The sequence below is a fragment of the Medicago sativa genome, chromosome 6 (genome assembly GCF_051527215.1).
Source record: "Medicago sativa cultivar Bolivia chromosome 6, Bolivia_mono, whole genome shotgun sequence".
NCBI classification, from domain to species: domain Eukaryota; kingdom Viridiplantae; phylum Streptophyta; class Magnoliopsida; order Fabales; family Fabaceae; genus Medicago; species Medicago sativa.
Genome location: NC_140754.1, coordinates 10,069,405 through 10,141,493, shown reverse-complemented (window position 1 = coordinate 10,141,493; position 72,089 = coordinate 10,069,405). Strand labels below are relative to the sequence as shown.

The following is a 72,089-nucleotide window of genomic DNA, read 5'->3' as shown; positions in this document are numbered from 1 at the left end:
TTGTTGTCCCTCCTAGCTAGTATCTGCTTCAGAAAAGTATGAAATTGAGATTGAGAAAAATATTAGAAAATAAATGGATCTCCACTATTGATAAGAATACCAAATATTCTAAATCATAATTAAATTTTAGGTACAATTACTAGGCTTACATAAAATAAGTTGAAGGATGTTTATTGATAAGAATACCAATGTTTGTTTTAAATTACATATAATCAAGTATTTTGCATGAGAGTGTTGAATACATGTTTTTGTCTAATAAGCTTCTTATATCCCATTAATTAGATCGTCAAATATTTTTTTTTAAGAGTCAAATCCTTCTTAAAAAGAGAAATTAAATTATTATTTTTTCTAAGGCAAAAAAAGAAATTAATTTAACTCCTTAAAGTTAGAAATAAAAATGATAAAAATTTCTTATAATTATAGCAGAAGCTTTATCAAATTATGTGAAAATGTTTGCTGCAAAATAGAACAAAGACAAAGCAAATTCAAAGTAACTATTATGGGCGCAAGGATATTATGTATGTAATCATTTAGCACAAACTAGTGAAATTTTAGGACAAGTTAATAAGTATTATTGAAAAGGTTTGTATAAAACCCTAGATACATATATATACCATGAAAAATAGTATCTAGCAACAAATTAAAACATGCATGAATACCTAGCTACGCACTATTTGATATATATCATGCTAATATGATATGATATGAGCGAAGAAGAAATTGTGTATGCATACCTTGCTTTTGATGCCAAGCTAGTAGTAGAACAAGAAGTACTATATATGATATATATGAAGATGTATGTGGTTTGAAAATAGAAACTTTGGTTTGGTTTGATTTTATAGAATAAATTTGGTGAAGAAGTTATAAGGTTGAGTCCGCAGCTATGTAGGAAAAAAGAAGATGCAGAAATGGAACCGACCACGCCGTATAAAGGAATGGCAAATAGTTGGCCACGTGAGATATAACCTTATTGGTCAAATAAATTTTGTGTCTACATCTTATCATTTATAATATGCTATACGCATGATCATTGACAATGACTTCATTCATGATTACATACTAGTTAGTTTGTTAGAGTGACTTGACTATAATACAATTCTTTGCATATACTACTCTTCTTACTAGCTAGTTGCCAAATTATCCCCTAAAAAAAGGTAGTTGCCAAATTAAAACGTTTCTTATAATGGAAAATGAAACAAGTTATCAAACTAATTGTTTTTGTATATTGGTAAAAGTGAATAAATGATTTAAATTATATATGAGAGACATAACTATCATGAGATACCCGGTAACCCCGATTTTGAGATACCCGGTAACTCCAATTTTGTAAGAAAAAATTTGCTTTGATTGAGTATAGGTTTAAGTTTTTCTTCAATATTCAAAGTCAGAGACGGGAATGACAGTGATAATATTTAATCCACACCTAAACCTGCTTCGATAGTTAAAAATTAACCTTTTATATTCATTAATTTAATATTTTATTATTATTATTATAGATTTTAAACTCATCTCTATATAAAATATAATTTTAATTTTATTATTGCTTAATATTATTAGTTTATAGTGTTGATTATAATAAAAAAAAAATCAGTTTTCATATATTAACAATGGTGATGACCCAAATTTTCAATCATCAGCTAGAGAAAAAGAGAGAGAAGATGTGGGTTTTTGCATGGAGTTGGGACGGGAAGAGATCGTCCCCGCCCCACCACCTTTGTCATACCTGGTTACAACCAAGAAGAAACCTATACAAAGGCAAAGGTAAAAGAAGTAGAAGCTATGCAACACTTATATATGTGAATGTAAACTATATAAATTTAATTATCTATTATTGAACAAAATGCACAAGATTAATATAAAGTGCAATTAAACAAAAAATTGATATATTCAAAAAATAAAAAAGCAATGTGAATTTCATTTCACATAACAAATAAACACATGCAATATATGGACCATTGATTATACACGCTTCAAAAAAAGGGGCAAGTCACACTTTATCGGCAACTACAAAAAGATCGTTACTGAATTGCCTCACATGGAGGGGCCATACACGAGCAAGACAAAATACCATCAAGGAAAATATCTTCCATTCTTGTTCTTAATTAGATCAAAGTTTTGTTTGTGGCTATATGATTTATATGGATTTCGTTAGGCTCTTGATTTTGATAAACCTTCAATTTAAAAGGCATGCATCAAAACTTATCAATAAAAAATTTAACAAATCTTGACATTATAAGTATTTAATTAGAGATAAGTACTTTTCTATAAAACATTGTTTTTTTCTTATAAATATAATCGGAGGGAGTACTATTTAAAAGCTAGTCTTTTATTCTCACAAAAGAGACATTTATTATTTCATTTTGTGCCTATGTAAAACTAGCTCACGAATTTTTTGAGTGTAAGTAGAGCAAAATACTAGCGGTGTTATTTAGGAGAAATGATAGAAAAGTCTCTTGTGAACGTTGAGCAGACATGTGGTTCTCGTCGTGATAAGGTGCAAATCTATTTCTTATTACAATTAAGTGGAGGTAAGGTAATCATCGAATGGACCTCGCGCGTGTTGACTTGGATCTCCATCGCGGAGAAGTCCACTCTAAATGGGTCTTGGCCAACCCTAGAACAATTATTATTCATACTTACACAATCACAAACTCTTAAACATATACTTAATTAAGCAATAATAAAAAGATAAAGGAAAAGTGATAAAGAGGATAAAAGGGAGTTAGAGAAAACAAAAATAGCTAGGAGAAGGCATCACATGGAGAGGAAACAAAGAAAACACTTTAGGATAAGTCATTTAGTAAGATTCAAAAGATGTGGTCTCTAGTTCTAAGGTATTGTCACATGTCTTTGTGTATGATAATTCTACTTATTCGGACAAATGTGAGGGACCAATATTTGTTATCTTTTATTTACAACACTTTAGGACCACAAAATTTCAATGCATATAGATATGCATGGGGGCAGGGCAAGGTAGGCAAGTTGTGATTATCACTGAGAATCCACAGCATATATGACACACTCACAAGTGGATTAATTGCATGCTTTTCTTCAAAAAGAAAGTCAATGATTATTGTGTAAAATTAAAGATATAAGAAACGTACGCATGTTTTCTTCCATTCTTCATTTTACAAAGGCGATTTGCAAAATATTTTAGCCTTCACACATAATGAGCTAGATGTTGATGTATACCAAATTCAAAATTCTATCCTATTTTTTTGAAAGAAAGAAAATTCAAAACCCTATTTATTAGTGAACATTTTAAATTAAAAAAGTACGAACTTTGATAGGTGGCTTGTATTTGATCCAATTCATGAATTATTATTTAAATATTTTAATTAGTATTTTGATGTATCTATCTATCTATCCATCACATAGTTACATTTTCTCCACAAATGAGTGTCGTTTTAGACAAAAAAAATTGTTTTAAAATGAATGTCGCTTGCACTTTTCAATGTAGAATTATTATTTTATTTTCAATTGTTCCCTCTAATTAATTAAGTGTACATTACTTTCAAAGCATTACACCAATAATAAATAAGGCTAGTTTAGTAAAATTGTCATGTCTTTTGACATCATTATTACATTTCTTTATTTGTATATAAAAATCTTAAATGAAACTCATTTTAAACGAATGGAGTATTAAATTAGACTTTCAGTTTGTTTTTTTTTTTTTTTATGTTGTTGACATCTCATCAAATTATATGTCGCATGGTTACATTTTCACCACATCATAATTTTTCAATTATTGAACTTTTCACTCGTCCTCCATCAATTCAATCACCATTCCTCACGGAAAACCCCTATTGTTTGCCAACCATATAGAGCCTACGGTATCTTCTTCTCTTTTCTTTTTGTATTATACATCTCAAGGAAATATATCAAGGAATATATAGCACGAAACTTTGTCTACAAACTTTTCGATAGTTAATTTAAATTATATATGCAATACAAGTATGCATGGAAGTGGAACTTCAGATCAATTTAGTTATTCTATTCAAAATCCAAGCAAAAACTTTCTCTATTGCTATATTTTTTGTGCCAAAATTTATATTTCTTTGTATATTTTGATTGTCTTACAAGATATCTCATAAAATAGTTGTTTAAATAACATTCATCTATCGTAAAACATCCTAAGCATGATTATAAACCGTGCAACACGCGAGTCTTATAGTTAGTTGTTATTTTATATTATGTTTTTAGGATATTTTTACGACACATAGATGACTAAGTGCGTGTTCCCTTTTGAGAAAGGAATCGAAATGAATAAATAAAAATGCATTTTATTTTTTAGATAGTTTATCTTCTCTTCTTTCTTTTGTCCCTAAGAACCCTAGTTACCATAGTTTTCTTAGTAGTAGTAAAAGAGCCTAACAAACTTCGATATCCTTAAATTGCACTTACAAAATAGATTCGTTGGATTCTATTAAATTCAATTACTTGTAACACAAGTTTGATGTAATTATTAAAAATTAAATTCAATTACTTGTACTCTAAGTTAGTTTAGTTAGCTTTCTAATCATAGTTTAACTAATAAACTATTAGTTAGTCATTAAATATGTTGGATCAGATGACAAGGGATTCAAATTTCGGACAAACCCTAAAACATGACAAAACATTTGACAAATAATCACTTCATTTTCATGTAACAATATATCTTTTCTAAAAATAAGGGGCTAAACCCAAACAAACTAACATATACACAATCAGGATGAGAATATATGGTTGGAAGTCCTCTAATTTTTTCTTGGATGGTCGTTTGGGTTCTAATAAAAGTTGTCTTGTCCATTTTACCAATTTTTTTTCCATCTTCAAGGCTCTAACAGGTATCCTCTCCAAATTGAATCTCATTTTAATTTTTTTATGGGGAGCGGAGAGGAATCTTGCAACTCTCATTGGGCAAAATGGTAGAAAGTGTGTGTAGATCATGATGGTGATGGTTTAGGGGTGAGACGGGTGCGTGAGTATAATTTGACTTTACTAGATAAATTTTGGAGGTTGAGGGTCGATCAAGGAGGGTTATGGGTTAAGGTGTTGTCAAGGAGACATGGTGCTGTGAATGGGACGGTGTCAAGTGGTGGTTCTAGAGGTTTATATATTTTGGTGGAAAGATGTTTAATCTACTTTTAAATAGATTGTAATGGGTTTGAAATTTAATTTAAAAATAACTTATTTGGATCAATTAGGAATGGATAAAATATTTTGTATGGAGGGAGACCTTGGTAGGATGGAAAGCTTTTGAAGGATTGGTTTAGTAGGTTGTTTGGAGTAACTTGCAATAAAGTGTGGAGGAGAATATTATTTGCTTGGGAAGAAGAGTTACTTTTTTATTACTATTTGTTGTTGGATAACATTGTTGTGCAGAAAAATGTGTTAGACATGTGAATTCGGAAGCTTGAAAAGGATAAGTAGTATGCCGTTAAAGGAGTGTATCAGTCTTTGACACATGCTTTGGTACATAGACATCCATCTTCTCTTGACATAATTTGGAATAAGAAAGCTCCCCCAAAATTTTCTCCTTTCGGTTGGATATTCTCGTTGAACAGGCTACCAACGAAAGATAATTTGCCTAGAGAAGGTGTTATCAACGCGGATTCTTTAGTGTGTGTTAGTAGATGCGGTAATGAAGAAAACTCAAAAGTCCTACTTTTTTATTTTTTTATTGTGCATTTTTTTGGGAATTATTTAAAACTCAAGTTTTAGTTGGTCGGACAAGTCGAGCGTGTTATCAAATGTTGTTCTGACTAATGCTCAACAATTTCAAGTTTTTACTTGTCTTAAAAATTATCAAAAATAGACTCTAAATCATTTGGTTGACTTGTCTTTGGCTAATTGAAAAGAAATGCAACAATAGAATTTTAAGCAAAAAGGAGTCAAATGTGTTGAGTCTTGTGGATAAGGTGAAGCTTCGTTTTTGGTGGTGGTTTAAAGGGAAAACTCCATATTTTGGTTATGATTTAAATATATAGTGCACAAATCCCTTAGAATGATTATGATACTCTTACTTTTGTTTGGTTTCATTTATGTTTGTAACTTCGTCATTGAGTGTTTTTATGGTTGATTGGAGTTCTGTTTGTGAGCTATGTGTGTGTAGCTCCTTTGGTTTTGTTTTCCTAATACCCCTCTAAAATTTGTGGTGGTTTGTTAATCGATCTCAAAAATATGTTCAAATGCGAAGTTTGGATCAAAAATTATATTTCTTGGTTTGTTTAATCATTAAATTAAGAAGTAATTTTAGTGTATTTTGTAAAATAAATAAAAAACTTTATTGTATGTTGGATAAAAACAAATAGGGAATTGCAATTAAATACTATATGAGATTAATCTGTAATACAAATTTGACCAACAATGTTGGGCTTATCGGATATTTTTATCTCTCACAACATAATGAATAGGGATGGGAATAAGTTAGGCCGAGCTAGACTTTGCAAGGCCTAAGCCTGGCCTGCATATATTTTTAAAGTCTAAGTCTGGTCTGTAGCCTGTCATAGGCCTACTTTTTAGGCCTGGGCATGCCTTCTGAAAGTCTGATACGGCCTACTAGCCTGTTTAAAAGCCTATATCTTATGAACATCTTTAAATAAGAAATGTGATCTAAGTTTAAATGGGCTAGCGAACTAATAGTTCAATTATATTAAACTCTCTTTTGATAATCAACACGAGGTTTTAGGGAATTCGACTATATATTGTATCATATTTCTATTCTAGTTTATAATAATACATTTATATATGCAATAAATTAATGTATACTAATAAAGCTTAAATTATTGAAAAAGTTTACAAATTTATATTTTAATTCAAAGTACAAAATATAATATAATAATAAATAATATTATTCATATTACTTAAATAGGCCGGCCTAATAAGCTTAAGAGGTTTTTTGAGAGGCATGTGGCCTGACCTTTTAAGCTAAATAAGCTTAACAAAAAAAACCCTAGGCCTTCTCTATTTAAGAAAAAAGTCTGGCCTGTCGTAGGCTAGGCCATAGGCCCCTGTAGACCGGCCTGACCTATTCTCATCCCTAATGATGAACCAAGACTCGAATTATAGTTGAGAGAAGAGTTCATATTTAATGTCCAGCTTTACATTAAACAAGTTTATTTCAAGTGGAGAGAATCTATAAAAACCAATGATTAATAAAATAATTAATACATGTTATACAATTGATAAGTGCTCAAAAGTAATATATTTCATGTGTTAAAAGAGGCATTTTTAGTGACTTGTTATGCAAGTTATCTACGGAAAAGCAACCAATTGTTGTAATTATACCATTTATGCTTTATATGCCTAATTCTACCCAATTTATGCAGGAAATGACAAGCAAGGACCAAAACTCAAGTTGTGTGAACCAAGCAGATCTCGCTTACGCGAGGTCATCTCGCTTAAGCGAGATTCCTCCAGGGAGAAGCTCAACCTTCGCTTGCATCTCGCTTCCAGGGTCGCTTGTGAATTTTAGAATCTCGCTTACGCGAGATCATCTCGCTTACGCGAGATTTCTCCAGGGAACAGATGAGCATCTCGCTTTCTATCTCGCTTCCATGTCGCTCAAGCAGGATTCTAAGGCGGTTTAAGTTTCAAGCAACTTCGCTTGCGCGAGGTCTCACTCGCTTACGCGAGATACAACTTCATCAAGGAGCAGGGCTACGTGGCAAGACTTCATTGGCCATTGTTAGATATTTAGGCTTCTCGCTTGAGCGAGATGTATCTCGCTTAAGCGAGATTGCACGTTTTCAGCCCATTTAAATACAAGTTTTCCCTCTCTCTAGAACCATTCACTATTCCATTGAAACATTTTATACATTTCTAGAGAGAGGTTAGAGCTATTTCATAGAGAGAAACACAAAGCAAGTGATTAAGGAGTAGATTCAACCCTAGATTCATTGAGACATCAAGGATCTTGGCATGGAATCTTCATCTTTCCTTCCTTCCTTGCATTAGTTTACATGTCTATATGTAACTATCACCTTCTATGTAGTATTGAGGTAACAATCAAGCTATTATGTAATCTTTTGATCTTTTAATATATAAGGTTCTAGCTTAATGATTCAATATTGTTGTTATTCTTGCTTTTAATGCTTTCAAAGAGATTCAAGATGATTTGGACACAAACCCTTGAATCTAGAACTAGAATAACAATCTATCTTATGTTATATCACTCTTGACAAGTTTGTAAACCTTTGATAATTACTTTTAATCAAGCTTTTAATGCTTTCAGATACTTAATCAGGCTGGACACGGTCGATTAAGTTATCCGATCGACTTTGTTATCGTTTAAGGAATTTGGACACGAATGTTTAAACGCTAACTTGGAAATAACGATGTCGCTTTGGACACGAAGGATATTGTAGAAATGATTGTAATAATATTGGTTATAAAGCTAGAGTCTGTTAATCGATCGAGAGATTGCTGCTGTTATGCTTGCTCGTTATCTTATACCGCAAGCGAAATAGTTCGATCCCCTCTCGTTTTTACTTTAGTGTCAAATATGGATATAGTGTTACAAACAAACAAATTATATCCAAACCCTTAATGTGAACGATTGTGTAAATGCTTATGATTAAACGTAACTCCCTGTGGAAGCGATCCTATATATACTCACGTGTACATAGTTATATGACATGTAGGAAAAATCTTACATCAAAATGGCGCCGTTGCCGGGGAGTAATGGAAATTTTTGTCATAAGTGTTGAAACAATTTTGTCATGTTAAGTCAATTTTGCACAAAATTCTTTCATGCATATACATATACACATATATCATTCATTATTTTTTATGCTAACCACCTGGTATAGTCTTGGTGAACTTTGTTTATGCGAGGTACCGTTGCTCACGAAGACCTACAATTTGATCCAGAGATTGAGAAAACTGCTAGGTTACTTAGAAAGCAAGCAAAGGAAGCTAGGAGATTAGCCAGGCTGGCTCAGCCGGAATCTTTACTTTTTATTCCTTCTCCGTCAGGTTCGGTGCATACTATTTCACTTGGTGATTCTTCACATTCATCACCACATTCATCTCCGAAGAGTGAACCAGAAGTAGTCATGGCTCAAGAAAATGATAATGATGCTCTACCTATGTGGATTAGTCCGAGGAGGCTAGCTAATCTTGGCAATCGTAATGCCAAATCAATTGAGCTGAAGTCGGGGTTGATAAACTTGATAACTCATAACCAGTTTACCGGTATGGATCATGAGGATCCATATAAACATCTTACCAACTTCTTTGTTACCGCCGGTACACTTGGTATGAAGGAAGATGAGGAAGAGTATGTGTTTGTGCAATTGTTTCCTCATTCTTTGATCGGGAAGGCTAAGGAGTGGTATCTTGATCAACCAACTTCTTTGATGGAAAATTGGGGTGAGCTAGAGAAAGCATTTCAAGAGAGGTTCTTTCCGGAGGATAGGCATCTTGAGGCTAAAACTTCAATTACAACTTTTGCTCAAGGCCAAAGTGAGACTCTTTGTGAAGCTTGGGAGCGTTATAAATCATTGCTAAGGAATTGTCCAAAGCATGGTTTTGATAGCCAAATGCAACTATATCTTTTTCGTCAAGGGCTTCAAGACATGTCCAAGACGATGCTAGATGCAAGTGCTGGAGGTTCTATTGCTTTGAAAAACCCAGCTGAAGCTGTCAAAATCATTAACCAAATGGCTCTCAACACAAGAAAATCCTCTCACAACCGGAATCCTAATCAAAGGAAAGTCGGTATTCTGGACCTAGAAGCAAATGATGCGGTCTTAGCTCAAAATAAGCTCCTCACTCAACAAATAGAAGCTATGCAAAAGGAGATGAGAGCTATGCCTAAACAAATTCTTGAATCTCTCAAGCAAGAAGGAGGAACCGCTCAAGTCAATACTTGTGGACTTTGTACGGGGGATCATCCAACCAGCTATTGTCCCGAACCCGGTTCTTTTGAAGAGGAAGAGGTCAACTATGTGGGAAACCAACAAAGGCCTAACCAACCACAACAAGCCGGAACCTCACAACAAAATCCGGGTACTTCCAACTTCCAAGGAAGGTATCCGGCCAACCAAAACCAACAAAGACCGTGGAGAGCACCTTACAACAATAACTACCAATATCCTCAATCAAATTTCTACCAACAACCTTTCCCCCAATTCCAACAACCCTTCAATAATCAATACCAATTCCCACCACCAAATAACCCCCAACAACCTAACAATTCCCAAAGCACCGAGGAGGTCTTGAAACAATTCATGCAAGTGTCCATGGCTAACCAGAAAAACACCGACGCGTCGATCAAAGGCCTTGAGACACAAGTTGGTCAGTTAGCACAACAAATGGCTCAAGGTCCTCCACAATTGGGAGCTTTCACCGCTAACACTCAACCAAATCCTAAGGAGCACCACAAGGCATAGCAGTCAAAAGCTATAGCTACAAGGAGTGGGAGAGTAGTAGGTAAAGGGGTAGGTGATGATATTGTTGTTGAAGAGAAGGAAGATGAAGTTGTTAACGAGGAGGAAAAAGAGGAGTTCGAGGAGGATAGTGTAGAGATAGAGGAGGAAGTGTATATAAAGAATAAAGAAGCATTAGTTGAAAAAGAAAAAAATCAAAAAAAGAGATCTTGAGGTACAAGTGGAGATGGAGAGGAAGAATAAAGATGTGGGGGAAGATAAAGGGAAGAAACAAGTAGTTGAGAAGCAAGTGGTGGCTCAACGCTTACCATACCCACATACTCCATCGAAGAAAGACAAAGAGCGGCAATACGCAAGGTTTCTTGAACTCTTCAAGAAGTTGCAAATTGATATACCATTCTCAGAAGCCTTGGAGCAAATTTCGGTCTATGCGAAGTTCATGAAAGATATCCTTTCCAAGAAAAGAAGAATCAGCGATGAAGAGACGATCCAAATCGATGCCAATTGTAGTGCTATTATTCAAAGAACGTTGCCTAAGAAAGAGCAAGATCTGGGAAGAGTCACTCTACCGGTAGCTATTGGCACAACACATGTAGGTAAAGCACTACTTGATCTTGGATCAAGCATCAATCTCATGCCTTTGTCCGTTGCCAAAAGAGTTGGTGACCTTTGTATAAAGCGGACTAGGATGATGTTGCAATTGGCCGACAAATCCTTTGCAAAACCATTAGGTATGGCCGAAGATGTTCTTGTAAAAGTGGACAAATTTATTTTTCCGGCTGATTTTGTGGTTATGGATGTCGAAGAAGATGAGGATGTGCCTATCTTAATGGGAAGGAATTTCATGCAAACGACTCGGATGATGATTGATCTTGATGATAATATCATGAAGGTCAAGGTAAATGATGAAGAGGTTACCTTCAACATCCGAGAAGCTTTGAAGTACTCGAAAGACAAGGGTGCGTGTTTCAAAATGGATGCAACCGAAGAAGTCATCTTGACTACTCGGAAGCAAATGCACAATAGAACACCCCTTGAGAGTGCTTTGGTGGACGCACTCAATGCTATTGATGAAGACGAAGCAAGTGCCATTGAAGAGTGTTTGAAGGAGCTAGATTCCTTGAAGGAGGTTCTTCCTAATCAAGCCATACTTGAAGATTTGAAAGAAGAATCCAAGGAAGAAGCGAAAGTTGATGACACCAAGGTAGAATTAAATGTTTTACCATCTAATTTGAAGTATGTTTTTCTTGAGAAAGATGGTACAAAACCGGTGATCATTAGTAGCTCCTTGTCCATCAATGATGAAACCAAGTTGGTAGAGGTTCTCAAGGCCAACAAGGAAGCAATAGGGTGGAAGTTATCCGACTTGAAAGGGATAAGTCCATCTTATTGTATGCACAAGATTATGATGGAAGAAAACTTCAAGCCGGTAGCACAACCACAACGCCGCTTAAATCCAAACATGAAAGAGGTGGTGCGAAAGGAAGTAGTGAAGTTGCTTGAAGCCGGCATGATCTATCCTATCTCGGATAGTGCTTGGGTAAGCCCGGTTCAAGTAGTTCCTAAGAAAGGAGGAATGACGGTGATCACTAATGATAAAGATGAGTTGATCCCAACTAGAACCGTCACCGGATGGAGGATGTGTATAGATTATAGAAGACTCAATCAAGCAACAAGGAAGGATCACTTTCCCTTGCCCTTCATGGATCAAATGCTTGAAAGACTCTCCGGTCAATCCTTTTATTGCTTCCTAGATGGTTACTCCGGTTACAATCAAATCGCCATGAATCCAGATGATCACGAGAAGACGGCTTTCACTTGCCCCTTTGGTATTTTTGCTTATCGAAGAATGCCATTTGGCTTGTGTAATGCACCTGCAACTTTTCAACGGTGTGTTCAAGCAATCTTCTCCAAACTTATTGGAAAATGCATGGAGGTGTTCATGGATGATTTCTCGGTTTTCGGTTCGTCATTTGATATGTGTTTGAATAGCTTGGATACCGTGCTGAAGCGGTGTATTGAAACTAGCTTGGTGCTCAATTGGGAGAAATGTCACTTCATGGTTACCGAGGGTATTGTCCTTGGTCATAAGATTTCTGCTAAGGGTATCGAGGTAGACCAAGCAAAGGTCGATGTCATAGGAAAGCTTCCTCCACCGGTAAATGTCAAAGGTGTGCGGAGTTTTCTTGGTCATGCCGGTTTCTACCGGAGGTTCATCAAAGACTTCTCAAAGATTGCAAAGCCTATGAGCAACTTGCTCAACAAAGATAAGTCTTTTGTTTTTGATAATGAATGTCTTGATGCATTTGAATCTTTAAAAGAAAAGTTGACCACCGCACCAATAATCATTGCTCCTAATTGGGATTTAAATTTTGAATTAATGTGTGATGCAAGTGATTATGCTGTTGGTGCGGTCTTGGGTCAACGTAAGGACAAAATTTTTCATGCTATTCACTATGCAAGTAAGGTTTTAAATGAGGCACAAATTAATTATGCCACAACTGAAAAAGAGTTACTTGCAATAGTTTATGCAATGGAGAAATTTCGTTCTTACTTTGTAGGTTCCAAAATTGTTGTTTACACTGACCATGCAGCTATCAAGTATCTCCTTACTAAGTCCGACTCAAAGCCAAGGCTCATCCGTTGGATGTTGTTGCTTCAAGAGTTTGACTTAGAGATCAAGGATAAGAAAGGCACGGAGAATCTTGTAGCTGATCACCTTTCAAGGTTGACAAACAATGAGGTAACCAAGAATGAACCGGAGGTTCGTGAAGAATTTCCAGATGAACGGTTGCTAGCAATCAATGTGAGACCGTGGTTTGCCGACATGGTAAACTACAAAGCAACCGGGTTCATTCCGGAAGATTTTGAATGGCAACAACGCAAGAAGTTCCTTCATGATGCTAACCACTTTGTGTGGGATGAGCCTTATTTGTTCAAAATTGGAGCGGACAATCTCTCGCGTAGGTGTGTGGATGATGAAGAGGCAAAGAAGATCCTATGGCAATGTCATAATTCGCCCTATGGAGGTCACTTCAACGGGGAGAGAACAGCCGCAAAGGTACTTCAATCCGGGTTCTATTGGCCAACTTTATTCAAAGATGCCAATTTACATTGCAAGTATTGTGATGAATGCCAAAGAACCGGATCAATGTCAAAAAGAAATGAGATGCCTCTACAACTCATCCTTGAAGTGGAAGTGTTTGATTGTTGGGGTATAGATTTTGTTGGCCCTTTTCCTTCATCATATTCAAATGAGTACATCTTGGTAGCTGTTGATTATGTTTCAAAGTGGGTGGAAGCCGTAGCATCGCCTAAAGCCGATAGCAAGACGGTAGTGAAGTTCCTAAAAAAGAATATTTTCACCCGGTTTGGTACACCAAGAGTTCTCATTAGTGATGGAGGGTCACACTTTTGCAACACACAACTTGCCAAGGCCCTAGATCATTATGGAGTCAAGCACAAAGTAGCATCACCGTATCATCCGCAAACGAATGGACAAGCCGAAGTTTCTAACCGGGAGGTCAAACGCATACTTAAGAAGACGGTCTCTACATCTCGGAAGGATTGGTCGGCTAAACTTGATGAAGCTTTGTGGGCATATAGGACTGCATACAAGTCTCCTATAGGCCTTACTCCTTTCCAAATGGTATATGGCAAATCTTGTCATTTACCGGTCGAGCTCGAACATAAAGCCTTTTGGGCATTGAAGTTCCTAAACTTTGATCAAGAGAAGGCCGGTGAAAGAAGAAAAGTTCAAATGCATGAGCTTGAAGAATTGCGAAATCAAGCTTATGAATCTTCAAAGCTCTACAAAGAAAGGACCAAGAAGTATCATGACAAGAAGATCATTCTGAGACAATTCATGCCGGGACAAATGGTATTACTTTTCAATTCAAGACTGAGGTTGTTTCCGGGCAAATTGAAGTCTAAGTGGTCCGGACCTTTCATGGTTAAAGAGGTCAAACCATACGGAGCTGTTGAACTTGAGGACCCAGTCACCAAAGCCAACTGGACTGTTAATGGGCAAAGGCTTAAGCCCTACTTCGGTGGTGAAATTGATCGGTGTTTGACGACGATTTCACTAATCGAGCCATGATTTCTTCAAAATGCGTCAAGCTAAGGACGTAAAACAAGCTCTTGCTGGGAGTCACACCCAGTTTTGTAAGTATTTTCATGTTTTAATGCATTTAGGAATAATTTCATGAGCAAAACAAAGTAAGAAGCATAGCTGGAGAAATCTCGCTCAAGCGAAGTTAATCTCGCTTAAGCGAGATTGTTGCATTTTCGAATTGTTGGTTCTGGAGAAATCTCGCTTAAGCGAGTTAATCTCGCGCAAGCGAGATGAGTTTTTAATTCAAAAAGGGTAACGGTTTCCAAGGGGATTAACTCCCCTTAACCACTCCCCCATCCACTCATTTCCACTCATTTACGTTTTCTAACTTTCCTTTTCTCCATTTTCTCTAAACTTTTCTTTTCCTCACAAACTTTAACCCTAAAATCAAAACCAATTCAACCATAGTCAAGCACTTGCATACTTCTTCATTCATCATCATTTGCTTGCTTCATTAATCATCATTGCAACAGGTTTGATTTCTATTTCTGTGCCATGCTTTTCAATTTCAAAATTCATGCTTTATGCAAATTTAGAATGGCTAGGGTTAGATTTAAGTGTTTGTGACTAGAGACTGTTTCCTTAGGTTCATTTCATAACAATGAAAATGAATCAAAATCATCACTGTTTTTCTTCAACATTCAATTGTGTAAATTTTGACCCATTTTGAAATCTTTGGAAAATAAGGGTTTTGATTTAATGTTGAACACAAGTCTTGATTTTGGTTTCTTTTCATGAGTTGGTTTTGTGAGTAGAGGAATGAGGTTAAATTTTGGTCAAAAGTATTGTGGGTTTGGTTGAAAATTCTGGAAATGGGTTGATTTTCGCAGGATCAGAAGAACCTCGCTTAAGCGAAGTTCTTAACTAATTTTCTCGCTTAAGCGAGTCTTCATATTTTTTGCCCAGATTTTCCTTCAATATCTCGCTTCTGGTCTCGCTTAAGCGAGTTGCAAGCGAGATAGCCCAGTGCCTTCTTGTTATTTCTGACTTTTGTGTTAATCTAATCTGTGTACTTCCATTTGATTCCATACTGTGCTGATCAATTGTTGCTATACTGTATATGGTTTTTCTGGTTGTTTTGCAGATGGCCCCCAAAAATCAACCAACCAAGAAACGTAAAACCACTGCTTCCTCATCCGGTGTTGTAAACCGTCCTGCACCCTTACCTAGAAACCCGGACCGTACCATTTACACGTCCAACAAAACCTATGCCAGGTTTCTCGAGCTGAAAAAAGAGAAAACTTGGCATGACAAAATTTTCCGGATTAACCCTGAGGGAGAGTATGCTGACATAACAGCCATTTTCACTGAGAGAAAGTGGGAGAAACTCCTTAACCCATATCCCAAAATCAACCTAGATCTCTTGAGAGAGTTTTATGCCAATTCTTTACCAGATTGTGATGCTAAGGAAATGCATGCTGCATTTTCTTACACCACCATGGTGAGAGGAAAAACCATCCGCTTCGATAGGGATGCAATTAATGAGTATCTAGGCAACCCTTACACCCTACCTGAGTCTGATGACCCTGACACACCTGCCTTGTGTCCTTATGGGGAGAGAGAGAGAGCTGCTGATTGGAATCTTGGAAAGATTGAGAGGGAGATTTTGCTACCGGGTAGGACATATACTGAATCCAAAGCGGGTAACCGCAATTTGGCGGCCTTCACTGATATGAGGCCAAAAGCTGGGATTATGTTTAAGTTCTTAGTTCATAATGTCTGGCCGAAGAGTCATGTCACCACAACTCCCAAGAGAATAATGCCTCCTCTGATTTGGCACATTTGCAAAGGAAGGCCGGTGGATCTGGCTTCGATTATTTCAAGAGAGCTGAAGCATGTAGCTCTCGGTGGTGTAGCGGGACCAGAGACCCGGCTTGCTTTTCCCGGCTTTATTATGGGATTACTTAAGCATCATGAGGTGCCAGTCACCGAGCCTTTTTCAGAACAGCTGGTTTCTCCCATTGATGACAAGTACATTCGGGGTTACATTTCTAGAGCACTAACCAAAGGTGCTGCTTCTTCTTCTCAAGTACCCCAACCTGAGGATGTACCCCAACCTGAGGACTTTCCAGAGCATGAAGATCCTCACCAGACTATGCCACCACCTCAGCAGCCCGGCACTTTTGATTTTTCATCTTTTCAGGCATATATGGCTCAGTATGAGCAGCGAGCAGTTGAGAGAGCTCAGGCACAGAGGCAGCAAGCCTTTCAGTTAGCTCAAGCACAGGAGCAGAGAGAGAATCACATAATGGATCAGCAGGCTGCTATCTTCCGCAGCAACCAGGGCATCTACTCGCATCTTTACGATGCTCACATGGACCCTGGGTGTTTCATGTTCACTCCAGCTCAGTACTATGACTCTTGCATGTGGCCTGGGGACAGGCCAATTTACCCAGGAGGGGGCAGTGGAGCAGGACCAGCTCACACCCAAGAGAGGACTGCTAGCTTGCATGGTGCTCATGATCCAGATAGGACTGCTAGCTTGCATGGTGCTCATGATCCAGAGAGGACAGCCAGTGTCCATCTGTCTCAGGATGATATGGATGATGATGCGGCACACTGACCACTTTTCTTGATGTTTTTAGTGATGCTTTGTTTACTTTGACTTCTGCTTTGACTTTTTAGTTTATGTTTTTATTTTTATACTGGAACAATTTATTGCTTTTGAATTTATACTTTTTGAGCACGGTTTTGGGTGTTCAATACTTTGGTTTAATTTTAATTTCGTTTTGGGTTAAATAGCTTAGCTTGTTGTTTGGTTTTTTAACTTATTGCTTTGGATGAAATTTTTGATTAATCTTGCTTGTGTTTAGTCAAAAGAAAAAAATTGCTCATGAACATCAATGTTTAAAGTGCTCTAAGGAGCCAATTATTGAGCAAAAGCAGGTGAGTGATAATGATATGAATTGTGAGAAAGCGCATTGCCAAGGTATTGGTTTCCTGTTATTCTAGGTGTTACTATGAATTTGAAATTTGTACTGTGCACAAAATATATATCATTTAAGTCTTTTCATAAACATGAATATCTTTGAACCAGTTAGTACTTAACCTAAATGTGAGGTAGCTTCAATCTGTTGTATATATGCTGGAGACCGATAATCATCGTCTAACTTGTTTTAGTTATGTTAAATCTGATAATTATTTTGAATTGTTTGAAAGCATGGAAAGGATCAAGGCACTTTTTGAATTGAGAGTAACCTACTTGACCACATAAAGCCTACCTGTGAGAAGAGCGAGTATCTGATACCCCAATCTGAGCCAAATGAATCAAGTCCTCAAACATGAACTGTCGATATTCATAAGCACAATGCTTGTTGAATTTGCCTGAAATTTTTCAAAAATCCAGTTCATGGTTGAATCTTATAGGACTTTGATAATTTTACTTTGTTGAACCCTTAACCTTTTTGTACTTTGTCCCTTGCCTTAGGATAGGGGAACATTCAATTAGAGTTTTGTTGTATTCAAGTTGGGGAAAAAAGGAGGCATTATATGTTAAGTTATGGTGAAGTTGTAAAATAACCTGACAACATTGAATCAAAGAAAAATTGTACATTTGAAAAAGAAAAGAAAAGAAAAGAAAAAGAAAGAGAAAAATCAAAAATAGAATAAGTTGTCAAGGTTATAAGTTTGATTGTTAATCACCAAAGGTTTTAATTCTTGGTAGGGAAGTATATGGATTTCAAGTTGTGATACAAAAAAATGTTCCTCTTTGATAGGCTTTCTGATCAATTGCCCCACATATGACATTTCTTTTGTAGCCCGGCCAAGTTATAACCCTTGCAAGACCTTTTGATCCATGCTTTTATGCTTTTTGAGATGATATTTGGATGGACACCTAACTTAAATAGTATGTTAGCATGATTGTTGGATGTGTGTTCATTACCTCATTCATTGTTATCATTATATTGCATTTACTTTCAAAGAAGTGTGTTAGGTGTGGTTCATAGATAGATATGTTTATACTTTGAAGTTTATGATGTGTATTTTGTGCTTAGGACTTGTTTCACATTTATAGCTGTGCTAGGAATAATGGAGAACTTCATGCTTGCCGGAGCTTTCACATTTGAATCACCACTTGAAAATTTTTATTTGATTTGAATTGTTTGGTAGTGTGCTAGAAAGCTTGTCCAAAGCCTTGTGAGTTTCCTTTTGATTCTTTTGTTTGAGGACAAACAGAAAGCTAAGTTGGGGAGAGTTTGATAAGTGCTCAAAAGTAATATATTTCATGTGTTAAAAGAGGCATTTTTAGTGACTTGTTATGCAAGTTATCTACGGAAAAGCAACCAATTGTTGTAATTATACCATTTATGCTTTATATGCCTAATTCTACCCAATTTATGCAGGAAATGACAAGCAAGGACCAAAACTCAAGTTGTGTGAACCAAGCAGATCTCGCTTACGCGAGGTCATCTCGCTTAAGCGAGATTCCTCCAGGGAGAAGCTCAACCTTCGCTTGCATCTCGCTTCCAGGGTCGCTTGTGAATTTTAGAATCTCGCTTACGCGAGATCATCTCGCTTACGCGAGATTTCTCCAGGGAACAGATGAGCATCTCGCTTTCTATCTCGCTTCCATGTCGCTCAAGCAGGATTCTAAGGCGGTTTAAGTTTCAAGCAACTTCGCTTGCGCGAGGTCTCACTCGCTTACGCGAGATACAACTTCATCAAGGAGCAGGGCTACGTGGCAAGACTTCATTGGCCATTGTTAGATATTTAGGCTTCTCGCTTGAGCGAGATGTATCTCGCTTAAGCGAGATTGCACGTTTTCAGCCCATTTAAATACAAGTTTTCCCTCTCTCTAGAACCATTCACTATTCCATTGAAACATTTTATACATTTCTAGAGAGAGGTTAGAGCTATTTCATAGAGAGAAACACAAAGCAAGTGATTAAGGAGTAGATTCAACCCTAGATTCATTGAGACATCAAGGATCTTGGCATGGAATCTTCATCTTTCCTTCCTTCCTTGCATTAGTTTACATGTCTATATGTAACTATCACCTTCTATGTAGTATTGAGGTAACAATCAAGCTATTATGTAATCTTTTGATCTTTTAATATATAAGGTTCTAGCTTAATGATTCAATATTGTTGTTATTCTTGCTTTTAATGCTTTCAAAGAGATTCAAGATGATTTGGACACAAACCCTTGAATCTAGAACTAGAATAACAATCTATCTTATGTTATATCACTCTTGACAAGTTTGTAAACCTTTGATAATTACTTTTAATCAAGCTTTTAATGCTTTCGGATACTTAATCAGGCTGGACACGGTCGATTAAGTTATCCGATCGACTTTGTTATCGTTTAAGGAATTTGGACACGAATGTTTAAACGCTAACTTGGAAATAACGATGTCGCTTTGGACACGAAGGATATTGTAGAAATGATTGTAATAATATTGGTTATAAAGCTAGAGTCTGTTAATCGATCGAGAGATTGCTGTTGTTATGCTTGCTCGTTATCTTATACCGCAAGCGAAATAGTTCGATCCCCTCTCGTTTTTACTTTAGTGTCAAATATGGATATAGTGTTACAAACAAACAAATTATATCCAAACCCTTAATGTGAACGATTGTGTAAATGCTTATGATTAAACGTAACTCCCTGTGGAAGCGATCCTATATATACTCACGTGTACATAGTTATATGACATGTAGGAAAAATCTTACATCAACAATATTAATAAACACTACACGAAAACATGGATTTTGTGGGGACTAAATCCCTCACAAATCAAGAAAACAACCACAAATGTTAATTTTGTCGCAAAATTATGTTGTAATATAATCGTTAATTACAAATGTCTTTTTTTTTTTTTAATTCAGAAAAGTTTTGTCATGGTCAAGAAATAGGTCAGGTTTAGGTCATTTTTCCCCCAACTAGAGAATACTCTAGATTTTCCTCATGACATAACATTGGCATTAGAGTAGGGAGAACACCATTAGTAATAGAGTTGTCAAGAACAACCACACCTCAACTAAAAATCTTAAACCATTAGGTATATGTATATTCTCACTTATATGTTTTTCAACATGCAATTTTTCATCCAATGTAGAATTTCTAACTCTCTTGACGCGCAACAATCTCCACTCAGGTGTGAGTCTTTCAATCTTAATTAAACGTACTTGCATCATTGTTATTACCAACATAACACACCCACTAACTGCACTGTCAGGAATACTTTCAATTCGAGGATTCAATACTAATATCCCATTTCCGCTACCCCACCAAGCCAAACAAGGGTTTTGATACTACTTGTTTGGTTGAGTTGTAGTGTCTCCCTCTCTTGCGGTGAGCATTGACCCGTTATTACTTCTGGTGTTCCCTCTACTGTAATTGTTATGTCATGAGGAAAGTATGGGGGATCATCACATTTGGTCAAGAGCAACCACACAAATGAATAAGGCATCATATCTTAACACAAAACTTTAAGACATTAGCTATATAGGTCACGTCACTTATATGTTACTCAACATGCACTTTCCGTCTTATATGGTTATGCCAGACTTTCAAAAATGTCCAACTCGAATCAAAAAGTAAGTCTGAGACAAGTTACAAGTTAGATCTATGCTTCAAATTTTTTTTACTAGATAAATGTTAAACCTTAGAGAAACCCTAGCTCAGCCCAGTATATTCTTACCCTTAAATAGTCAATTATATTCGTGTGACATTTGTTTACATTATTTGTACCAATATAATTAATTATGATGTATTTTAATTATTCGTGTAACATTTGCTTACATTATTGTTGTATTATCATTAAACTATTTTTCTATTACTTTAATTTCATTTCACACAGATACATACGCTACACTACGTACACATGTTTAGACTGTAGATAGATGACATGCATGAAAAATCCCAAGTCATCCCTTATTATGGTTCATCTAGTTGCTAGAGTTGAATACGACGGCAGCAGAGAAAAACTTTAAAACTGCTATAATTCAACAATTGAAGTAGTATACTCCATCCGGAAATAGAGAGAAACTTAAAACTAAAAAAATATGAGTAAATGGTAAAGTTAAAATGTACTAACCATGTACCATGACTCATATTTGAAGAAAAACATACCAACAAGGTATAGCACAAGCATGTCCGTCTCCGATAATTCAGAGGCCTCGTTGTAATTTTGACAATTTTATTTTAAAAAATATTGCAAAAAAAAAAAATTCAACACCACTTAGAGTGACAAACATCTATGTTCAATATACGAGCAATGGTCCAAACATGACTTTTACCCACAGACAAATGAACATTTACTTACGGATAATGCATAATCAACGGTAAAATAGTTGAATTGTGAATTTTTACATACAGAAAAATGACATTTAGTGACGGATTTTATCCGTAGATACAAGTTTTTTTTTTCCTTGTTTCAAATTTTGAGGCCCCTTTAAGTTTGAAGCCCTGTGCCAAGAGCCTTGATTTACATGCACAGGCCGTAGATTATGGCTCCCTCAACTACTTGGTAAGGGATTCCATATTTTACTAGTGCGTATGTAAAAACAAATGTTGAAAGATGTCAATATCTCAAATGAATCTAAGTTACCTCGAGAAATTGGTATCTGCCTTGTGTGCGGGGATAATATTGTTTACCGAGAAATAAAATAAAGATTATTCTTTGTCATGTAATTAACTGTTGGAGAAATACAGTGTGTATGAGAGTGATAGACACGCAGAGGGACAGAGAAAATGTTCAGGATAAATGAAGAAAGCAATTTTCATTTGATATATGATGTTTTAAGAAGACTCTTCTAAAAAGCAATAGTGAAGGGTACCTAAGAGAGGGTTCTGTTCTGTAAAAACTTGATGACGAATCACTGAAAGAGTACAATTATGACTCAATAAATGGTCCACAAATTCTTAACAGAAGCATCTTGCTGAAGCTCACCGTGACTCATTGCTCTCACCTTTCTCAATATAGCCAAAATAGTGCAGAAGCAGCAGCAGTAGTAGCCTTTTTTTTTTTGTTGAAACATTGTGACAATAGTATCTTGCTCAAACGAGTAAAAAGTACCCTTGAAACATTGTGACAATAGTCCTTGAATGCATAGAAATTATAAAAACATGCATAGATGCATTTTTCTTAGTCAATTTGGGTCATCAAGTAGGTCTTGTATGTCTTTTCGATAATCAATTTAATCTATATAATTATTTATAACGAAAGACGTTATAAGAATGTCGTTGGATGTAGTTCATAAGTAATCTAGTAAATTGGACCGTAGTATTTAAATATAAGTTGTACCATGTAAATTCTAGGTTTGATTAATAGAAAGGGAAGCCCCATTGCAGTCGGAGGGATAGACACAATTGGTTGAAATTTGTGATCAAATATCATATATTCTTTGTATGCATTTTTAGTACATTTTATGAACAGTTTACAAGTAGATGGATGAGCTTGTGCTGGATTTTAATTAACATGAAGTAGTGGAATATGTCCCAATTGATAGAAAGAAAAGAACGAGCAACGTAACTATTTTCATAAAGTTCATGTGGAGACCTCTTCATTAACTATTTAACTATTCAAAAAGTAAAGGTTGGGCGAAGAAGAATAGAAGATTATTTTCGAGACAATGTCAGACACGAAATCGACGTTAGTATTAATATATCATTTTGATTTCTTCAAAAAAAAAATTGTCAGACATTAAATATAAATATTATTTGTTTATAGGGATTTAAACGTCAGCATACTGCGTTGTGGATTATTAGCCTCTCTTCTCGTTCTTATCTAAGAACAATTATATATTGATCTTGTGAGTTTACTTGACATGTTTCGTGTATAGGATGTGCAATGACTAGACTTTAGTGCCAAAAATTGTATCTTTTGATCACTTTTTTAAAATAAAAAATTGGACACCATTCAACACTCAAAGACAAACTCTCCTAAAAAAATACAATATTCTATAGAAATTGATCTTCTCCATTTTAAAATTGTTCATTCCCTTAATTATATCAAGCGTGAGTTAACTTACGCTCAGTTTTTTGAACGTGAGTTAACTCACGTTGAACATTTTTTTAACGTGAATTGATTCACGTAGGAACGTGCGAACGAGCAAAAACAAAGGAGAAAATAGCAATTTTCATATTCTATTTCCTACAAGTTTCTTCCATCCATATTCTACTGGGGTCTCCTAAGGAGATGCGTAAGGAGTTGTGCTTTTTAGGCCCCCTCAATGTCTTCCAGGTCTCCCAATAAGGCAATTTTGTTTTTAGTGTTGAATGTAGGCCACGCTTAGATCAACAAATTAATGCAAATTATTTTGGGAATTGTATTGTCACAAAATTGGTTGTGCATGAAACTAAGGCATTGCGGGAAGATGATGGATTTATTAGTGCGCTTGAAGCTGTAATTAATGAGTTGAATGGTATGGAAAATTGGATGTCAATGATGCAATCTAAAACATCTAGAATTGGATGTGTATAGTTTTGATTTTGGGTGGGGTAAACCTAAGAAAGTTGATGTTACTTCTATTGAACAAGCAAGCAACAAATGGAGGTTTTTGCTCGACTTTTTGTTCAAGGACTTGAATGCTTGTAAGTTTGAAGGGGATTTACAACACTCAGGGCCGTACCCGACAATTCGGAGGCCCTGTTATAATCTTGACAATTTTTCATTAAAAAATAGTTGAAAAAAAATTCTAACACCGCTTATAATTACAGACAACTGAGTTGTAGTTAAACATATGAGTAATGGTTTAATTAGGACTTTTACCCACATACAAATAGGCCTAATGGATAATGCATAATTGACAGCAAAATTGTTGTCTTTCAGACTTTTACGTAAGAAAAAAGGACAATTAGTGACGCATTTTGGTCGTAGGTAAAAAAAAAAAAATCACTTTTTAAAATTTTGAGGCCCCTCTAAGTTTGAGGCCCTGTGCCAAGGGCCTTGATGCACTTGCACAGGGCCGGCCCTGACAACACTCACACATCAATTATTCACGCTAAACTCCAGTGACACTTGAATTCTTGTAATATTATTAAGGAATGATCAAGAAAATTGATTATCTATCGTATAGCACAATCACATTGTTGTAGATTTGAAGCATCCAATCAAAATCAGACTATATGTGTTTAGGTTTCATGTGTTTGAATTAGTTTTACAAGGTTAGATATTTCATTTTTGCTTGTTCAAAAAAAGTTCTACAAGGTTAGAACTGAAATTGTTTGATCAATTATCATATTGATATCATATGAATGTATGATTAATCTTAAAGAAGTTTTGATATGTATGTATTTTATGATGAAGGATTGAAGGGTATGATATGAGAAAGAAGAAAGATATTGGCCACTTTGCTATGCTTGATTCATCTACTTTTTCTCTCAATGCTTTTTTTTTTTTTGTTGACAAGGATGGTTTCTCTCAATGTTAGGCTCCTATAATATCTCCAGATAACATGTGTATGTATTATTGTCGTACTATTCGGTTTAATTAATCCAAAGGTCTTAAACAATTTGAATTTTTTTTTTAAATATGTTCTTAAACTAAAATATAATAATAATAATATCTTTTTTCAGTACCATATTTTCATATTTGTTTTCTTAGTCGCTGCTTTCCTTAGCACATACGTTAACATTTTCTGTCCTCGTGAGCTTAGCTCATTTGAAATGGACAATGCATAATTTATGCATGTCTGGGGTTCGAACCCTGGCCACCACAACTGGGGTTCGAACCCCGGCCACCACAAAAAAAAATACGTTAACATTTTCTTTTTTATACTTTTTTTTTTAGAGATTCTCTTTTATTATACTTAATACTTTTATTTTGATAGATTCTTTTCTATTATACTTAATTATTTATTATTTAATTTCTAAAAAAAATCTATGAATACCAATCTATACTCATGTTTCATATTCATTATTTCAGTTGAACATGTTCTTGCATCCTTTAACAAAAAATAATATTTTGCTTGTCTGTGATTTGCTCACAAGAATGAGATTTGAATTATTTAAGTAAGTGGTAGAGATAGGGCACTCTTGCTTTGGTAAAAAGAGTGAAGAAATACTTATTTGTAAATAACTTTGATCAAAAGCATTTAGACAAATGCATATAAAAAAATAAAATTTAACACATCACTTAATGTCATTTTTGTTTTAAATTTTATCATTTATGTGTGTACAAATAAATTTTATTTAGCATTGCGACAATGTAAGAGTTTCCCTAAAAGAAAATACGTAAGAGTTGTTCCGAAAGGGTGAGAACTCAATTTGTGTACTAATAGGTTTTGCAGCAAAAATTAATCACAGTTAAATGATACTAGAAATTTTGTACCTACAATATAATATGAAGGAAAAAAATTGTTTTTCTTCCTAACAATGTATTTTCGAAATGATATAGTGCAGCACTATGAAACTCGGATACTTCAAACATGGATATGTATCCATATTTAGTATTGATCTCTCCTGTTACTTGCGGATACTCGTGAATACTTATGTATCCACAAAGTGTCAAAATTAATTTTAAATTATTTAAAAAATATTTTATCTGATACTTATATGATACTCTATAGATGCACACAAATATTTAAAAGATACTTTTCATACAGTATCCTAGAAAAGATGAAGAGTAAAAAAAAAATGAGAAATTGAAAATTCAATGAAGATGTATATAATTAAATTTAAGATGTTACTTAGTAGAATTGTTTTTTGATAAATCAAACTTAAAAATTATGTTTTTTGTGAATGAAGATAATGAGACAATGAGAGAATGATACTCAATCAGTGGACATTAGACAAAATTTGTTTTGAATTATTTAAATGATGTAATCAAAATAGAATATAATTTATAGAAAAATATACATTTTCTATTTTCATCACATGTAATATTTTTTTAAGGAGCAGTATAATATTTTAAAAGTTGTGATTTTTATAGTTAAAAACTTAATAAATACTACTACTAAAGTCAGTGGCTGAGCCACGTTGGCTCTGCAGGCCAGTGCCCCCATTAATTTTGAGTTTCTCGTATATCCATCCTATATAACACTACATCATAATCTCCAGCACCAGCACATATATACCTATAGTATTATAAATAAGACGATAGAATATGATAACTAGATGACATATTATGAATAGAGAATTGGTATTTATACAATCATTTTTAAACAACTTTTATGATAATTCTCTCTCTTATATTTTTACTGTACTTTTATTTTCTCTCTTTCTTTTTATCTTTCTATTATTATTGTCCAATAAGAAGAGAGGAAAAATGTTGTCAATTTGTCGTGAAATGTTGTTTAAAATTGGTTGTCAAAATATCATTCCTCTTTGTCAAAAAAAAAAAATCATTCCTCTTATTAGGGCCTGTTTGGTTCAGCTTATTACCACCCAAAAGCAATTCTCTACAGTGCCAAAAGCAATTCTAGCAAAAAACAACGTGTTTGGTTCAGCTTTTAAGAATTGCTTCTATCCCCCAAAAGCAATTATCCTTGAAGCTACAAATCCTAGCTTCTAGCTTTTCTAGAATCAATTTTAAACAGTAAATTTTATATTTTATTATTACAACCTATTATTTTCCTTTATTGCCCTTTATCAATTATCCTTCTTTATCAATTCTCCTTTAGCTATGTCTATTTTAGTAATTATACATTCAAAATCAATTCTACATAATTGTATCCAAACATAAATCAATTCTCTCAGAATCAATTCTGTCAGAATCAATTCTATCAGAATCAATTCTGTCAGAATCAATTATATTCAAAGCTGAACCAAACACACACTTAATGATACATGCATATCTCCCCTATGTGTTTTCCGACTCTTTCTTTCTTTTATTTAGCTTCGTTTTTCGAAAGCAACTTCTATAATGTTATATACCAAAATTTAATTTATTTATTATTTGAAATAATAATAACAATTATAAAAGTCCTTTCTTTCTAAAAAAAAAAGTTTTAGTCAATATATATTTGAAACACTTATTTTATTCTTTTTGTTTCGTTTTAGAATAGAGAAAATCCACACAAAAATTATTGTGATATTTTAAATATATTTAATGTTAGAAATTTATATGTAAATATTGTCCCCACTATTTAAAATTTCTGGCTCCGCTACTGACTAAAGTGGACGTTGATGTCTATCTCACCAATTCTCTCACGTACAAGTACACCAATTAGGTTAAGATGTTGCATACACGAAGAGAAATAATATTTGTACAACCACTTTATTACAACTTTTTGACAATTTTCTCTCTCATACTTACATTATATTCTTATTCCCTCTCTTCATTTTTCTCTCTCTAATATTTTGTATCAATGAAAAGAAAGAAAATAAAAGTTATCATCAAAATTGTCACAAATGGTTATACTCCATATATCACTTCTCATACATAAACTCATTCACGTGCTTATCTAGACTCTAGTTAGGGGCAAAAGTTATTATGCATAAGGAGATCCTTATGCACCGTGCATAATTGCTTTCTACATCCAACATAATTGCTTTCTACACCCCAAGTGAAAAGAATTATTTGGGTCCACTATAAAATCTATTTATTTGTGGGCCTAATAAAGCCTCGTATTATAATTTTTTTTCTTAACAATTTATTTATGCAAAATAGCTTATTCGAAATAGTTTATTTATGCAAAACAACTTATTAGAATGATTTTTTAAAAACCGCTTATTCAAAACAACTTATTTATGCAAAACAGCTTATTCCGATTAATTTTAAAAACCAACTTATTCAAAATAGCTTATTTATGCAAAACAGCTTATTCGAAACAACTTATTAGGATCACTTTTTTTAAAACCGCTTATTCAAAACAGCTTATTTATGCAAAACAGCTTATTTGTTCAAAACAGCTTATTCAAAACAGCTTATTTATACAAAACAGCTTATTCCGATTTCATTTTAAAAAACAACTTATTCAAAACAACTTATTTATGCAAAACAACATATTTATGCAAAACAACTTATTCAAAACAGCTTATTTATGCAAAACAGCTTATTCGAAACAACTTATTTATAAAAAATAGCTTATTTGTGCAAAACAACTTATTCAAAACAACTTATTTATACAAAATAGCTTATTTGTGCAAAACAGCTTATTCAAAACAGCTTATTTATACAAAACAACTTATTCCGATTTCATTTTAAAAAACAACTTATTCAAAACAACTTATTTATGCAAAACAACATATTTATGCAAAACAACTTATTCAAAACAGCTTATTTATGCAAAACAGCTTATTTGAAACAACTTATTTATACAAAAGAGCTTATTTGTGCTAAACAGCTTATTCAAAACAACTTATTTATACAAAACAGCTTATTTGTGCAAAACAGCTTATTCAAAACAACTTATTTATACAAAACAGCTTATTCCGATTAATTTTAAAAACCAACTTATTCAAAATGGCTTATTTATGCAAAACAGCTTATTCGAAACAACTTATTAGGATCACTTTTTTTAAAACCGCTTATTCAAAACAGCTTATTTATGCAAAACAGCTTATTTGTTCAAAACAGCTTATTCAAAACAGCTTATTTATACAAAACAGCTTATTCCGATTTCATTTTAAAAAACAACTTATTCAAAACAACTTATTTATGCAAAACAACATATTTATGCAAAACAACTTATTCAAAACAGCTTATTTATGCAAAACAGCTTATTCGAAACAACTTATTTATAAAAAATAGCTTATTTGTGCAAAACAACTTATTCAAAACAACTTATTTATACAAAATAGCTTATTTGTGCAAAACAGCTTATTCAAAACAGCTTATTTATACAAAACAACTTATTCCGATTTCATTTTAAAAAACAACTTATTCAAAACAACTTATTTATGCAAAACAACATATTTATGCAAAACAACTTATTCAAAACAGCTTATTTATGCAAAACAGCTTATTTGAAACAACTTATTTATACAAAAGAGCTTATTTGTGCTAAACAGCTTATTCAAAACAACTTATTTATACAAAACAGCTTATTTGTGCAAAACAGCTTATTCAAAACAACTTATTTATACAAAACAGCTTATTCCGATTAATTTTAAAAACCAACTTATTCAAAATAGCTTATTTATGCAAAACAGCTTATTCGAAACAACTTATTAGGATCACTTTTTTTTAAAACCGCTTATTCAAAACAGCTTATTTATGCAAAACAGCTTATTTGTTCAAAACAGCTTATTCAAAACAGCTTATTTATACAAAACAGCTTATTCCGATTTCATTTTAAAAAACAACTTATTCAAAACAACTTATTTATGCAAAACAACATATTTATGCAAAACAACTTATTCAAAACAGCTTATTTATGCAAAACAGCTTATTCGAAACAACTTATTTATACAAAATAGCTTAATTGTGCAAAACAACTTATTCAAAACAACTTATTTATACAAAATAGCTTATTTGTGCAAAACAGCTTATTCAAACAGCTTATTTATATAAAACAACTTATTCCGATTTCATTTTAAAAAACAACTTATTCAAAACAACTTATTTATGCAAAACAACATATTTATGCAAAACAACTTATTCAAAACAGCTTATTTATGCAAAACAGCTTATTTGAAACAACTTATTTATACAAAAGAGCTTATTTGTGCTAAACAGCTTATTCAAAACAACTTATTTATACAAAACAGCTTATTTGTGCAAAACAGCTTATTCAAAACAACTTATTTATACAAAAGAGCTTATTCCGATTAATTTTAAAAACCAACTTATTCAAAATAGCTTATTTATGCAAAAAGCTTATTCGAAACAACTTATTAGGATCACTTTTTTTAAAACCGCTTATTCAAAACAGCTTATTTTTGCAAAACAGCTTATTTGTTCAAAACAGCTTATTCAAAACAGCTTATTTATACAAAACAGCTTATTCCGATTTCATTTTAAAAAACAACTTATTCAAAACAACTTATTTATGCAAAACAACGTATTTATGCAAAACAACTTATTCAAAACAACTTATTTATGCAAAACAACATATTTATGCAAAACAACTTATTCAAAACAGCTCATTTATGCAAAACAGCTTATTCGAAACAACTTATTTATACAAAATAGCTTAATTGTGCAAAACAACTTATTCAAAACAACTTATTTATACAAAATAGCTTATTTGTGCAAAACAGCTTATTCAAACAGCTTATTTATATAAAACAACTTATTCCGATTTCATTTTAAAAAACAACTTATTCAAAACAACTTATTTATGCAAAACAACATATTTATGCAAAACAACTTATTCAAAACAGCTTATTTATGCAAAACAGCTTATTTGAAACAACTTATTTATACAAAAGAGCTTATTTGTGCTAAACAGCTTATTCAAAACAACTTATTTATACAAAACAGCTTATTTGTGCAAAACAGCTTATTCAAAACAACTTATTTATACAAAATAGCTTATTCCGATTAATTTTAAAAACCAACTTATTCAAAATAGCTTATTTATGCAAAACAGCTTATTCGAAACAACTTATTAGGATCACTTTTTTTAAAACCGCTTATTCAAAACAGCTTATTTATGCAAAACAGCTTATTTGTTCAAAACAGCTTATTCAAAACAGCTTATTTATACAAAACAGCTTATTCCGATTTCATTTTAAAAAACAACTTATTCAAAACAACTTATTTATGCAAAACAACATATTTATGCAAAACAACTTATTCAAAACAGCTTATTTATGCAAAACAGCTTATTCGAAACAACTTATTTATAAAAAATAGCTTATTTGTGCAAAACAACTTATTCAAAACAACTTATTTATACAAAATAGCTTATTTGTGCAAAACAGCTTATTCAAAACAGCTTATTTATACAAAACAACTTATTCCGATTTCATTTTAAAAAACAACTTATTCAAAACAACTTATTTATGCAAAACAACATATTTATGCAAAACAACTTATTCAAAACAGCTTATTTATGCAAAACAGCTTATTTGAAACAACTTATTTATACAAAAGAGCTTATTTGTGCTAAACAGCTTATTCAAAACAACTTATTTATACAAAACAGCTTATTTGTGCAAAACAGCTTATTCAAAACAACTTATTTATACAAAACAGCTCATTCCGATTAATTTTAAAAACCAACTTATTCAAAATAGCTTATTTATGCAAAACAGCTTATTCGAAACAACTTATTAGGATCACTTTTTTTAAAACCGCTTATTCAAAACAGCTTATTTATGCAAAACAGCTTATTTGTTCAAAACAGCTTATTCAAAACAGCTTATTTATACAAAACAGCTTATTCCGATTTCATTTTAAAAAACAACTTATTCAAAACAACTTATTTATGCAAAACAACATATTTATGCAAAACAACTTATTCAAAACAGCTTATTTATGCAAAACAGCTTATTCGAAACAACTTATTTATACAAAATAGCTTAATTGTGCAAAACAACTTATTCAAAACAACTTATTTATACAAAATAGCTTATTTGTGCAAAACAGCTTATTCAAACAGCTTATTTATATAAAACAACTTATTCCGATTTCATTTTAAAAAACAACTTATTCAAAACAACTTATTTATGCAAAACAACATATTTATGCAAAACAACTTATTCAAAACAGCTTATTTATTCAAAACAGCTTATTTGAAACAACTTATTTATACAAAAGAGCTTATTTGTGCTAAACAGCTTATTCAAAACAACTTATTTATACAAAACAACTTATTTGTGCAAAACAGCTTATTCAAAACAACTTATTTATACAAAACAGCTTATTCCGATTAATTTTAAAAACCAACTTATTCAAAATAGCTTATTTATGCAAAAAGCTTATTCGAAACAACTTATTAGGATCACTTTTTTTAAAACCGCTTATTCAAAACAGCTTATTTTTGCAAAACAGCTTATTTGTTCAAAACAGCTTATTCAAAACAGCTTATTTATACAAAACAGCTTATTCCGATTTCATTTTAAAAAACAACTTATTCAAAACAACTTATTTATGCAAAACAACGTATTTATGCAAAACAACTTATTCAAAACAGCTTATTTATGCAAAACAGCTTATTCGAAACAACTTATTTATACAAAATAGCTTATTTGTGCAAAACAACTTATTCAAAACAACTTATTTATACAAAACAGCTTATTTGTGCAAAACAGCTTATTCAAAACAGCTTATTTATACAAAACAACTTATTCCGATTTCATTTTAAAAAACAACTTATTCAAAACAACTTATTTATGCAAAACAACATATTTATGCAAAACAACTTATTCAAAACAGCTTATTTATGCAAAACAGCTTATTCGAAACAACTTATTATACAAAAGAGCTTATTTGTGCAAAACAGCTTATTCAAAACAACTTATTTATACAAAACAGCTTATTCAAAACAGCTTATTTATACAAAACAGCTTATTCCAATTTCATTTTAAAAACAACTTATTCAAAACAACTTATGTATGCAAAACAACATATTTATGCAAAACAACTTAGTCAAAACAGTTTATTTGTGCAAAAGAGCTTATTCGAAACAACTTATTTATACAAAACAGCGTATTTGTGCAAAACAGCTTATTCAAAACAACTTATTTATACAAAACTGCTTATTCGAAACAACTTATTTATACAAAATAGCTTATTTGTGCAAAACAACTTATTCAAAACAACTTATTTATACAAAACAGCTTATTTGTGCAAAACAGCTATTTTGCACAAAATAAGCTATTTTGCACAAAATAAGCTATTTTGCACAAACAGCTTATTCGATTCCTAGGTCGCCGATCCCAAACGGAATTGCAGATCATCCCTATTCTTCTGAGGTATGTGTGTATTGTAATTCGTGACAAGTTTGCGTGATTGTGAATTTGTAGAGATTTCAATTTTGAATTGCGGAACGCTATGCGTGAAATCGTGTAGATTTATAATTATGAAGATGTGGTTACTGATTGCAAATCTCACAAGGTTGTTATTAAAGGAGAAAAAGCGGATCCATTGAAGGTTCTTGAAAGAGTTCAGAGGAAGAGTCATAGACAAGTTGAGCTTCTTTCTCCGATCCCAAAACCACCTTCAGAACAAGAGAAAAAAATTGAAGAGAAAGAGAAACCTAAGCCAGAGGAAGAAAAGAAAGCTGAAGAGGTTAATTAATTATTTTTTTTCTTTTTAAATTTATCTGAATCTATGATGGATCATTTTTATTTTATTATATGGTGCAACCAAAGGTTATGATAGTGATTCTGAAAGTTCACATGTATTGTGAAGCTTGTTCACAAGAAATCAAGAGACGCATTGAGAAAATCAAAGGTATGTTACTGTGTTCTGTTTTGATTGAAATTCATATTTTCTTCACTTTTATTTCATTCACTTGTTTTGGTTCAATTCTCAGGTCCCATCCTTTCAGGAATTTGTCAACTGTTACTACCGATGATTTTGTGTTTGAATTCGAATCTTGCTATGATTTTCAATTTTGGTTACATATAGATGATGGGTTTGATTGGTTTGGTGATGAAGTTTGCTGGAGATTTTCAAGTTCCTTTACATTCTTGATTTTTGGAAGAAAAAGGACGACGTTGATTGTGAAAGGACGACGTTGAAGAGGAGGAGAATTGGGAGTAATGAGTTGGAGGGATTAGGGATTGATTTGAATTTGGGAAAATTGATGATGGACTTGGTTTGAGAAATTGTCGAAATCAAATTGGGAATTTTCCTGAGAATTGTGATTCTGTTGCTAAGAATTCAAAGTTGGTGCCTGAATCTGATGGTTTTGAAAATGTTCTGTTATGGTTAGAAAATTCCATATGTTTTTTATTTTTGATTGTGATATGCACCATGTTGGATCAAAGAAAACCATTAAGTACATCTAATGGTTTTGGAGTACAACTCACATAAACCATTTCCACAGCAAAATGGTTTTGGAGTACAACTCACAGAAACCATACCCATAGCAAAACCATTAAACAATTAGTTTGGTTTCGTGTAGAACACTATCAAAACCATTAAACCACACTTATGGTTTCAGTAATAGTTTTTATTTAAAATCATTTGTCAATAATAATTTTCACTATTCTTTTATTTTATTTAGCATTTGACAATTATTTTTCTTTCACATACAAGTCTATTAAAACCATTAAAGCGCGATTATATTTAGACAAAGTCAGAAATTCGTTTTACAACGTAAGAAATAAAAGAGAGATGACGAGGCTTTACAAAAAAGTGGTTACTTATTGATTAATTCACATTAGGTTATAAGTGTGTACTATTAAGTGGTTACTTAATAATGATTTAAATGTTTATCACAATTTTTTTATTACAAAACCATTTTCACTGGAATTGGGAAATGATTCGATGTGAAATCTGTTGGTATAAGCTGGAATTCGGATTTGATGAATTATTGAGAATGTTGTGATGAATTGTGTTGTTTATGATCAATCCGGTTCGGATCTGGTGTTAGCATTACTCACGGAAACCATTTGCAAGATGGTTTTAGAGTCTAACTCACGGAAACCATTTTCACTGCAAAATGGTTTTGGAGTACAACTCACGGAAACCATTTTCACTGCAAAATGGTTTTGGAGTACAACTCACGGAAACCATTTCCACAGCAAAATGGTTTTGAAACCAACTCACAGAAACCATAGCCATAGCAAAACCATTAGACAATTATTTTGGTTTCTCATAGAAGAATATCAAAACCATTAAACCATAATTATGGTTTCAGTAATAATTTCAGTGTATAACATCTTAATCATTATTCAAAACTATCTAACAATAATAATTTCATTAAAAATCGTTACACATTTATCTTGGTTTCACATACATGATTATCAAAACCATTAAACCATAATTATGGTTTCAGTAATAATTTCAGTGTATAACATGTTAAACAACGTTCCAGTAAAGAAACTCATAATCCATACTCATTTCTCTCTCTAACTCATAAAAAGCTTATTCAAAACAGCTTATTTTGTGCAAAATAGTTGTTTTGCACAAACAAGCTGTTTTGTATAAATAAGCTGTTTTGAATAAGCTGTTTTGCACAAATAAGCTATTTTATATAAATAAGTTGTTTCGAATAAGCTGTTTTGCACAAATAAGCTATTTTGTATAAATAAGTTGTTTCAAATAAGCTGTTTTGCATAAATAAGCTGTTTTGAATAAGTTGTTTTGCATAAATATGTTGTTTTGCATATATAAGTTGTTTTGAATAAGTTGTTTTTTAAAATGAAATCAGAATAAGCTGTTTTGTATAAATAAGCTGTTTTGCACAAATAAGCTGTTTTGTATAAATAAGTTGTTTTGAATAAGCTGTTTTGCACAAATAAGCTATTTTGTATAAATAAGTTGTTTCGAATAAGCTGTTTTGCATAAATAAGCTGTTTTGAATAAGTTGTTTTGCGTAAATGTGTTGTTTTGCATATAAGCTGTTTTGAATAAGCTATTTTGTATAAATAAGTTGTTTCAAATAAGCTGTTTTGCATAAATAAGCTGTTTTGAATAAGTTGTTTTGCATAAATATGTTGTTTTGCATATATAAGTTGTTTTGAATAAGTTGTTTTTTAAAATGAAATCAGAATAAGCTGTTTTGTATAAATAAGCTGTTTTGCACAAATAAGCTGTTTTGTATAAATAAGTTGTTTTGAATAAGCTGTTTTGCACAAATAAGCTATTTTGTATAAATAAGTTGTTTTGAATAAGTTGTTTTTTAAAATGAAATCGGAATAAGCTGTTTTGTATAAATAAGTTGTTTTGCACAAATAAGCTGTTTTGTATAAATAAGTTGTTTTGATTAAGCTGTTTTGCACAAATAAGCTATTTTGTATAAATAAGTTGGTTCGAATAAGCTGTTTTGCATAAATAAGCTGTTTTGAATAAGTTGTTTTTGCATAAGTATGTTGTTTTGCATAAATAAGTTGTTTTGAATAAGTTATTTTTTAAAATGAAATCGGAATAAGTTGTTTTGTATAAATAAGCTGTTTTGAATAAGCTGTTTTGCACAAATAAGTTGTTTTGTATAAATAAGCTGTTTTGAATAAGCTGTTTTGCACAAATAAGTTGTTTTGTATAAATAAGTTGTTTTGAATAAGCTGTTTTGCATAAATAAGCTGTTTTGAATAAGTTGTTTTGCATAAATATGTTGTTTTGCATATATAAGTTGTTTTGAATAAGTTGTTTTTTAAAATGAAATTGGAATAAGTTGTTTTGTATAAATAAGCTGTTTTGTATAAATAAGTTGTTTTGAATAAGCTGTTTTGCACAAATAAGCTATTTTGTATAAATAAGTTGTTTCGAATAAGCTGTTTTGCATAAATAAGCTGTTTTGAATAAGTTGTTTTGCATAAATATGTTGTTTTGCATCAATAAGTTGTTTTGAATAAGTTGTTTTTTAAAATGAAATCGGAATAAGTTGTTTTGTATAAATAAGATGTTTTGAATAAGCTGTTTCTCACAAATAAGTTGTTTTGTATAAATAAGTTGTTTCGAATAAGCTGTTTTGCACATATAAGCTATTTTGTGTAAATAAGTTGTTTCGAATAAGCTGTTTTGCATAAATAAGCTGTTTTGAATAAGTTGTTTTGCATAAATATGTTGTTTTGCATAAATAAGTTGTTTTGAATAAGTTGTTTTTTAAAATGAAATCGGAATAAGCTGTTTTGTATAAATAAGTTGTTTTGCACAAATAAGCTGTTTTGTATAAATAAGTTGTTTCGAATAAGCTGTTTTGCATAAATAAGCTGTTTTGAATAAGTTGTTTTGCATAAATAAGTTGTTTTGTATAAGTTGTTTTTTAAAATGAAATCGGAATAAGCTGTTTTGTATAAACAAGCTGTTTTGCCCAAATAAGTTGTTTTGCATAAATAAGTTGTTTTGAATAAGCGGATTTAAAAAAAGTGATCCTAATAAGTTGTTTCGAATAAGCTGTTTTGCATAAATAAGCTGTTTTGAATAAGTTGCTTTTTAAAATGAGATCGGAATAAGCTGTTTTGCATAAATAAGTTGTTTTGAATAAGCGGTTTTTAAAAAATCATTCTAATAAGTTGTTTTGCATAAATAAACTATTTCGAATAAACTATTTTGCAATTGTTAAGAAAAAAATTATAATATGGAGCTTTAATTTAGTGGGCTTGGTGGGAGCTTTTTTAAGTGGGCTTTGAAATTTGGGGCTCTATTGACACCTCTACTTATTAGAATTAAGCTTTCACTTGAGGTGTAGAAAGCAATTATGTTGGGTGTAGAAAGCAATTATGCACGGTGCATAAGGATCTCCTTATGCACCATAACCACACCCCTAGTTAGGAGGAACGAATCTCAATTGGGTTTTTTTTTTTTTTTTGAGCAACTCAATTGGGTTATTTATTAGGTTGTTTATTTTATTTTTTACTGCATGTTAGTAGCATTTATCTATGTCGCCAACTCACTCACGTTTACCAATAGGCCGGCCATTAGGTTAACATATCGAATCTCACCTTTCTTAGAATGAAAAAGAATGTCGAATCTCAGTCATGTGCTTCTGGGAATGTCGAATCTATTTTTTATTGGGTCATGTTAACCGGTGCCTCCGGGCACTGGTTAAAGAAACTAAAAAAAGAAATTTTAAAATGAAAGTAACATTTTTTATGCTTTTGAAGAGTTGACAACACAAGTTCCAATGTAATATTTATTATTTACTATATTTGACTCCTTAACCGGGGCACTGGTTAACATTAACCTTTTTTATTTCATTTTCTATTCTTTATCTTTAAAAAAAAATGTTAACGAGTGTCTCGGACACTCTTTAAGCATCCAAAGTAATACTAACATTTTATGAAAGTTTATGCATTTATTGCATTGAAAATTGAATTTTTTTTATAATTTCATCATTAGAAATGTTTAAAGAATTCTCCGAAAACACTCGTTAACATGACCTTTTAAAAAAAACTCAATCGCGTGGATGGCTCGCCATAGAGGTAGTCGCTATGAAACTCATACACGTAGTGTGTGTGTGGATGTAAATTTTTAAAAAAATTTGAGTATGATACGGTTGGTTAACATATGTTAGTAAATTTTTTATAATAAAACATATATCTATACTATATAAAAAGAAAACACGTTTAAAATATGAGTTTGAGTTGAATTTTTCATTACTTATTTTACCTTTCGTTTAAACTATTTTATTTACTATTTTATCTTTTAATAATATTATTTTAAATTTTCATAAAAAAATAAATTCTATTAAAATAGGAAATATTTCACTACAATAGGAATAATATTATCAATATTATATATGAAGGGGATATAGATTTTGTGTTGGATTTCTTTATAACTTCAGTTATGCACTCATACAAATTTTCCTATATTAATGTTACATTGTTGGTAATATTAAAAAAGATAAAGATTTATATTACATTTGTTAAATTACAATTATCATTGAAAAAGATAAACATAGTTATTTGGTTTGTTACAATTTGAAAGCCACAAAAATTTGTACTTTTAATTTAAATCAAAATCAAAATTTCGTATAAAATACCGTTCATAATTTACATGTGTTAGCGCAATAAAAAAAGAGAAAATTTTTCATATACACAACCACAAACTAATATTACTTAGACACTCAAACATGAAGTGAAAAAATTAAAGAAAAATTATTTAGTCGATTGACATTATTCAATTGTATTGTCTTTTATTTTTCTTTTGGTTTTGTATGTGTGTCCAAATAATATTTATTTGGGCTTATGACAAAAGAAATATATCTTAAAAAAACATAAAAACGGACACGATTTCACCGGCTAACACAATTGAGATTCGTTCCTCATAACTACGTAAGCACGTGAGTGAGATTCAACATACTTCATTAACCTAATTGGTGCACGTAAGAGAGTTGGTGAAATAGACAACAACGTCCACTATAGTAGTAATATTATTTTTTTCATAAAGTTGACAAAAGAGGCCATCCAATTTGTTTATTTTTTTCATAAAGTGGACGTGGAATCCGATGGATTTTTGATGAGGTAGTGTGATTCGAAGGTGCCACAATGTAATTGGGTCTTCCTACTATCATAGTGCCAGCTTTGAGGGTATTATGTGGTATGCATTATTTTTAACCAGGTCGGCACGACACTGGTTAAAGAAACTAAAAAAAAGTAAGTTTTATAATAAAAATAATATTTTTATGTTTTTGAAAAGTTGACAACATAAGTTCTAATATAATACTTACTACATTTGAATTATGTTTTTAAAAAGTTGACAACATAAGTTCTAATGTAATACTTACTATATTTAAATCTTTAATCGGTGTTCGATCTTTAACCGGTGTCCGGGCCAGGGGTTAAAATTACTCTTATTTATTTCATCATAGAAAAACCCTAATAATAGGAGTTACAAGTCTATAAATTGACAAGCCTCACCTCATCATCAGGTTCATCCCACTATCATGGCATCATTACCATCAACAACATCTATCAAAGTTCATCAAGTTCTTTCTATAGCACCACAAAATGAAACCTCCCCAACCACTTTTCCCTTAACTTTCTTTGACACACTATGGATAAGACAACCACCAGTTGAACGTCTCTTCTTCTATGAACTCCCAAATGTATCAACCACTTCTTTCTTTGATTCCATTCTTCCAAATCTTAAACACTCTCTTGAACTCACACTTCAACACTTCCTCCTTCTTGTTGGTAACATCATATGGCCACAAGATTCACCACATCCCATCATCAACTATGTCCCTAGTGATTCCATTCCCTTAATTGTAGCTGAGTCAAATGAAAATTTCAATCTCTTATGTTCCAATCTTTGTGAAGTTGAAAAAAGAAAACAGTTAATCCCAAGTTTGGAAATTTCACATGAAAAAGCATCAATTATTTCACTACAAGTCACTTTTTTTCCTAACCATGGATTTGGTATTGGTATAACCACACACCATGCAGCTGTTGATGGAAAATCTTCAACTTTGTTTATGAATGCTTGGTCTTATTTTTGTTCCAACCTTGAAAAAAACACACCCTCTATGTTTTTACCTCAAAATCTAACACCTTTTTTTGATAGGTCCATTATAAAAGACCCTTTAGGAATAAATGAAATTCATTCAAAAAAATGGATGAATGTTGGTGGAGAAACAAATAATCGAAGCTTAAAGGTTTGGAAAACAATAAGTGCAACAAATGGTGAAGCAGTCAAAGGTTTGTTTGAATTATCACCTTTGGATATTCAAAAGCTTAAGAAATATGCACAATCTAAGGTTGAAAATAAAAAGGTTTCAACTTTTGCGGTTACATGTGCTTATTTGTTGTCATTAGGGGTTAAAGTTGACCAACAAAAACCCAACAAGGCATTTTTGGTTTTTGGTGTTGATTGTAGGTCACGCTTGGATCCACCAATTAATGCAAATTATTTTGGGAATTGTATTGTGTCAAGATTAGTTGAGCATGAAACTGAGGCATTGTTAGAAGATGGTGGGTTTATTAGTGCTCTTAAAGGGATAATTGATGTGTTAAATGATTTGGAAAATGGTGTGTTAAATGGTTTGGAAAATTGGATGTCAATGATGCAATCTAAAACATCTAGAACGGATGAGACTTATAAGATTTTTTCTATTACCGGGTCACCTAGGTTTGAGGTTTATAGTTTTGATTTTGGGTGGGGTAAGCCTAAGAAAGTTGATGTTACTTCGGTTGATAGACCAGGAGCTTTTTATCTTTCGGGAAATAGGAATAATGATGGTGGAATTGAGATTGGTTTGACTTTGAACAAGCAACAAATGGAGGTTTTTGCTCGACTTTTTGTTCAAGGACTTGAATCCTTGTAAGTTTGAAGGATTTACAACACTCACACATCTTAGATATCAATTTTGTTAGATCGAATTAATGAATGCTAAGCCATGTTCCATCTACTTTTTCTCTCAATGTTTTTCTTTTACAAGAATGGTTTCTCTCAAAATAGATTTTTTTTTAGAGTTTGTTGTGCTCGAAAGGGCCGTGATGCTTGCAGGGGCAGGTGGTCAGTGAATCTGTCTGTGTTGGCGGCAGTTCATACGCCACACAAAAAAAAGTTTGAATTTGATTCATATTTGTCTCTAGTCTAGTTTGATGGTTATGATTGTTGTCTTTTACACGTCACTCTCTTTTTCAATTTGGTTTTGTGCCTCACGTTGGGTTTGTCAGATTGTACTTATGTGTATTTGACCGCAGAGCATTTGTATCTTTATACCACTTTTGTTTAATCACTGCTGTAATATCCTTTATGGTTTGATTATGTAATTGTTGAGTTAGGTTTATGCCCCTTTAGCTTTTGTATTTCCTCTTTTTTTTTTTATATTTTCTTTTGCTTAAAAAAAAGATTTTTTTAACAAAATATGAATTTTAAAGCGGCAAAACGTAAAAAATTAACATTTAATTCATTCCTTGTTAAAAAACTTAAACTTTTGTAAGAGAAAATTTTATAATGAACTAAATTTGACTGTGAAAAAAAAAATCAAAATTTAGAATGATGTATATGAGTTGATTTAAAAGTACAAACCAAAAGTTGTGATAAATTTTGGGACTAAAAATCGAAGAATTTTTTAAGGGAATTAACACAAAAAAATAAAATATTTATAAGGGCCAAAAATATATATAACTTTTTTAAGGGAATTTTTTTTATTATTATCTATACAATATATAAAGAGAATACATAAGTGTGAGCTGAATTTTTCATAATTTACCATTCATTTAAACTATTTTATCCTTTTATAATATTATTTAAATTATTAATTAATAGAACTAAATCAATTAAAATAGAAACTACTTCACTACAATAGGAACAATATTGTACATTATAAAAAAGAGCTTATTTTAATTTGTTTTGAGGTATCTTATTTTAATCATATTTGCCAAACATATTTTATCATAGTATATGTTTAAATTGGTATCCCTTCTTATATACAATTAAGCGTGTGTCCTCGTGAGCTTAGCTCAGTTAGTATAAACAATACATAAAATATGCAACGTCCAGGGTTCAAACCCCGGGCACCACAAAAAAAAAATTACAATTAAGAGTGTGCAAGAGAAACAACAAATAGACGGACACGTTAGTGCCCATTTTTCTGCTAGTAGATGATAAAAGAAGAAGAAGAAAAATACGTTATTGGGATGAAATAAGGAAAAAAAAATCAATTAATCTTCCTAGTAAAAACACATAATTAATTTTGTCATCATGATCAAGGATTAAGTTGATTTTTTTTTTTTGGTATTGGAGGGGGCTAATCCCAAAAGAAGAAAACAACTACAACGAAATTAATCGGAGGAAGACGCAACTCAATTGTCATCATAAGATAAAACTGTAACCACCCTTGGAGGTGGGTGTTCAAAATAAGCGATGTCTAGGTTACTTTTACATCCCATGTTGGCTAGCAAATTTGCACATTTGTTAGCTTTTTGAGATACATGAGTGATCATAATCTTTTAGTTTGACCCATTCAAGATTTCATGTTTGATTCTCACCTATGTCAATTTTGAAGAGCTAGTTTAACTTCTTAAAAAAAAATCTCTTAACCTAACGAGATCAACTCTATGATTTTCTTCATAAGATTTATATCAATCACACTATCATTATTCTCATGCCTTATGTTCTAAACAACTACCAATGAGTCTTGCATGTTCTAAACAACTACCAAAGAGTTTTGCTATGCAAAGACGCTCATAAATTCCCCATAATTCAACCATATAATAATCAGTAGTGACTCCAAGGAATTTCGTGAACCCTTCTAACCATTAGTCATTCATTGACATCTCTCAATATGACAGTAGTACATAATAGCCCTTCTAACCATTTTCTTCATAAGGTTTAACAAACAATAAAATAGCCCCATGCATACAATTGAAAATAAGTATACGGGGGAAGCATATTCCGTTCAGACGATTCAAAATTTGATTTCTACGTTCAAATTTTGTTATTTTTCTATTGAACTTTTGCCGTTTAAAAAAAAAAAAACACATTTAATTCATCTCATGTTAAAAAATTCTAAATTTCAGTAAATATTCTAAACGTGTCTTTGAAAAATCGTTCAAAAATTTAAGAGTTTAGGAATAATTAAACAAATTTAGTTTTAGCATGGATTTAAAATTACATGTAATTTTTTATTTGTAGGAACTAAAAAAGTTATTAAAATTAAGTAATAACTAAACTTAGAAGTTCCTAATTTTATAGGGTCCAAAAACTTATTTAACCCTTAAAAAAATTAGGGTTAATATGTGTTTACCCCCCTGTAATTTGGGCGAGTTTCGGTTTTCCCCCCTGTAAAAAATTTTGTTAAAATTCAGACCCTGTAATTTGAAGATTCCGTCGAAAACCAACCTGGTCGAATCTGGCACACGCCAGGTGCTGATGTGGCGTGCCGTCACCTTTTTATGATGACGTGGCACGCTGACTGTATAATTATTTTATTTTTTTATATTGTACACGTGGCATTTTTTATTTTTTTATTAAAAAAAATATTATTTTTAATTAAAAAAATATTTTTTAAAAAAATTTTTAATAAAAAATGTTTTAAAAAATTTTTAAAAAAAAAAACGAAAAAAACTCTTAACAAATAAAAAAAATGAAAAAAATACCGAAAAATTAATAAAAATGAAAACAAAAATCTGGAAAATTTTAAAAATAAAAAATAAAATCTGGAAAAATTAAAAAAAATGAAAACATTCGGGAAAAAATTAATAAATTTCGAAAAATTCATATTTCCAGATTTTTTCAATACCGCAAAAATGAAAAAAATTCTTTTTTTTTCGGAAAGTACTTGTCTTTCAACCGTATAACATGATTTATATACCGGTGTCAATCAATATACATTGTATCCTGTTATTCGGACATGATTTTTATAAATATGATTAATCTTGAAAATTTTGAAAATGATCAATTTTGATTTTTTTGAAAAAAGATTAATCAGCTCTTTGGGACTGGTTGTTTCTTTTCAAAAATGTCCTCAATTTTCAATACAAATAAAACACGTAATACATCGTAAATATTAAAAAAAATTCCAGATTGTTTTTATTTTTCGAAAAAGAAGTTTTTCAAATTTTCTCAACAAAAAAAAATCTTGAAAATATTTTTATTTTTAAAAATCTGTGTACAAATTTATTTAAAAATTTAGGAAAATTCAGATTTTTTTTCAATTTTTTTTTACGATGTGTTACAAATTTGAGAATATTTTCTTATATTTAAAAATTGAGGATAAAAACAATCTGGAAATTATTTGTATTGAAAATTGAGGATATTTTTGAAAAGTACTTTCTAAAAAAATGAATTTTTTTCATTTTTCCGGTATTGAAAAAAATCTGGAAATATGAATTTTTCGAAATTTATTAATTTTTTCCAGAATGTTTTCATTTTTTTAATTTTTCCAGATTTTATTTTTTATTTTTAAAATTTTCCAGATTTTTTTTTTCATTTTTATTAATTTTTTCGGTATTTTTTCATTTTTTTTTTTGTTAAAATTTTTTTCCCTTTTTTTTAGAAAAAATACTTTTAAAAAAAAAACATTTTTTTAATTAAAAAAATAAAAAATGCCACGTGTACAATATAAAAAAATAAAAATTAAAATAATTATACAGTCAGCGTGCCACGTCATCATAAAAAGGTGACATGGCACGCCATATCAGCACCTGGCGTGTGCCAGATTCGACCAGGGGGTTTTCGACGGAACAAAATTTTTTACAGGGGGGAAAACCGGAACTCGCCCAAATTACAGGGGGTAAACACATATTAACCCAAAAAATTATATTGTTTTAAAATAGTTTGATTAGATTATTTTAATAACCCCGTTAAATCATTTAACGGGGAAATAAATATTTCAAATTGTACATTTCAAATTGTTTATTTGATAATTATTTTCTTATTAAATATTAACAAACCACTACTTTTTCCCTAATATCGCACTATTTTTTATAACCTATTTCTATTTTTTATAAGCTACAGAAAAATAATTGAAGGGTCAAAAAGATAGAAAAACAAAACTAAATTAAAGAGTGTCATGAGATAAAAATCAATTATAAAGAGGGTACTCTTATTCACCATTCAGTCATCCATTCTAACACACAATCAAATTGACTTCTTTTCTTTCTTTTCTTTTTTACCAACAAAAAGAACTTCTTTCCTTTCAAACAAGAAAACAACTTAAATTTTTCATTAATCTGTCAGAAATATTTATTCAACGTCATATCTCTCATTGTTTCTTTTAATAAAACCTAACATTCACTAGACCATGTACAATGGGGAAAAAAAATTCAATAACCTTCAACACCCACTTTTTCAATTCCCAACACTCCACATCATTTTCTCTCTCTTAATTCAACACCCATTCAATTTTTACCACTCCAATAGTTTTCATTCAACACCCTACCCCACCACTTTTTATTTCTTATTCTTATTTAATTTTTGTTTTTATAATTACATAAAATTATAATTATCGATTATAATTAAATTAAAATAATACAAATATTTTTTTTTTAAAAAAACAATATTTTTTTAAATAATTTATTTTTATTTTCTTAACTTAAAATGCAATACAACAAACTAAGCACACTACCAAAAAAAACTAAGCACGCGACACACGAATAGCTTAAAATGCAAGACAACAAACAAGCACACAACACACACGTAATTTATTTAGTACGATACAAATGATCTTCAATTACGAAACATTCCAAACTTTGTCCATATGTGCTTCACTAGACCTGCTTGTAATGCGTGATGAACATTTGGATCACGCAACTCGGATCTAGCACGCACATGATTTACAAAAATGGGTACACCTCGGTCGAGTATGGTTGCGGTGTACTAGATCCACTTCCCTCAGATTGCTCAAAATCGGTCCAACGTTGAGCGTATGTATCTCGTTCATCCTCAACAATCATATTATGTAATATGATGCATGACCTCATGATGATACCCAAATCGGTTATGTCCCACAAGCGAGCTGGTTCACGGATGATTTTAAATCGAGCTTGAAGCACTCCAAAAGCACGTTCGATGTCCTTTCAACATCCCTCTTGATGTTTTGCAAATAACTTATCGGGTTCACTTTGAGGAAGTCTAATCGATTTGACGAAAGTTGGATAAGAAGGGTAGATACCATCAGCTAGATAGTATGTCATATTATAGGGACGTTGATTCACAAAGAAATTCACCCTTGGAGTCTTTCCCTGTTCCACATCATCAAACACTGGTGACCGGTCTAGAACGTTTATATCGTTCAATGTTCCTGGACATCCAAAAAAGGCATGCCAGATCCATAGATCATGAGATGCAACTGCTTCAAGAATAACTATGGTGGTTCCCTTATCCCCCCCTGGTAAATTGACATTCCCATGCTTTAGGACAATTTTTCCACTCCCAGTGCATGCAGTCAATACTCCCGATCATCCCTGGGAACCCCCGCATTTCACTAACATGTAGTATTCTTTGCAGGTCATCTTGGGTTGGTGCTCTCAAGTACACTTGCTCATACAGTCGAATGATTCCTTTGCAGAATCTAAGTAAGCACTCCAATGTTGTACTACTTCCTATTTTGATATATTCATCGACCGCATCTGCTGCCACACCATATGCTAACATTCGCATTGATGTGGTACATTTTGCTAATGGTGATATACCTTCTTTGTTGGTGGCATCAACTCGTTGGGTGAAGTAGTTATCACTACTTGAAAGGTCTCCAACGATTCGAAGGAAAACGTGTTTTTGCATCCGGTATCGACGACGAAACATTGCATCGTCATATGTAGGATCATTGGCAAAGTAGTCGTCAATGAGTCTTTGGTTAGCTGCTGCATGATCTCTATTTAAATATTTTCTTGTACGAGATCCACTACTTGATCCACTACCATCCTCTAGTTTTTTTCGACTCTGAATAAATCGGTTGACGATATAAGTGTCTTCAGCATCACGTTTTTGGAAGTAGGCTTCCATATCAAAACCAAGAGGATCCATTGATAGTTTTTGGTGATATTGGAAGTAGATATAAATGCAATTTGAGATATTGGAAGTAGATCTGAATGCAATTTATGATATTGGTAGTAGATATGAATGAGATTTGTGATATTAGAAGTAGGTATGAGTCTCTATATATAAGATAGTGGAGATAGTGGAGATAATAGTTAAAGTCAGTGATGGTTTAATTATTAAAGTCACGGATGGTGAAGCAACACTGACAAATAGTAAAGATAGTGGAGATAATAGTTAAAGTCAATGATGGTTTATTTAAAGCAACACTGACAAATAGTGGAGATGGTGGAGATAATTATTAATGGCAAATAGTATGTGAATTATTAAAGCAAATAAGTCACGGGGGACTAGACAACACTGACAATTAAAGTCACGTATTATTAAAGTCACGTGTAATTATTAATGGGCAAATAGTGTGTGGTGGACAGTTAGTAATGGGCACACAGTGAGGAAGACCATAGAATAGTATGTGAAATTAAAGTTTGTGAAATAAGTCACAGGGCAAATAGTATGCATAATTATTAAAGCAAATAGTGAGGAAGACCATAGAATGGGCACACAGTTAGTAATGGGCAAATAGTATGCATAATTATTAAAGCAAATAGTTTGTGAAATAAGTCACGGGGGACTAGACAACACTAGGGACTATCACTGAGGACTAGACAACACTGACAATTATTAAAGTAAACACTGGGGACTAGACAACACTGACAATTTTGACCGAATACAAACAAATATTAGGGAAATTAATTTCCAAACAGCTCATGCTCCAAGTTTTCCAACAGATCTTTTTTCCTGTCATCGAGATGCTCTTGGGAACTTAACTTTATGTACATGTCCATTTTCTTCAATCTATTTTTCTCTTGTTGCACTGCGGTGTACTTTTCCATTTTTTCGGTGTACTCTTTAAAGTGTTCCATCTCTTGCACCTTCATTTCTTTGAATTGAACCCACTCCTTTTCCATCTCCTCCAAGCCAGCGTCCTTGATTTTCTTTTTTCCTTTTTTTTAGCTGCCTCCCTACCCATTGGACGAGCACTAGATCCTACAGAGTCCTCGTGAGATCTCTTAGATCCATTACTTCCTGAGCCAACATTTCCTCTCACTTGACTGCCTCCCACTTGACTGCCATAACGAGGTTGATCACGGAGAGAGCGCCATTCTTCCATTAAAGTAAATTGAACATTCTTCCCACATGCATATATTTCCTGGGCTTTTGCCAACACATCATCTTCCGACCAACCGCTTGCTTGCTGACACTTAGCGGTATCATATGCACCAACCCATTTATTTATTAATTTGCTCATATAATTAAAACGGTTTCGGCATGAAATGACATCGCGTGGAGAATCGAATGAGCAATGGTTATTACAATACTCAGCAATTTTACCCCAATATGCTTCACTTGTCTGGTTTCTCCCGACAACACTGGATGTTCCATATTTTATCCACCCACTAATTAACACCAAATTTTGTTCAGTGTTCCATGATGGTTGCTGGTTTTTCTTGCTCTTAGGAGTTGTATCCTCTGGAGTGACTTCATTAGATCTTGTCATTCCACCACGATTTATTTGTGATGAAAATTCAGGATATTCACCAAGACTCTGAAAATTTTCATTCATCATCGGCATATAACCATTAAATGGGGGTGTTTGAGATGGATATCCCATCATAGATCTATAATATGGATGAAAGTTGTTTGGAACAGAGGATGGGTGTTTGAAATTTGAGGCAAAACCAAAATTAGGCATGTTTTGAGGAGTTTGGTTGAGAAATTGATTTGGGTTTTGAGGATGTTGGTTTGGAAATTGATTTGGGTGTTGATAATTGTTGGGATTTTGGTAGTTAAGTGGGTAATCAGAAGAATTTTGGGTGTTGAATTGATTGTTATTGGGATCCATTTCACTAATCCAAGACTAAAACTTCAAAAGAAAGGCTAATAATAAGATTAAGAGAGTGAAAAACTTGATTTTTTTTCTGTGTCCAAATGAAATGATCCAAGTCTCTATTTATAGAGAAAAAAAATCACGAATTTTGGTAAAAAAAAAATATATTATTTCCACCGAAATAATTGAGTGCAAAATAGGAAGATAATAAAAATCCAACCAGCCAGTAAAAACGTGCCACCTGTCCTAATCCCCCCACTTGGCTTTCTCTCTCCGCGCTCATCTGTTTGCGACGCGCCCTGTCGGCGCGCGTAACGCACGCGCCAAATTTCACACAATTGCAGCGCGCCGCGTGTCTCGTGCTTGCAGGATTCAACTTGTTGAATTCATTCATCACCCAACTCCTCCATGTCATGTTCAATAGGCATCACTCCAATGGTTCAACAAGCTTCAACAAGGTTCAACAAGGGCCATTGGAGATGGTCTTATGCTTATATTTTTTTCTCTTAAAGTCAAATGAAATTAACATAAATATTTACCATCAAAGCACAAGATGTGCATGGAGTAGAAACCAAGAAAAGTGACACACATGTACCACAAAGCCAAACCGGCTAATCAAGATGAAAAATCGCTAATTGGTCATTCCAGGACAAACTAATGAAATTACCCATCAAACATGCAAATCAACTGATAAATTATAAAACGTAACTTTAATCTATTATATACTAATGTTGAGAAGGATCTTAGAACCAATCGCGACTTTGTCACAATTTTGATTTTCAATGATTCATCTATGATTGTTTTTAGAGGAATAAATAGTCAATTTAGTCACTCAACTATCACTCTTTCACGAGTTTGATCTATAAACTTTTAAAATGAACTAAAGGATCCTTAAAACCATACTTTATAAAATGGAAAATGTTAACAAGTGCCCCCGGGCACTGGTTAAGGAAGCTAAAAGAAGAAAGTTGTTTTGGACCGGCCAAAAGGATTCTTGGCCCATTAACTTAGGCCTAATATCTTTCAAAGCCCAAACTCCACGTTTGGCGTTATTGCTCGCAACATACCCTCTCCTCGCGAGGGGGGTGCACAAAGCAAACGAGACCGGTTCAAACGAACCCCAACGTCTCTTTGCACGTTCTGCATGTTCCCACCATAAACTCTCTGGCGGTTACACTTCCCACGATTTTGTAACCGCCAGAGCCAGGTGTGCCTCCTCAACGGCTCTGCAGCCCTCCACCTCTATAAATAGGGGACTCAATGTAGTCCCCAAGGTAGAACTCTTTCTTCCTCTAAAAACCCTCACTCTCTGATCTCTACTGACTTGAGCGTCGGAGTGCCTGCAGGTATACACCCCTCATCCGCTCCAAGAAGCATTCCAACACATCCCTACCACCGTAGCAACCACCGCATACAAAGCACCGGCAGTCACCTTCTGATCAGGTACGATCAGTGGCGCCGTCTGTGGGAAAATATAAGCTCCCCCATTTTTACACTTCTAAAAACCAAAGCTTTTCACAAAAACTACCATGACTGCCAACGGTGCCAATTCCCGGTTACGAAGTGAGGTGCATAACCTTCAACAGGATGGCATGACAACTACAACTTCACCCATGGAGACAAACCAAGAGGAACCAACTCACATGGTTCCTCTCCCAAAGAGGCTTTTGCAAGGTCCCCCACGACCTACGGAGACGCCCAAAGACACCACACCAACCAGCGTCCTCGTTGGTAACCTGATCCGCACGGTTCAACGACAGACGTCGTTAACCGAGGAACAGAACCGACACTTGATGGATCTGGAGCAAGCACGCCACATCGCCTCAACCAGGCGGACTTCTTCCCCAACACATAGCAGAAGGGGAATGAGCCCTCCCAAGCCCCGTTCCAGATCCCCCCGGCGCTCCGTAAGCATCAGATCTCCGAGCTACATCAGGAGATCATCAAGGAGGTCACCAAGATGATCTTCTCCCAGGCGATCACCACTAAGACGATCTCCCCCGAGAAGGTCCCCGCCTAGGCGAGGCAGAAGCTCTTGGTCTCCCTCCGATTCTGAGGACACTCGCGACGCTCGCTACAACCGTAGCGCTTATGGTACGTTCACGCGACGCATCCGAGAAGCTCCTATTCCTCGCGGACTGGAAAAGCCTTCGCAAATGGACTCATACAACGGGACGACCGATACGGATGAGCACATTGAGAACATCGAAGCAGTTCTCACTTATAGGTCGGTGCGAGGCGCCGTCAAATGTAAGCTCTTCGTCACCACGCTAAGACGAGGAGCGGTCACATGGTTCAAGAACTTGAGGAGAAACTCCATCGACTCATGGAGCAACCTCTGCAACGAGTTCATAACCCACTTCACCGCGTCAAGGACGCAACCGGAAACGGTGGCTTCCCTCGAAGCCATCGTCCAAGGAAGAAACGAACCCCTCCGAGACTACATCGAGAGGTTCAACAAAGAAGCTATCCAGGTAAGAGGTTCCAATGAGACAATGAAGTTGTACCTCATTGCCAAAGGTCTACACGAAGAGACACACGTGAAGAAAGCTGTCATCTTGGATCGCCCAAGGACTCTCAACGAGTTCCTAGCGATCGCCAAGATCTACATTGCCTACGAAGAGGCCTTGTACGCGGACAACCTCAACAAAGTCAGGAAGGAGGAGCCTGCTGCTGAATCCTCCAAAAAGCCCTTCCACGAGAAAAAGAAGGAAGGCAAAGCTGCTCGGAAAAGCAAGAGGCCCAGCGGCCACTTCACCGAGTACACTCCATTGGCCATGTCAAGGGAGAAAATCCTCGCTGAGATCGCTGTAGCCGATCTAGCAGAAGTCGGCATCAAGCCGCCAAAGGCTCCATCTCAGGAGAGGAAGGGGGTCGACAAAACAAAATATTGTCGGTTCCACAAATGCCACAGACACACCACCGGTGACTGCGTCCATCTGAAGGATGCCATTGAACTACTCATCCAGAGGGGATGGCTCAAGCAGTGCGTGAAAAATCCAAAAACAGAAAGGAAAGTCGTCGAGCTCATCGGTGATGGTTCTGAGCACGGAAGGACCATCGCCATGTCCGTGGAACACTTCGATGATTTCCCTGACAACGTGGAAATCACCCCTTATTCATGCACCTGAGAGCAGTTCCCTACTGCCAACATCATCACCGGAGGAACACTGAACATCTCCATGGGCAGCATGAAGAGGAAATTTGAAGAGCTCATGAGCGTCAATACCATGGCCCCCTCTACTCGAGGAGGAAGGCCACCTTTGGCGTTCTACGACTCTGAACTACCTGGTGGGGCTTCAAATTATGTCATCCCTTTGCTCGTACGAGCATCGATGGCCAATGCAGATGTCCGACGAGTCCTGATAGACACAAGGGCCTCATGCGACATCATGTACACCAACCTGTTCAAAACTCTCCAACTAACGGAGAAAAACCTTTCTCCCTACGTTGGGGATGAACTCTACGGCTTCAACGGCTCATCTACTCAACCATGGGGGTACGTAGAGCTACTGGTCACCTTTGGCGAGGGGGAGGCCAAGAAAACAATAAAGATCACATTCTTGGTGATCGACTGCCAGTCTCTCTACAACTGCATTATAGGGAGAACCGGGCTCGCCCAGCTAGGAGCCGCATGTTCAACCGCTCATCTGAAGTTGAAGTACCATGCGAAGGATGGCATCATCGCCTCCCTCGGCGGAGACATCGAAGCTGCAAGAAGATGTTTCCTCCAAGCCAACAAATCTCAGAACTCGGTTTCCCAATCCAGCAAACCTGCTGAGGGCAAAGGGAAAACTGCTGCGAGTACTCTGGACGCCAACTTGGTCGAGCTTGACCCCAGGTTCACCAAGGAGGACCTGAAGGAACAAAAACGGGAAAAGAAGGATCCGCTCAACGCAAAACTTCTTAGACCTGGACCTGATGGTGAGTTCGAGCTGGTCCCTTTTGGAAGCGACCCCTCGAAGAACTTCAAAATAGGCAAGGATCTCCGTGAACTTGTCAAGAACCAGCTGATCGCCTGCCTTAGGGAGAACGCCGATCTATTCGCATGGAGCGCGGCCGATATGCCCGGAATCGACCCTAGCGTCGCCTGTCACCAGCTGATAGTAGATCCCGGAGTTAGCGTTGTAGCCCAGCGACGTAGAAAGCAGTCTCCTGAAAAGTCAGAGGCTGCAGAAAAAGCTGTAAAAGTCCTCCTTGAGGCAAATTTTATTTCTGAGGCCAAATACACTACCTGGCTCTCCAGTGTTGTACTTTTCAAGAAATCTAATGGAAAATGGCGTATGTGTGTTGACTATACCGATCTTAATAGGGCCTGTCCTAAAGACGCATATCCTCTTCCTAACATCGATAAACTCGTAGATAATTCCTCCGGCTATAGACTTTTATCCTTCATGGACGTCTATTCTGGGTACAATCAGATACCCATGGCTGAAGAAGATAAAATGAAAACAGCCTTCATGACCGAATCAGGGAACTATTACTACAATGTAATGCCCTTCGATCTACGAAATGCGGGGGCTACTTATCAATGTATGATGAACAAAGTCTATGACAAGACACTTCTGGGCGACATTCTCGAAGTTTACATGGACGACATGATCGTAAAATCCCAACAAGAGGTGGATCATGCGGCCCATCTCAGAAGAGTGTTCGAACAAACTCGAAGTACAACATGCGACTCAACCAAGCGGGTAAGTTCCTTGGTTTCTATCTGACAGAAAGAGGAATTGAAGCGAACCCAGATAAATGTCGCGCATTTACTGAGCTTCCAACACCGCATTCCAAGAAGTGCATCCAAACGCTCAACGGAATGCTGACCGCTCTCTCTTGGTTCGTGGCTAAATCCGCTCAACACACACTTCCTTTCTTCAAACTTTTGAGGAAAGAAACGAAGTACGAATGGACGGACTAGTGCGAAACCGCCTTGAAGCATCTCAAAGAAACGCTCTCTGCTCCACCAGTGCTATCGCGACCCGATCAAGGTGAAATACTATACTTATACCTCTATGTTTCCTCTGACGCGGTAAGCACCGTCCTCATCAGAGAAACGACGGAGGGACAGAAACTGGTATACTTCACCAGCAAAGCATTGTTGGGACCTGAAACAAGGTACCAGAGAATTGAAAAGGTAGCTCTCGCACTCCTCACCGCAGCTAGAAGATTGAGGCAGTACTTCCTAGCACATACAGTGATAGTCTGGACGGACCAACCCATCAGACAAATCTTAGGTCGCCCAGACGTAGCCGGTCGGATGATGAAATGGTCACTCGAACTATCCGAGTTCAACATACATTACGAATCCAGAAAGGCACTGAAGGCACAAGTGTTCGCCGACTTTCTCGCCGAGATGACTTTCCCAGCCGAGGAAAGCTCTGAAGAATGGACCGTCTTCGTAGACGGATCATCCAACTCTAAGGGAAGCGGAGCTGGAATAATCATAGAAGAAAACAAAGGTATCATTGTCGAAATTTCCCTCGCTTTAGCTTTCCCTGTCACCAATAACACTGCAGAATACGAGGCCTATCTGGCTGGCTTACGGACCGCCAAAGACTTAGGAGCCAAAAAGGTGAAAATCTTCACCGACTCACAACTAGTGGCTTCCCAAGTCACAGGAGAATTCCAAGTAAAGGAAGACCACCTCCAAAAATATGTCCAGTTAGTACTAGAGAAAATGAAAGAATTTGAAGCCGTTGAAGTAACTCACGTTCCTCGCGAACAGAATACTCCGGGCGAACATTCTTTCGAAACTCGCAAGTACGCGAACTGCGAACGGAAACAAAACAGTGATACAGGAGGTCATCGGCGAACCAAGCATCCAGGACAAAGGGGCTCTACCTCAAGAGATCAATTCGATCATCGAGATGGAAGACTGGAGAGGACCCATCTCTCGCTACATAGAGAATGGCGAACTCCCTGCTGACCCACAAGAAAAAACGAGGTTGAAACGAAGAGCCTGCTCATTCACTTTAGTGGAAGGAGCCTTATACAAAAGAGGCTTCATCACTCCGCTGATCAAGTGCCTAGGCCTAATGAGACCCAAGAAGTCCTCGCCGACGTCCACGACGGCATTTGCGGACAACACCTTGGTGCGAAAGCTCTCGCAAAAAAGGTCTTACGAGCAGGTTACTGTTGGCCTACTATGTTAAAAGACGCCCAAGACTACGTGAACCTCTGCGATAAATGCCAGAGACACGGGGACATGCACCTAGCACCCCCTGCTGGGCTAACATCCTTGGTTTCCCCTTGGCCTTTCGCATGGTGGGGCATCGACCTTTTGGGACCATTCCCCAAAGCCGATGGACAGCTAAAGTACCTAGTGGTCGCAATCGATTACTCAACCAAATGGATCGAAGCCGAACCATTGGCCAAGATCACAGCTAAAAACGTACTCCGTTTCTTCAAATAAAACATCCTAGCAAGGTTTGGAGTACCATCATTAGTGATATCCGACAATGGTACACAGTTCACGGACCAAAGGTTCCAAGACTACCTAAGGAATATCGGCATTAAACAAAGCTTCACCTCCGTCGAAGACCCTCAAGCCAACGACCTCGCCGAGGCCGCAAACAGGGTCATTCTACGAGGAATACGAAGAAGGCTAGAAAACTCCAAAACCCAATGGGTTGAGGAATTACATGCGGTCCTTTGGGCCTACAGAACTACTCCCCATTCCACAACTGGCGAGTCACCTTTTCGACTTACGTACGGGACAGAAGCGGTCTTACCCATTGAGCTAACTGAACTCACATGGCGTACTGACGCTAGCACTGACTTCCCAGCCAACACGACGAATCTACGTGAAGAGCTCGAATTCGTCGACGAAGTCAGGATCGGGGCGACCTTGCGAGAAGTGTAACGCCCACTTTTTCATAATTATTATTTGAGTGAATTATTGCATTTTATTAGAATATTATTATTATTATTGTTATTATATTTATATTGGTGGAATATATGTTAATAGTTGATAATATAAGTATTATTCTTAAGTGGGGGAGAAATATTATTATTAGTAGAAATAATTAATAGGGGAAAGAGTAGGATTGTGGTGAGAAGAGCAATTAGGGAAAGAATAAAATCTGTAAGTGAGAAGGAAAAATTAGAACGCGTACAACTGAGAAAAGAGGATAGAAAGAAGAGAAGTCAGAGATAACCCTAAGAACGAAGAACGCGGCTGTTGGATTTCAGAAACATAATCTAAGGTAAGGGTGAGACTAACTCTCATTATTAACAAGTTTTGATTCATAGGAAGTAGTCAATTGTTGTAGGTTTAAGGGATTGGGATTAGGTCAAAAATCGTTAAAAGTTGAAGAATTAAGTGAACTTTGATGTAGTCTGATGTAGAAAGATGTTAATTGGTCATAGAAAACGTTTAGATGTTGATTTATAATGAATTGGGGGCCTGGGTATTGAGAATTGGATGACTGAGATGTGTTGCAGAGCTGCGACAGAACCCTGTTCTGTCATCGCTTCTTGTACTTAAGGCTTAAGGCTTTACTCTTCACTTCTTGTACCTTGTGCTGTGAGTTGGGTTGCTTCTGATTAACCATCACCTTAGGTTTTGGTACTTCAGAAGCAGTAACTGTCTTCTTCTGAAACTTAGACTTCAGAACCCCAGATTTTGGTTTCACCAGACTCTGAGGAATAGGTTCTGATCTTTTCAGGATCCTAACCTTTGAAGTCTTGGAATCAGATTTGATCATAGCCTTTAACTTAGAGTTCTTTGGCTTTGAAGTAATCTTAGCCTTAGAACTAGAAGCTTCAGGTTCTGATTGAACAACAGTTTCCAACTCAGCCCCTTCTGGTACAAAGAAGGTTTTCAGTCCTTCCTTGATGCATTCACAACAAGATTTTAGATTGGTTTTCTCAAGTTTCACTTCTGGAAAACCAATTCCTCTGCCATTGTTCTTGTAAATGCTATAAATCATAGAAGCTACTCTGCTTCTGTCAATGCCAGATATAATAAAATCTTCAAGAGCAATTTCATGGTTACTTAAAGGTTTTTCATTACACTTTTCTTGTAGCTTCTGACATAAGAACCTGAGCTGATCTTCATATGTTTTACACATGAAGTCAAAGCCCCTAAGTCCTTGTTCAGAAGCTTTCAGATCCAATAGAGTTGATTTTTGCTGTTGTACCAACTCAGCATATTTTTCTTTTAAATCCTTCAACTCATTGGTTCTTACTTCAAAATGTGTAAGAAGTTCTTTAAGTGACTCAACAAGTTCATCTCTGGGAATTTTGGAATATACCTCGTTTTCATCTTCTGAGTCTGAATCTGATCCAGCTTCTGAAGTTGCTGTTGCTACCAACCCAACAGCTACCTTTGCATTTTCATCAGCTTCCTCTTTATCAGATCCAGATTCACTACCCAAATCATCCCAGGTTGCCATTAAACTCTGCTTAATCTGCTTCTTAAATTTGCTTGGTTTGAATGTAGACCTTTTTGACTTGTCCTTTGACTTTTCTCTCTGAAGATCAGGGCATTCAGCAATGAAGTGTCCCGGCTTCTTACAGTTGAAGCATCCCTTCTGATCTTCTTTCTTTGAGCTTCTGGAGTTACCCCTTCTAGAGAGAAACTTTCTGTTCTTCTTGGCCAGATATTGAAGTCTGTTTGAGAGCATGGCCATTTCAGCAGCATCTGGTTCAGAATCTGAACTTGACTGTTCTTCCTCTTCAGATTCAACCACTTTGAGAGCTTTTGATGACTTGCCTTTGGATGGAAGAGCTATTGATTTACTCTTCTTAGTAGACTCATGTTCATTAAGACTTAACTCATGAACTTTGAGAGAACTAACAAGATCTTCGACACTTAAAGTGTTTAAATCTTTAGCTTCCTCAATGGCAGTCACCTTTGGTCTCCATCTGGCAGGTAAGCTTCTGAGTATCTTGCTTACATGATCAGAAGCAACATAGCTCTTCTTTAGAATCTGTAGCCCAGAAACTAAGGTTTGAAACCTTGAGTACATCTCCTCAATAGTTTCATCATCCTTCATCTTGAATAACTCGTACTGATGTACAAGCAGGAGAGCCTTTGCTTATTTGACCTTCTTGCTCCCTTCATAATTCGAACAGAGAGAAGCAAACATAGCTTTAGCAGTGGATTTGTCACTCATCTTCATGTATTCTGCTTTGGGTATGGCAGTGACAAGGGCTCCTCTGATAATATGATGCTTCTTGTAGAGTTTCCTCAGTTCTAGAGTATGTTTCTTTCTATCCACAGCAGCTCCTTCTTCATCAAGGACTAAATCACCAACACCATCTTCCAGAATATCCCATAATTCTTCATCTAGGCTCATGATGTAACTGTAAAAGTTGGTCTTCCACCAAGAGAACTCTTCAGCATCTCCATTGAATTTTGGAATCTTTCCAACACTGGATTTCTTACTATCACTATAATCATGTGAGACATGTTTATAGCTAGTATCACCAGAACCATTAGGAGGAGGAGTAGATGTGACACCCTAAATCCCAAAAATAATTATAACTATTATTTAATTAAAATATAGTTTGATTCGCAGCGGAAAGTGCCAACAAAAAAACTTTTCTCATAATATAAGAATTCTTCCACAAGATTTAGGATATCACATCGACTCATAACAAACATAATTCATATTTCACTTCATTAAAAATTATAGTAATAATAACATCAAATCTTTTTCTTTTGAAAATATTTCATTTTACATCATAGACAATGGTTTTCTTGCACAAAATTAAATAAGTAAGCATATCCCTTTTCCCGTGTCACTATCAGAGCGGTGCTTTTCCCCAAAATAATCGACGACACAAGACAAGTCCTCACGAAAGGCATGCACTTGACTCCAAGACTCATAACCTATATAACTACGGTTTCGCAACCGCAGGGCCAAGCCAGCAAACACAAACAACGAAGGGGTGAGTTCCGAGAACATGTAATAGTATAAAAAAAATGAGAAGAACACGTAAGCAATTAAGTCAAAGTCGTTTCACATCACAAACATAATATTCAGAACCTTGAAGAATATACTATATCATCTCAATCTATATTAGTAGAAAATATCATTACAACTTAAGAACCAAAAAAAAACTTCACAAACACAATGTCACAATTCAATTCCAACTAGTCACAACACATGTAGTTACCAATAACCATCTTCATAAGAACATCAACAAATAATCACCTTCATCGTCCCACGCAATTACATTAATAGACATCACAAAGTAATTCGTTAAAACATCACAACTTAACAACTTGACTCGACAACACGACTCAACTTGACAATGCACTCTTAACAACTTAACAACTTAAATCATCGTGAAACTTCTTGATATGCAAATGCATGTGGTACCATTCAACAACATATATGAGCGTAATTAGGCTCTTCAACAAGTGAGCATAAAGCTGCCGGGCTTAAAGCCCCCAACGTATTTGAGCACAAGGCTGCCGGGCCTAAAGCCCCCAACTTTAATGAGCACAAGGCTGCCGGGCCTAAAGCCCCCAACTTTAATGAGCACAAGGCTGCCGGGCCTAAAGCCCCCAACTTTAATGAGCACAAGGCTGCCGGGCCTAAAGCCCCCAACTTTAATGAGCACAAGGCTGCCGGGCCTAAAGCCCCCAACTTTAATGAGCATGCAATGGACTCAACGCCTACAACTTAGACATCTTGAACTTCTTAAACAACTTATATGATTCCAATAATTTGGACAACTTCTTACGACTTCACAACTTAGACCGACACTTACAACTTTATGACATTAATGGTCAACAGCATCAAACGACAAACATCAACATCTTAAACATCACATCAACATAAGAATCATAAATAACACATATTTAAATCACACATCTTCCAAATAGCACTTCATTATATAACACATCTGTAAATAACATCATTATCAAATATACATCATTAAATAGCACTTCAGTTATACATCATCAATTAACACATCAATTTCACATCTTTACATACCACATCTTTAAACCATATACATCTTCAAATATCACATAGTCAAATAATATATTTCATTTACACATCTTAAAATAATACATTTAGCACTATGGTATCCAAGACACATCTATAAGGAGAATAAATCTTATTTCAAACACATTCAAAGATAGTAAGAATAATTTCAATTATTATCTCTATAAAATCACTTAAAAAAAATAAACTATTATTTATACTAGGCATACGGCACCACTATAATTCCAACTTCTAATACATAACATCACATCTATATCAATCATTAAATAAGTCATCAATCTAAATAGTTGCAGCAAATCAAGCATAAGCACCCACAAATTTATCCATGACTTCAAATACCACATATTCACATAGTTTAAATCAAGCAACACCTTAATAATGTTTCTAATTCTTCTTTTAACCTCCCACATCTAAATTTGCACATTAATTAATTATTCTCTCAAAGGGCTACAACCGTCGCGGTGAGCCCCGAATGAACTTTGGGAAATACGGCTTTCCTGTTCATCCCAATTAATTTACACTCATGATCTCGAACTCTTCTCTCTCACCCCATACCTGGATTGAAGCTTTCACATAATATAAGAGAACGTAGAAAACTCAACAGCAACAGCGATCTCGAACAAATGATTAAATACTGGTATTGTCTTCAACAATCATTGTGTCGCTGAATGAAAGATCCGGTGGAAAGATAGAACACAGATGATCAATTTCTCAATCCAATGATAAGTTAATAAGATCGCGACCGAGAGACGACGGTGATAATAGAATCACAAATAAAACTACCGTAAAACACTTCGCTTGGCTTGTGATTCGACATGATTCTATTTCTTTCGTCCTTAGGTGTAAAACCTAATAGGTAGTATGCTAGACTACTATTCTTTATTTATCATGTGCGGCACTAATTCGTTCATAGTTCTCAGGTGTATGTATTACTATTAGGTTAAATTGGCTATGTATATAGATGATGATTAAGCTATTGGGTCATATTCATATATCTACCGCTGACTTAAGCCCACGTGCCATCTAACTTTTCTAATTACATAAGTACATATGACTTTTATATTATCTTATTGTGGGCTTTGGGTGATTGTTGTTGTTGAGGTGATAAGGGTTTGTGTGGTTCTGGTGTTTGTTGATGAGGGCTTTCTAAAACAACTTTTTCAGAAGCATCTGCTTCTGGGGTTGTCTCATAGGCTTTTTCTGAGGTAGGCTTATCTTTAGGTAACTCACCTGAGTAGTGATGAACAAGATTGGAAAACAATTCTTCTAATTCTTAATTTTGCTCAAAATAAAATAAAGAAAATTAATTATCAAAATCGTTAATTTATATGAACTACTAAGACAAATTTGTACATTCAAATGCATAGTGAATTATCACATCATAATAAATATACATAAAATAATAATGTAATCATAATATTACTCAGATATAATAATAAGAAATTTGGGGCGTTACAACTCTCCCCTCGTTAAAGAAATTTCGTCCTCGAAATTTATAAAAATATTAGTGAATTAGCATCTATCTATTTTTTTTTTTTTAACAAAGCAACCAAACAATTTATCATCTAATAAGGAAATACCTAACGATGAATAATACAGTTTTTTTTTTTGGTACTATTCCAAAGGGTTCATTCACACAAGTAAGCATGGTACTCTATCCTCCTCAACCTATAAAACACAATATTAGCAATTAAAATCATTGCTTCTAATTATAATCATACATGTAAACAAGACAATAATCTCACCTTAAAATAAACAGATGTAAAATATTACCCCTTTTTTTTTTTTTAAGGTAAGTAGATACTTAATTATAAAGAAGAAACGCATGATGTAACCAACACAAGCAGGGCAAACAAATCAAGATGAACTAGCTATGATCTACCAAGAAATAAAAGTACAGTAACAAAACTCAAAGAATGGTATTACTTAAAAAAAAAAAACAACAAACCACATTTCTTAACCAAAATAAATTTACTACCCATGGGCTTTATAATTGCAAAAAGTAAAAATAAAAATAAAATAAAAAAAAATTCCCCCAAAAAGTTATGCACCTAAATTGCATATCAAGTTGTGTCAAATGTGACTTAAACTTATGACGGTTAACTCCTTGTAGTCAAAATGTACCCTTTGGAACTCTGTAGACATTGTCTTGAAACTAAATAAACTCCTTGTGCTCATGATCTAATTTCAAAGGTAGGAGTAGTAGCCTAGAGATACTCTAAACAGATAAACCACAATAATTCTCAAGACTTAAAAACAATACACTTTTTTTTTTTTTAATTACTAAAAGTTTCCACTTATGATCAACTACAAGAATTAACTAAATAAAGTCATTAAACCACTAAACTATTCCCCCCTCTATCTCAACTACCTATCGGCACCCATATCTTAACTTTGATAACCTTTAAAGCTTTTTAATCTTGTTACCCCCTTTTCTTTTCTATTTTTGAAATCAACTTTTTCTAACGTAAGTGAGTGCCCTAAACCGCAAAAATACAGTATAAACACTGAACCAGCAGGAAAACACAACCAAGAATGGTATAGACACCAACAACTATGCCCAATGACACAACAAATAGACTACTATCCAATGCACTACTCAAGGACAAGAAGGCTCTGAACATATCAAGTTAGAAACAACTTAGCAGTCTAATGAGCCCATCAAACAAACACACACTACAAACAACCTGAAGCAAAACAACAAAAGCTACACAAGGACTAATTACAAACGCCAACACAGATCAACATTATATCACCCAACTCATCAGCACAAAAACTGTCACAACAATTGTACCATATTTTCACGTATAATACAACCAAGGAACATAGACACGTAACACAATAAAATATTCAAGCAATCACACAAGAAATCATGAAAACAAGACTGACACATTACCCACATGGCCTGATTGGACAGACCTGCTCTGATACCAATTGTGACACCCTAAATCCCAAAAATAATTATAACTATTATTTAATTAAAATATAGTTTGATTCGCAGCGGAAAGTGCCAACAAAAAAACTTTTCTCATAATATAAGAATTCTTCCACAAGATTTAGGATATCACATCGACTCATAACAAACATAATTCATATTTCACTTCATTAAAAATTATAGTAATAATAACATCAAATCTTTTTCTTTTGAAAATATTTCATTTTACATCATAGACAATGGTTTTCTTGCACAAAATTAAATAAGTAAGCATATCCCTTTTCCCGTGTCACTATCAGAGCGGTGCTTTTCCCCAAAATAATCGACGACACAAGACAAGTCCTCACGAAAGGCATGCACTTGACTCCAAGACTCATAACCTATATAACTACGGTTTCGCAACCGCAGGGCCAAGCCAGCAAACACAAACAACGAAGGGGTGAGTTCCGAGAACATGTAATAGTATAAAAAAAATGAGAAGAACACGTAAGCAATTAAGTCAAAGTCGTTTCACATCACAAACATAATATTCAGAACCTTGAAGAATATACTATATCATCTCAATCTATATTAGTAGAAAATATCATTACAACTTAAGAACCAAAAAAAAAACTTCACAAACACAATGTCACAATTCAATTCCAACTAGTCACAACACATGTAGTTACCAATAACCATCTTCATAAGAACATCAACAAATAATCACCTTCATCGTCCCACGCAATTACATTAATAGACATCACAAAGTAATTCGTTAAAACATCACAACTTAACAACTTGACTCGACAACACGACTCAACTTGACAATGCACTCTTAACAACTTAACAACTTAAATCATCGTGAAACTTCTTGATATGCAAATGCATGTGGTACCATTCAACAACATATATGAGCGTAATTAGGCTCTTCAACAAGTGAGCATAAAGCTGCCGGGCTTAAAGCCCCCAACGTATTTGAGCACAAGGCTGCCGGGCCTAAAGCCCCCAACTTTAATGAGCACAAGGCTGCCGGGCCTAAAGCCCCCAACTTTAATGAGCACAAGGCTGCCGGGCCTAAAGCCCCCAACTTTAATGAGCACAAGGCTGCCGGGCCTAAAGCCCCCAACTTTAATGAGCACAAGGCTGCCGGGCCTAAAGCCCCCAACTTTAATGAGCATGCAATGGACTCAACGCCTACAACTTAGACATCTTGAACTTCTTAAACAACTTATATGATTCCAATAATTTGGACAACTTCTTACGACTTCACAACTTAGACCGACACTTACAACTTTATGACATTAATGGTCAACAGCATCAAACGACAAACATCAACATCTTAAACATCACATCAACATAAGAATCATAAATAACACATATTTAAATCACACATCTTCCAAATAGCACTTCATTATATAACACATCTGTAAATAACATCATTATCAAATATACATCATTAAATAGCACTTCAGTTATACATCATCAATTAACACATCAATTTCACATCTTTACATACCACATCTTTAAACCATATACATCTTCAAATATCACATAGTCAAATAATATATTTCATTTACACATCTTAAAATAATACATTTAGCACTATGGTATCCAAGACACATCTATAAGGAGAATAAATCTTATTTCAAACACATTCAAAGATAGTAAGAATAATTTCAATTATTATCTCTATAAAATCACTTAAAAAAAATAAACTATTATTTATACTAGGCATACGGCACCACTATAATTCCAACTTCTAATACATAACATCACATCTATATCAATCATTAAATAAGTCATCAATCTAAATAGTTGCAGCAAATCAAGCATAAGCACCCACAAATTTATCCATGACTTCAAATACCACATATTCACATAGTTTAAATCAAGCAACACCTTAATAATGTTTCTAATTCTTCTTTTAACCTCCCACATCTAAATTTGCACATTAATTAATTATTCTCTCAAAGGGCTACAACCGTCGCGGTGAGCCCCGAATGAACTTTGGGAAATACGGCTTTCCTGTTCATCCCAATTAATTTACACTCATGATCTCGAACTCTTCTCTCTCACCCCATACCTGGATTGAAGCTTTCACATAATATAAGAGAACGTAGAAAACTCAACAGCAACAGCGATCTCGAACAAATGATTAAATACTGGTATTGTCTTCAACAATCATTGTGTCGCTGAATGAAAGATCCGGTGGAAAGATAGAACACAGATGATCAATTTCTCAATCCAATGATAAGTTAATAAGATCGCGACCGAGAGACGACGGTGATAATAGAATCACAAATAAAACTACCGTAAAACACTTCGCTTGGCTTGTGATTCGACATGATTCTATTTCTTTCGTCCTTAGGTGTAAAACCTAATAGGTAGTATGCTAGACTACTATTCTTTATTTATCATGTGCGGCACTAATTCGTTCATAGTTCTCAGGTGTATGTATTACTATTAGGTTAAATTGGCTATGTATATAGATGATGATTAAGCTATTGGGTCATATTCATATATCTACCGCTGACTTAAGCCCACGTGCCATCTAACTTTTCTAATTACATAAGTACATATGACTTTTATATTATCTTATTGTGGGCTTTGGGTGATTGTTGTTGTTGAGGTGATAAGGGTTTGTGTGGTTCTGGTGTTTGTTGATGAGGGCTTTCTAAAACAACTTTTTCAGAAGCATCTGCTTCTGGGGTTGTCTCATAGGCTTTTTCTGAGGTAGGCTTATCTTTAGGTAACTCACCTGAGTAGTGATGAACAAGATTGGAAAACAATTCTTCTAATTCTTAATTTTGCTCAAAATAAAATAAAGAAAATTAATTATCAAAATCGTTAATTTATATGAACTACTAAGACAAATTTGTACATTCAAATGCATAGTGAATTATCACATCATAATAAATATACATAAAATAATAATGTAATCATAATATTACTCAGATATAATAATAAGAAATTTGGGGCGTTACAGTAGACATGTTTTTCTCAGATCTTTGACTGTTGCACGGTTAAGTGTTACACAACAGACCAAGGCTCTAGATACCAATTGAAGGTGAGAAAAAACACAAGAAGGGGGGGGGGGGGGTTGAATTGTGTTTTGAAAAATTCTTCGTTTCTCCTAAAAACTGAACACACTGATCAGAAGCTAAGTGAGACAGCTTCTGAAGTGATAATCAGAATCTAAATGCAGCGGAATAAAACAGAGAGAGAGAGAGAAGAAGAACGACACAAAACAATTATACTGGTTCCTTCCACAAACCGGAAGTAGTCCAGTCCCCCTTGCACTTCCAAGGAGATTTCACTAAGAGTAATATCTGATTACAATTGCTCAAGCACACAAGCAAGAGACTTCCTTTGCTCAAGCACACAAGCTAGAGACTTCCTGCTCAAGCACAACTGCAAGAGACTTCATAACTAAACAAAATTACACAGAAAATTGTTTAAGGTTGAACACTTGATATACAATCAGAGGTGCTCACAATACAAATCAGATACAGACTCAATGGACTTAAGAATTTCTAAGATATGACTTTGAGACACAGAAATTCTAAGTGAATGCAGAACAATTTCAGCAGAGATTTGGCACTTGTAAAAGTATTGAGAGTCTATTGTTCAGCATTACCAAAATCTCTAGATCTTCACTCCTTTATATAGAGGTGTGAAAGAGACGTTGTGAAATTGCCAGCACCCAAAGAGTCGTTGTTGAAGCTTGATCTTTCACCTTTGATCTTTTGCCTGATTTGGTTGTTGTCCTATGAAGAACTAATTTGAAATCCATTCCTTATCCAAAGGAACATCTATGCAGGCGAAGCCGTATTCTGGAGCTGTTTTCTTGCCTTGTAGCGTGGACACAAAACAGAGTAGTGGAGAACGTGGTTGTACAATTCGTACAAATGTCAACGCTTTCGTCCAAATTGCAAGCACATGCCTTCAAACATCTTTGAAATGACCGTTGCAAAATTCCACTAATCCTTTGTAGCATTTTCGAATCCAATAGACAGCTTTTGCAGTGATAATTCTTCAATTCTTGAATCTTTGCAAATCCACTTGATATTCAGCTTCTGGTGAAATAGCTTCTGATGAGGCAGCTTCTGATGATGCAGCTTCTGATGATATGACTTCTGCAGCTTCTGATGATGCAGCTTCTGATGATATGACTTCTGGACCTCTTGTCTTCAGGAGCACTATTCTTACTTCAGAAGCGACTTAACTTCAGGAGCACGTTGCCTTCAGGAGCGTCCAAGCTTCAATTATGTTGTTTCCTTTGCTCTATATTTGCTCATTCAGAACCAATGATGATGTACCTTTTTAATTATGGTCCTGTACACTTGAACAAATATTAGCTAGTCCAATTTACAATTTTTAATACCTTGTTATCATCAAAACTCTTTAAGTTTCATTGTTAAACACATTTTGTTCCAACAGATGTTGCTGTCTTGCCGTTGTTGTTGTTGTCCTAACATTAATAAATGATATAAATGATGAGTTATAAGAATGAATATGTTGCTTTTGGTAACTATAAAGTTGTTGACTACTTAGCTTTGTTAAATGATGTTAAAATGATGATATTAATGTTAGATGTATGCTGTTGATTATCTTTTTATGAATTATTACTTGTCATTAATGAATGTGAAATCTCACCCCTTCTGCTTGAAAATGTTGCCCTTCGTATGGGTAACTTGCAGTTAACCAGGACTAGCTGTGTTCGTAAGTAGACTCCTCACATCGTGTCTAGGATGCTCTGATACGTAACGGGATGGGGATTGTCTGATGCTTGTTTTTCCTTGTTACGTATTTTATTTTAATAATGTTGAAGTATTTTATGAAGACTAATTGAGATGTTAAGTTGTGGCCTTTTAATGCCAAGGATTTTATGAGATGATGTAAACTAAATTCCGCTGCATTTGATTATTGTTGGGAATGATGTATGTGATGCTCCGTTATGATGATAAACTCTGATAATTTTTATGAAATTTTTTAAGTTGGGAAAACGGGGTGTTACAAGAAGCAGCGCTAAAACAAAAAATAGCCGCTCGTCAGAGCAAGAAAATCATAAAAAGGGAATTCAAAGTAGGTGACCTCGTCCTCCGGCGAAACCAGAAAGATTCCGAAGAAGGGAAACTCGCCGCCAACTGGGATGGCCCATTCAGGATCCGGATGAAGACCGGGACGGGAGCTTACGGACTCGAAGACCTCCATCAAAACGCTATTCCAAGGACTTGGAATGCAGAAAAACTCAAAAAGTACTACACTTAGATGGCAGACAACGCCAAGTTACTCTAATGTACGTACTTAGTTCTATAGAACGAACTCATCGCTCCCCGTCGAGCAAATAAACGGAGGAGGAAAGTCGTGCCACTCCGAATCCAAAAAGAAAAAGGATGGCAGGAATTTACACAATAAATTCTCTTACACCTCAGTATGTACGCTTACCGCTCCGACATCACTGCTAAGCATGTTAGGTAGAACCCCAGCTCGCGATGGGTGTTTCACGCCTAGGTGCGTTGAACTTAGAAAATTCTCTCGTTCATCCACTGTTACACGTCCATAACTTTGGACACACATTTAGATAAACAATCTCTTAGATGTGCAATACTTCTGACTAACACTCTGCGTAAACAGTTAGAAACTTCCTGCCAAGCTCTTCCTCGTAAAACTATGCAAAGGTAAAACTTTCCAAATAAAGTAACTTACTACCTGGGAAGGAGAAAGGCAAAACTTTGATTTCATCAAGTCAAAGTGACAAAAAGTTAGGCGGGCATGCCGAACTCTCCAGTCATTAAGTCACTTTATCAAATTAATGACTGCGGGGGGTAGTCCATCCCACCATAGCAAAACAACCTTTGGCTTAAAAACCTCGCACTTCAAAAGCGAGCAACTTTACAAGTTGAACAAATTAGAGCATACGAATTATTGCAGTCTGTCGAACACACAAGATAGATAATTCGCTCCCAACAAATACTTTAAACAGTATCAAAAAGCCTCACAAAACTAGCATGTAAATTCAAAACATTATACTTGAAAGTAAATCATACATTTCAAACAAGTGTAATTGAGAATAATACTATTATATTATAAAGGTGCTAAAACCACTAAGGGCGCACAATGTTATTACAAACTTCGTTGTTAAAGAAATTAATTACAAGGCCTCATCAGGCCTGGGCTTCATCAACATGTCCATCTTCTTCCTCGGGATCAGGAGGCGGAGTGATCACCCCATCTTTCACCTCGCTAAGGGGATGAATTCCTTCGACATTCAGCTCGATACCCGGGTTCACCACCTTCAGCTGAGCCACCGCCCGATCAAAACCAAGCTGGAGGGCCTCCACCAAGCTTCCTTATAGCTCACCAATCCTGTCCACAAGGCCAGCACGCCGCAGGACAGCAAGGTCTTCCGCCTCATCCTCCCTCGGGAGGTCCGCTTTCCTCAGAGTTTCCTCCAAGGACGCCTTCTCATCAGCCAGCTTCCGAGAAGATGCAGCCGCTTACTCAAGAGCAGCCTGAACCTCTGACAACTACTCATTCAAAGAAGCAAGTTGACGGACACGCTCCTCAGCGACGGACCTCTTGCTCCTTTGATCTTCCTCAAGAGCAGCGACCCTGGCGGACAAGGCATCCCTCTCCCGCGCTAAAGCATCGACCCGAACTTCACTCTCCAGCGAAACGTTGTTCAGGGCAGCGGCGACCTCCAAAGCCTTCATAGTGGCAATAACCCCATCAGTTATCGCCTTACTCCGGCCAGCTGGACCCAGATCCTGGATAATCTTCAACTCAGGATCATCAAAGAAAAGGGTCGAATGGGGGCCACACAGCTCCGGCTCGGACCACACTTTGGGAAGCTGGAGGAAGTCTCCCTTTTCAGAGCGGACAGGAACGGCCTTGATCGGCGTGATTGGGTCCTCGGAGGGCACTCTCACCCTCTGCCTCTTCGCAGACTCCTGCACCGGCTCCTCAGGAGGCTCCTCACCTTCCAAATCCACCACTGGGCCAGAGGTTGAGCCAGAGCCGGAACCGGCTATAAGATGCTCCAAGGATTGGACATTCTTGCGTTTTTTCTTGGCCGAGATTTTCTTGCTCGCCGCATTAACAAGAGCCCCCAAATCTTTCATTTTTCCTACAAAACATAAAAGGGAAACTTTGTCAGATGAGGGGAACAAAACAAGGGCGTAACGAGAAAACAAGAATACAACAAATAAACAAGCAAACAAGAAGATGAAAGAAGATGAACTACCGAGACAATCCTCAAAATCCTCAGAAGTCAGCAACTCATGGGTATTGATGAGGCGGGGCTCTATTACTTGGGTCCCATCCGCACTCATCAGTGAGTTACCTCGTTTGTCAGTCTTAACCCTCTGTGGGAGAGACTGAACAAAGGCCCAAAGTTGTTGACGAAGGCCTTTCTCTTCGTCAGTCAGATTGGCAGTGGTTCGGCCATAATCCCTTGGCTCGTAAGCAAAGTGGTCCTAGGACCAACATAAATGGAAAGAAGGATGACGCTCAAAAACGCCATCCCTTGCGACCTCCAACAGATTGTTTAAACCAGCCGCACTTTTTGGTCGAACCAGAAAGAAACGCTCTTTGAAACTGCGAACCTTTCCGGCAAAAATCTCAAACATCTTCTGGTCTGGCGAAAAGAAACCCGGTCCGCACCCCGTTGTACGGTGAAGAAGGAGAAGAAGACATTCTTAGAGGCCGGGATGCGAAGATAATCGCACAGCAACTCAAAAGCCCTCATAAAGGCATAAAAGTTAGGATGGATCTGGGAAGGAGACAGTTTGGTCCAGCGAAGCATCTCTCGCTGAAAATTGGTAAAGGGGAGCCGAAAACCCATGTCTTTGAAGACAACTTCATACATCGGAAAAACATGGTCCCGATACTCCGAACACACTCGGTCTGATGTGCTCAGGAGGACCAACTCCCAATCCTTCGCGTCACCTATGACTCCGAAAGGAACTTCGCCCACACCATCCGCAGCGAAGACAGAATCTATTGCTAAAGGCTCTTCTCCCAGCCAAGAAATAGTGGATTTTCCCTCATCCACCATGGAAAACCTGAAAAGGCAAAGGGAAAAGTGAATCCAGCGTTCAGATCCACCCTTCCTTCACCTATCAGGTCGACCACGGCAAGGAAGGGGTCAGGACAATACCGACGGAAGACTAGGGAAACAGATCCAACTCAAACATCGAGGACCTACTCCCGGCAAACAGACCCGAAGCTTATGGGAGAAGCCTAAGCCTGTCACCAATGTTCTTCTAGATACTAATAGAAAACAGACAGCATATTCACAGAATCTTTTGATGCACGATGGAAACCGCCTTAATCAACGGCGGAAACCACCGAGTCAAAACTACTTCTGCCCTAGTAGCATGCATTCCTACGGTTTGTAAAAAGAACAAAAACTAAAAATGCAAAAACAAAGAGATAAGTCATCAGAGAATTACCTGTGAAGAAGAAAGGGTTGAAGTTGTGAGTGAAAGGCGAAAACTTGGAAGAACTTTGCTTTTGGAAACTATGGAAAAAATCTCTAAGTCTCTGAGAAGTTTGAAACGCAGCGACGTTCCAAACAGCATTTGAACTATTTATACTCGTTTCACAAACCACCCAAAAGTCACGAAGTCTATCCAGTGCAGCCCTTCACTTGCGACTCTTCCTCCAAAATACCGCTTCTACGGTCCAGATTCAATCAAACCAATTCATCCAAAGGCTCTGATCTTTTGCTACGGTTCTCCAAACGTCAGGATTTAATCAACGGTGATGATGACACCTCGGGAGTTCAAACCGAGAACACGCTGGAAACTATAGGTACTCAAGTACCACAAATAGCTTTCACACGTGTCACTCAGAAACCAAAGGTCATGTCTCCTCAACCTCTCCCTCGAGACGTTGGCATTAATTACGGAATGACATCCGACCAAACTTCTTGGCGAGGGAATCTTTCTGGACACGCAC

General features: G+C 35.1%; 3 protein-coding genes, 3 long non-coding RNA genes and 1 pseudogene across 6 annotated transcripts in view; 3 read left to right on the top strand and 4 right to left on the bottom strand.

Annotated features, from left to right (window-relative positions):
* Nucleotides 1–854, bottom strand: part of LOC146912708 (uncharacterized) — a 2,162-nt gene extending 1,308 nt beyond the window's left edge. The window contains exons 1-2 of the mRNA XM_085722206.1: nt 735–854; nt 1–23 (exon numbers count right to left, since the gene is read on the bottom strand). The exon at nt 1–23 is cut by the window's left edge and continues 1,308 nt beyond it. The gene's annotated coding sequence lies outside the window, so the exon portion shown is untranslated. The remainder of the gene's footprint in view (nt 24–734) is intronic.
* A 32,775-nt stretch (nt 855–33,629) lies between these two features.
* On the top strand, nt 33,630–34,483 carry LOC146912707 (uncharacterized). Its single transcript, XR_015016840.1, has 2 exons — nt 33,630–33,715; nt 33,798–34,483. It is a non-coding gene; the product is annotated as an uncharacterized LOC146912707 (long non-coding RNA).
* A 4,648-nt stretch (nt 34,484–39,131) lies between these two features.
* On the top strand, nt 39,132–41,666 carry LOC146912706 (phenolic glucoside malonyltransferase 1-like). The gene has a single exon (XM_085722204.1). It carries the CDS (start codon nt 39,819–39,821, stop codon nt 41,196–41,198), a length of 1,380 nt encoding a protein of 459 aa, XP_085578330.1. The 5' UTR covers nt 39,132–39,818; the 3' UTR covers nt 41,199–41,666.
* A 6,445-nt stretch (nt 41,667–48,111) lies between these two features.
* On the bottom strand, nt 48,112–49,453 carry LOC146912705 (uncharacterized; annotated as a pseudogene).
* A 1,953-nt stretch (nt 49,454–51,406) lies between these two features.
* Nucleotides 51,407–52,381, top strand: LOC146912704 (uncharacterized). The gene has a single exon (XM_085720767.1). The coding sequence runs from the start codon at nt 51,407–51,409 to the stop codon at nt 52,379–52,381; it is 975 nt and encodes a 324-aa protein (XP_085576893.1).
* A 6,458-nt stretch (nt 52,382–58,839) lies between these two features.
* LOC146912703 (uncharacterized) lies at nt 58,840–61,075 on the bottom strand. Its single transcript, XR_015016839.1, has 2 exons — nt 60,767–61,075; nt 58,840–59,093 (listed from the first exon to the last, which is right to left on the bottom strand). It is a non-coding gene; the product is annotated as an uncharacterized LOC146912703 (long non-coding RNA).
* A 2,205-nt stretch (nt 61,076–63,280) lies between these two features.
* Nucleotides 63,281–65,517, bottom strand: LOC146912702 (uncharacterized). Its single transcript, XR_015016838.1, has 2 exons — nt 65,209–65,517; nt 63,281–63,534 (listed from the first exon to the last, which is right to left on the bottom strand). It is a non-coding gene; the product is annotated as an uncharacterized LOC146912702 (long non-coding RNA).
* Between the last annotated feature and the right edge of the window lie 6,572 nt (nt 65,518–72,089).

Excerpts from the sequence above, each read along its gene's own strand:
- LOC146912706 (XM_085722204.1), top strand. The coding sequence starts at position 39,819 with ATGGCATCATTACCATCAACAACATCTATCAAAGTTCATCAAGTTCTT.
- LOC146912704 (XM_085720767.1), top strand. The coding sequence starts at position 51,407 with ATGGACTCATACAACGGGACGACCGATACGGATGAGCACATTGAGAAC.